Below are 72,089 nucleotides of genomic sequence, written 5' to 3' on the forward strand. Positions count from 1 at the left end.
CAAACAAAATGGAGTTGTACCTCTTTTATTGTTTTCAAGAAAAAATTCGTATTGATTTTGGTTTTGTCATGTGCAAGTTCTTACTTCGCTATGCCACTGATTCTCGCAGAAAATTATCTTATGGAAAGTTTCTTCAAAAGATTTTTGAGTTTAACAAAGTCCCTATTCTAGGTGTTTGTCCTAAAGAAGCATCTTCTTATGCCTTTACAAAAGGGTATTTTGAAAGGAAAAATCTTGTTTTCAAAGATAATCTGTGGGCTTATAAGGGTGCATCTTCTAGTGAACTTAGGTCTAAGGCTGCACATGATCCTTCATCTATTCCACTCACTCCCATTCATCCTAGGAAATCTGCCTCTAAGGCATCTTCCTCTTCCAGTGATGAAGTAATTGAGCTCCTTCGTGAACTCAAACAGCATGTTCTTCTTCTAGAACATGGTCTAATGCTCACTATGTCCTCTGAGCAACAAACTGCCTTCCTAGACAAAAAGAACCTCCTGTTTCCCCCCCTGTTGTTGAGGAAGTTTCCCATGACAAAGAGTCACACCCCACTGATCCAAGTTCATCAATTCCAGATCCTGGTTCTTCAACCCCTGTGACTCCTCATGGCACCTCTACATCAGATAAAGGCAAGGCACCAGTTGAAGAGGCTGCTGAAGATGATGAAGAAACTGAAGAGGAGGATCTTGATCAATATCAGCTCTCTCGGAGGACACCTGGATCCACTTAGTTCATCATTTAGGACATTTGCATTTTGTTTGTCTCTTTTATGTTTTCGTGGTATTCAACAATGAATATGTAATGTAATGGATATTTTAAGTTTCGTTTTGGATGTTTAAGTACTGTTTTGATGGATGTCTGAATATTTTGATGAATGATTGTCTATTCTGCTTATGTGAATGTAATGAATTTGTGGATTGTCTATTCTGATTGATGGTCTAAGTTTTGATGTGTGAACCTGTCTAAATTTGTGAATTTGTGGATATGTTGATGTGATTGGTTGCCCGTTTGTGATGACAAAAAGGGGGAGATATGGTATCAATTGATTGGATTGAGTGATGATTGATGATTGGTGATGTTAGGATATGTTGGATTGATTGTTCAAATTTGGAGTGGCTGATATGCTTAATTGTTTAACTCGGATGGGCAGCTTTGTGAGGGGGAGTTTTTCAAAATTTTCAAATTTTGTGATTCACTAAGACAGGGGGAGTTCTTGTCTATTTTGAAAGGGGGAGTTTTCATTGCAATCATAAAATTTCATTTCAAACTTTTGTTTTGTCATCATCAAAAAGGGGGAGAATGTTATTCGTGGTTTTGATGATCACAAAAGTTCGTTTATACTGACCAAGATTGATCAGGCCTGATGGAACAAGGAAAGCATATGTTTGATTGACTCCAGTCTACGATGCTTTGGATGTGGCAAACAAGATTGAAATAATATAAATGAATTTAGTCATTGTTTTGTTCCGATCAAAGATACTGTCTTTTAAGTATGTCTAGTTTGTCATTCTTGGTACTTTGAAATGTTTATCTAACCTCCTTCAAATACAAGTGTTTTTGTCTATCCAAGAATCAGGTTCAAATATGTCATGAAATGCAAGACAACCAAAATGAGAAGCAAAAACAGGACAATCAGGTCGGACGGCCGAAAGGAAACTGTCGGACGTCCGGAAGGATCGGACGCACACCTCGGACGCATATCAACCAGATCGGACGTCCGAAAAATTCCAAGATAACTTGCTAGCTCTCGGCCTACGATCGGACGCTGTGCTGTCGGACGACAAAAATCTCATCGGACGTCCGAACTTCAACTTGGCTATTTTCGGACGATTGGTTCGGACGATGATTTGATCGTCGGACGTCCGAAAGCCCCAACGGCTAGCTGACCCTTCATCTGCCTTCTATCCGTTGGAAGCTTTAATGAAGCTCATTTCTGTTCCCCTTTAAAAACAAACTGTTCTGAACGAAGGGAAGACTTTTGCACACTTTGTTTACAAGATCTCAAGAGATATTTTAGCTAGAAAATAGTCTCCAAAGCTAGATTTGTTTTAAAGTGGTGTGAATTTCTGGTGAGCATTTCTTTTGTGATTGAAAGGATCTTTAGTGTAGCTTTGTTGAGGGTTTTCTGAGTGATTGTAAAACTTCTTAGCTTGACTAAGTGAGGCTTAGGGCAAGGAGGAAGTGCTCCCTCCATTGTACATCTAGTTGATCGTCTTCCATCAAAGAGAAGTTGCTCTTCCTAGTGTGTGGTCTTCAAGTTTGAGGATAGCTTGGTAGACACTTGGTTTGATTCCCCAATTTACTTTTCTGTTTAATAAAATTCTCATTGCTTGTTTATACTTGTGTTTCTGATCAATATTGCTCTTGTCTTCTAATCTACTTGGTTGATCATTACTAGAAAAGAAGGAAATTTTCATTTAGCAAAAATTGTCTAAATCTGATTAAGATTTTGAATAACCCAATTCACCCCCCCCTCTTGGTTGTCTTTGGGACTTACAACTTCCATAGCTCAAAGATTAAAAACCCCAAAATTTAACTTTCAAAGAAGATGATTGACCTTCAAATAGGTTTGGTGGATGATCAAACTTCAACAATCAAGTTCCGAAGTTGTTCCCTCAAGCTTCAAAGGCAAGATGGAAGTTATAAATTGCAGAATTTTGAAGGCAAGTTCATTTCTTTTCTTTCCTCCTTGGTCGGCACTCTCTCTCTCTCTCTTTCTTTCCAAGTTTTGTTTTGTTTTGTCTTGTGATTAGCCTACAAGTCTTAAGGTAATAAATAGTCAAAGACCATAGGAGATATTTTTAGGCTAACCAATCACATAAAAATGCTTTATTTGCCTTTTAAACCCTTGCACCTCAACCTAGCTTTTATCCTACTCTTGCCCTCAAACTTTTGATAATCTTTCAATTAACTCCATAGGTCATAACTTAATCTAATCTAAAACATGTAATCATGCTTAATTACTTCACTAATCACTTTCCTATCTTAATCACCTATACTCAAACATACTTTTTCCATAATAAAACAATCACACAACAACTTTTATATCTTTGGCAAAATTGGGGTTTTTAAACCCCGCTTAAGCTTTCTAATAAATTGGAACACTAGAGGTTTGCTAATTTAGAATTTGCTAACCATTTCAAACTTGCTAAACCTTTGTAAACTAAACCGAATCCGAAACTTACGTATACCAAAACACACACGAGAACACCGAATATAAATGATAGCTCAAACCTACGAATAATAATACATAAACTAGGGTTTTCAATCTTAACCAAGATTAGGGTTTTCTCCTTAGCCCTAAAACCCTACTTTCACCACACCGAATAATAAATAACCCTAATATCAACTTACGAACTGACTGGGGCCTCACATTCACTACTTGAGGAAGTTATTTGTTGTGTATTGAATAAATCCCTCTTTTGAGTAAATAAATATGATCATGAAAGTTATATGTCTTGACTTTGCCATATGAGTTGCTTAAAAGTAAAATTGAGTTGAGGGGAGGAAATGAGTTGAACGAGTCTCAATTCTTGATATAATTCTTTTCTCCTTTACTTGGTATAATAAGCATTTATGGTGAAATGAATGGTTATATAATGGTGGTTTACTTTGTTATCAAGGAAATGAATTTGAAAGATACATGAGTGCAAAATGCTATATTTGAACTATTGTGATGGTTTGTAATTCTTAATTGCTTGAGAACAAGCAATATTTCAAGTGTGGGGAAGAGTTTGATTAGCATTTATTTTACCTATTTTAAGTCAAGTTTTAGGGTAAATTTTTGTGTGTTTTAAGTTAAAATGGAAGAATTGACTTCCTTTATAAGTTACTTTTTATACAAGCAATGTTTCTTAATCAAAACATGCAAAAGTGTGGGCTAATATGTAAATTTGTGTTGTTTTTGTAGGTTTTGATATCTTATAAAATGATTCAAATCAAGAAGAGTTTGACAGTTTTTGACACACATTGGTATTTTGGCTATATCTTAAGCTACAAGTATCAAATTGAGATAATTCCTGAGTCATTTTGTGAAGACATATCTCTACAATTCTTATGAGACATTGAAATTCAATTCATTGATTTTCCTGATCAAAAGTCAAAATACAGTCGGTCAAATTTTCTATCGAAAGCTGAAATAAAGTATTGATCAGTTAGAGATATTTTGGTCATTTCACAATCTACAGAGATCCAAATGAGATGATTCTTCATTCATTGGAAAGCTGACTCAAGCTACAACTTTCATGTTTTATGCAAGAGTAATTTGGCTTTTATCATCAAGAAAATTGCATTTGAATTTGGTCCAAAAATAAAGCAAAGTTGAATTTTGAGCAGAAAGTGCAAAACTGTAAAAGAGGAAGAACTGTGAGGCAGATCTGTGAGGTATATCTCACGGACCCACCTCACAAATCCCTGAGTAACTGCTGCAAGTTGTACAAACAACTTGCACTCATTTCACACTATTTTGTGGACCAATTTTTCTCATAAAATCCGGTTGGATCCAGCTACTTGAGTTGGAAAAGTGAAGAACAACTATATGACTGCATGATGACCACATTTTCTTCTTCAAAAATATCTATAAATACCTCTTGTATCTCATTGATTTGAGCAGCTTGTAACATCTTGTAGTATGAAGTATAATAGAGTAGAAGTAGAGGTAAAAGTAGTTTTAGTTCTAGTTTCATATTGAGAGTTTCTTTTTTAATTTAAAAGATTTGAGAAGAAAGTGAGAGCACTCTTTTATCAAACTTATTTAAAAGATCAACTTGTGAAAGAATTCAAGGATTCAACCTTCAAGAAATTAAAAAAGAATTCTTCTTCCTAAACTTGTTGCTTGTTCTTATTTGTCATGCTTTGTTGCAAGTTTATTTTATACTTAATTAGATGTTTTTAATATGATGTATAACTAATTTTTTTCATATCCTAGGGTGAAAATGAACTTCTTGTAGTTTTGATTGAAGTAGTTAGGAAATGATTATACTTTTTCATGATTTGTTAGTTTGAAAACTTGTGCTTATGCTTTATAGTTGTTTGGCCATCAACTATGAATGATTTGATAATTGTTGAGCAATGAAAGTTGCTTTCAAATAGATTTAAATTCTTACACATTAGCCTTATTCTCACAAAAATAGTGGATAATGGTTGTTGGATTCATGCAATAGTTTCATTAAGTTTATTTAATTTGTTTCTTACCTTTTCTCTATAAAAATAGGTGAAGGATGATTCAAGAAGTTACAAAGAGGAATTTATTTAATACACAATAAATAGGTTCCTCAAGTAGTGAAGATGTCTTTTGACGTGAAGATCGACATTAGTAGATGAAGACCTCCAGTTACTCAACTTCATTACTAATTAGAGTTGCTTTGCATACTCATAATTCAAGAGTCATTTTATGCAAAAGTCGACATATGTAGATGAAGATTCCCGATTACTAAGGTTCAAGAATCATTGGAGTAAATATTTATTCATTATTTTTTTCACATTTTCTTCTTTTCTTCTTTTCTTCTTCTTTTCTTTTTTTTCCTAGCAACTTCCCTCATATAGAATGATCATAGAAAAAGTAGTGCAAATATTGACCATATTCATCACTTAATTTGTGAAATTCAATCAAGATAGGAAACTTATCAATCATGCAAAATTCAAGGCATAATTACTTTCACTTTACAAGATATACTTTTTTCATTGCAAAAGTCTAGTCATATTAGAGTTATTTTCAAGTCAAATGGGAAATGAAATGCTTAAGATATATCAATTGTATTCTAAATGGAGAATTTGACTACTAATGGTCATGGAACTTCTTTGAAAATTGACAAAATTTTAAAAAAATTTGAACCATTTTCTCTCAAATCACCACAATTAAGAGAGTAAGAAACCATCCCCTCCCCCCACACACTAAGAGTGCACATTGTCCTCAATGTATGAAAAGAAAAAGTAAGAGTAAAAGAAATACTCTCTCTATGGTGCAATGATATCTTGATTACATCCTTCTATGGCTTCATTTTTGTTGAATTTCAACCATTTCCTGCGTAAATGAAAGTCAAAGAGTGCAAAAAGTTCCATATAACCATTTGTGATAAAAATCTTTAATGCAAAATGGCAAATAAACTAGTTAAGATGCAAAAACTACAAACTTGGAGTGTGGTTAAGAAAGGAAAGGATAAAGAAGGAACAATTTTTTTTAAGAACGATCCTTCAGGATTCGCGAGGTAGCCTCTCAGATCTATCTCGTGGATCTCTGGGTTTCTGCAATTAAAGTGCAAAAAACTACACTTTTTCACTGCTCCATTCATTTCCAACTTGTGACAACTGGAAAATTAGTTCATATTTTCTTAAAATTTCTCTTATTTTGATTAAATTACTTTATAATATCTTTACTACTTATTTACTCCCTCAATAGTTGTAATGAATAAGAGATTTAAAAGTTTTACCCTTAGTTTTATAGTTCGGGTAAATTAGGATTTTCGCGTATTTTGGCCATGTGATCACTTGGTAAGATATGTGTACTAAATTTGGTAGTTAAGAGTGAGTTTTAAATAAGAAAAAGTGTGTGATTAGAAGTGATAATAATAAGTTAGTGAATTATAAGTGAAAACCCTAATACGTGCGAGTTAAGGAAAACGGTGTAAACCGATATGTACTGTTTGTTACCGAGTGAGTACACCATTTGAACACTATTTTATTATCTTAATTTTCTCACTTTTATTTAGAAAAATTAGCCCAAAATATCCATCAAGTCAGCTGAAAATGTTGACCACAAAAGAAAGAGGAAAAGAAGAAAAATAGGAGATTTGATCCTACGGCGACACTTGGCGGTCATCTAACCAACTTTGACCAAACTAATTCCTATCTTCTTATCTTTCCTTGAGCTTCATTTCTTTCTCATTATCCTCCATGGTGGCTGAGAGTTAGGGAGAGAAAAGAGAGAAGAAACACCACACTTTCAATCTTGATTGTTGGCTTAGTTTAAGTTGAATCCAAAATCTAAACCGATTAAACTCTCACTTGGAAACTTAGGAAGCTTTGTGTGGTAAAGTTTTGGAAGGAAAGGTTGTGGTTTTCTCTTGCAAGCAACCTTGGTGAGGTATTATGGTTTCCTTTCCTTTTCTTGTACTTAATCTTGCTAAAGTTTGGATAGAAACTTTTAATCTTGGTTTATGATGGTTAATTAGTGAGTTTTTATGATATGGTGGAATGTTTAGCTAGGGTTTGATATTTTCAGTTGTGAATCTTGTTTTTTTTTATCTAGTATATGATGTTGATGAGATTGGATAGGGACTTGGGGTAGTGATTCAAGATATAAATGTGATTTTCAAGTATTGAATCATCAAATTCCAGAAATTGTAGGCCAATCTGTCCTGTTTTTTACCTGTATATTCAAGTATGATAGAGGCTGAATTAGGTCTAGATCAAAACATGAAAGTTGTAGGGAATGGAGTTATATAGCTTCCTGTAAAATTTCAGCTCAATCAGACTAGTGTAATATGTGAAATGACTAAAATACCCTTGACTGCCAAATGCCCTAATTTGCGGGCAGTTTTCTGTCTTCTCTGAGATTGCACATTTTGACCCTGAAAATGCATGAACTAGGTATCAATGCCTTCATAGGAAATGTAGTTCTCTGTCTTAGCTTCAAAACACTATAAAATTTACCCCAATTTGATAAGCGTAGCTTCAGTTGTGACTGAAATGCCAAGAGACGTCAAACCTACTGTTTAGCCATTTGTCTTTAAAACTTGTTTCCGGTCGCATTGTTAGACTTGTCTTGTAATTGGATGACATTGAGCCTAGTTGAAGGGTTATTGTATTAACATTGCTTATGTGTGACTTGGGGCTGATTTGAGGAAAATAATGAAGTCATAAATGGCTATAAAATAGCTAAATACAAAGGGCATGCCGCCCAAATTTTCACTCGAGAGTTAGGTGGATGTACTAGTGACTTGAGCAAAGATTTGAGGGTGAATTGAACTTGAATTGTCTAGGGTATTCGAATCTTCTTTCGTAGAGGTATATAAGCTGGAAATTGGCTGAAACTAGTACCCTTGGGAAAAGTGAAAGTAGCGACCAATAGAAATACGTTTTCCTTGTCTTTTCGACTCAAATAGGAATTCCAAAGTTTTAATCGCTTCATTGCCAAAACTAAAACAAGCGCGCATGCGTTTCTTTGCCGTTTTTGCTGTTTTGGCCATTTTAGTCCTTATTTCTATTGTGATGGTTGTTTGACTGATAGTTGAGTATAATCTTCTATCACAGGCAATGACGACCCGGACAGAGTCAGTGGACCCGTATAAATTGCCTTGATTTGCGTGCTAGTTGTTTTTGGGTGAGTGATTGGGTTTGTTTATGTAATAAATTGTCAAAGTACTTTGTATATGTTAAATGGGTACTTAGGCGAGAGTGTACTTTATCTCACTCGATCTAAACCCATTCTCTGTTCTTGATTTAATATGTGAGAATGCATGCCTTGTGTTGAGTATCACCCCTTGTGCTGTGTGCTGTTGGGGGTGATTACATGGCTTGAGTATTTTGATGAGTACTTTGTTGAGAGATATCCTTTGTTGAGAGATTGGATATCTCAGGGTTTGGTTCCAACCTGATTTCAAGGGTAGACGGTGTGACGACTGGAAAATTTCCTTATATTTTTCTTAACATTCCCTTTTATTTGGAATTTATTACCTTAAAATAGCTTTACTACTCATTTACCGCCTTAAGAATTGCAATTCACCTTAGAATCAAGGGTTTTTCATTTAGGTTCGTAGTTAGCGTAAATTCAAGTTTTTAAGTATTTTGGTAGTGTAATTAATCGGTATAGACTGTGTATTAAATTTAGTGATTAAAAGTGAGTTTTAGATGATATTAAGTGTGTGATTAGAAGTGATAATAATAAGTTAGTGAATTATAAGTTAAAACCCTAGTACGTGCGAGTTGAGGAAAAATGTGCGAACCGACGGGTATCGTTTGTTACTGAGTGAGTACACCACTTGACCACCATTTTATTAACTTAATCTCCTTGTAATTAGTGCATAAAATATCAGCTCTAAATCAGATCAAGCTGGCCGAAATTATTGACAAAAAAAACAAGGGAAAAGAAAACATTTTTTGAAATGTAATCTTGTGATGACACTTGGCAAGCATCCAACCATTTTTGACCAACTCAAGTCTAAGCTTCTTATCCCTTTCTTGGAGCTCAATTTCTGTCTTCTAAGCTTCATTGTGGCCGAGACTTAGAGAGGAAAAAGAGAAAAAGAAACCACTTCATTCAAGCTTGCTTTCTTGCTCAATCTTGCAAACTAATCGATAGATTCAACAAATAATCTATAAAAGTTGCTTAGGATGGTGGATTATCATCTTGGAGTGGAGAGTCTTGGTGGTTCAAGCTTCCTAGGGGCTGTTGTGCCTCTCCAATTCTAGGTAAGGATGGTATTAGTTCATGGTTGTGCTACTTATTGGTTTACAAGTGAAAGTTATGGCTTGTTAGGTAGATTTCATGGTTTTAGTAGTAGTTTTGGTAAATTCCAGCTCTATAGTGTAAAATTTCAGCTTTGGTTGTTGGAATGATGGTTGTTCTTGATGGTCATATATGGTACTGTCTATTCGTAGTTTATTGGAGTGAATTCATGGTTAAACCTTGTTAGTTTGGTAGCATATAACAATCGGCTAGCATGAAGGGTTGAGATTAGGGTTTTGGTTGATGAACTTCTATGTATTCTTGTGCCCTGTTCTGACCAGTTTTAATCGACCATGTTAGAGGCCTAATTAGGCTTAGGTTAAAACATGAAAGTTGTAGGAAATGATGTTATATAGCTGGCTGTAAAATTTCAACTCAGTTAGAGTACTGTAGCATGTGAAATGACCAAAATATCCTAGATTGCCAAAAGCTTCATTTTGCGGACAGTTTTGTGATTTCACACTTTTGGATTCATTTTTCACTTTGATCCGTATCAAAACAGTCTTTGGCCAAAACACAAAAGTTTTATCCCTATGTTTCAGCTTTCCAACGCAACTGAAAACACCTCAAACAGAGTTGTGTAGCCTAAGTTATTGTCATTTGAATTTAGTACTGACAATCATACTGACAAGGACATTTTGGTTCTGTCATCTGTAATTTCGACCTGGATCACTTGTGAATTGGGTTGAGTTGTCTTCATGAAAGTTGTAACCCTTTGACTTAGCTTCGAAATGGTATAAATTGTACCCCAATCCGATAAGTGTTCCGTCAGTTGTGACCAAAACGCTAAGGGATGTCAAATCTGCTGTTTAGTTTTGCCTTCAAAACTTGATTTCTAATTGGATTATTATACTTGTGTTGTACTTGGATGATTGTAGAGCCTAATTGAAGGGCTATGTTGGTGACGTTGTTTGTGTGTGTTTTGGGGGCTGAAATGAGAAAAAATAATGAAGCCAGAAATGGCTGGAAAATAGGTAAAAACAAAGAGCGCGCTTCCCAAATTTTCGCTCGAAAGTTAGGTAGATATACTCACGACTTGAGTTAGGGTTTGAGAACGAATCGAACTTGAATCGTCTAGGGTATTCAAGTCTTGTTTCATAGAGGTCTATAAGTTACCATTCGGCCAAAACTTGTACCCTTGGAAAAATGAAATTTACGACTAATAGAAATACGTTTTCTCCATTTCTTCGACTCAAATGGTATTTCAAAGTTTTAACAGTGAGTATAAGTTTTACGAATACTCTCTAAATGAGTTTCAATTATGTGATTCTTGTTAAACGAAACGTTTAAGTTTCGAACCTTAGTTACTTTCAAAAGCTCTTAAACAATGTTTTATCGCAGATTTGGACTCTACACACAGAGTAATACGCGAACGTAACCCGTAAATGTCGCGCCCCATTTTTTATAAGAAAAATAAATAAATGGTTGGAAAAGTGAATTTTTGATTAAAAATATGATTTTTGATTTAAAAGGAAAATGGGCCTAAATGGGGGTTTTAAAGTACGACGATTTGACCCAAAATAATAGTTTAAAAAGGGTTTTTGAAATAAAAATCGGAGTCGCCACTTGGTATTGAGTTAAGGTGTACCAAGTCACCTACAAATGAATTTTTCAAAGGAAAAAGTAGAAAAACCCCTTTTAAACGACTCCTAGTCTACGTAAATCAAAGAAAAAGGTTCGGGAGTCACATTTGAAGAAAGGGAAGGCAAGGATAAAAATTCGAGGCATCCTTTCGACCTAGCCAAGGCTAGTTGCACGATTTAGTCAAAGATTTAGATTTATCGGATGTACCAAACCTAGACCTAGGGTATCGGGGTGTCAAAATATCGGTGCTACTCACATTAATTGTGCCCAATAGGGACTAGAGGTCACGAATAATGCAAAAACATGAGACTCTAAGAAAATAAGAAAATAATCATAATTATACAATTGTATGTGCCCTAAAGGAATGCATCATGTCGGGTACTAATGTTCGTGACTCAATTTAATAGAGGGAATACGAGGTGCTAAGACTAGAAAAGCCAAACTCGTCCATATCCCACATTCGAGGGGTTATTCCCCAATCTAATCAAGCAAATGAACTAACCTAGTTCTAATGCTTATATGAAATGCAAGTCTAATGTCATGTTTCATACAAAAAGGGGCAAGTAATATACATATAAGGGAAAATATGGGGGGGAAGGGGTATACATATATAAGGAAAGTGTCATGCAATATGGTGAAAGAGGCCCTAAAAAAAGTGAAAAATATGCATGAGATGAAGGCATGCGAATGTACTAGCGAGGGACGGCCCTATTGGATCTAGCATTGTAGGCCAAAAAAAGTGAGCGCTGCACTGACAAGGCATGCGAATGTGTAAGCGAGGGACGGCCCTATTGGACCTAGCTAGTACTGGACTAGCACTAGCGCACTCTCACAAGCATTGGAAACACAACTATCACACGATCTTCCTCCACTAGCATGTCATAGCCACTAGATTTAACAAGCAACCAGTTTTCTAAACAAAACCAGTTTTCAAACATAACCAAATCCAAACACAACTATCACACAATCTTCCTCACTTTGCATCATGAAGCTTATAGATTTAAAACTCCAAGAATCGGACAAAAAGGCATGCAAATCTGGACAGTTCAAGCAATTTTATGTAAACAAAAGCTTCAGGCAACTGAAGCTTTTTTTCCTACCATTTCTGCAACACGCGGCCTTTGATAATCAAATATATCATTGGCGAGCATCAACTTCTAATCAAAACACAAGACCCAAATCATCTCAGAATAACAAAGAACGTGAGCTAACACTCAAAAGAAAGAAAAAGGAATCGTAGAAGAGCAAGAAACTCAACCACGGGCTCTCTGTGAAATCTAAGTTCAGTGCTTCCTAATGGTTTGAAAGTGCAGAAATGCTTTGTTATTCACCCCAAACATGTTCGTGTGAAGTAACCCAAGTAAGGCCCATCAATTCAACAAACTGAAAAGTGAATGCAAGACCTTTAACTATCCTTGCTGACGTCTCCTAGCACAAATATCTATCCCAGGGGATCAAATCAAAGCAGCCGAATAAAAAAAAATGCAGCAAAGCAAAAGTGAAGCTTGCGGTAAGCCTGGATAGCTCATTGCAGTCAAATATCAAGCAAAAATGAACAATTCGAGCAAGTCAAGAAACTTCAGCATAACACAGGAAGAGGAAACTATACCATGGTATTCTGAAAATGATTAGCAAATCAAAACCTTGATTGAACAAAATATCAGCGAGGAAAGGAAAAGAAAGGCTGCTCAAGTGTGCTATTGCCACAAGCCGAAAACTTCATACTTGTTGCAGCAGACTCTAAAACTGATTCCTAAGGGTTCTAACAGCCGAATAAAGGATATGCAAACTTATTGTTGACCGAAACAAAAGCAAAACATTAAGGACGCATGGGGAAGAGCAGTTGGTTTCTGTTTCTGATGAAATCTATGGAAGTATCATCATCAAACATTCAAGACGACAGCCGTGACAAGGATCCGCCGTCTCTCAAGATGCACAAAAGATAATAACATGAAGGAAGAAAGCTCACAGCAAGTTTAGCTACAAATCCATTTAACACCCAGATGAATGGCCTGATGCTTGGTGAACGAAAGAGCAGAGAATGAAAGGTTACCTGCGCTCCCTTGAATTGCAGAAAGACGGCGTCGGGATGGAGGAACAATGAACCTCAGCGCAAGCCGAACGAAGCTGGGAAAAGTTTCATCCTTTTGCTGCGACTGCCTTCCAGATTCTGCACCACCTCTCTTCTCGTTGAGTTGCCCGTTTCTTCCGTACTCGGCAGTTTCTCTCTCGGCTCTTTCGTTGTTGCCCGTCGCTTTTTTCCTTTTTCTGGTTTTTTCTCTGCTCAGCCGCAGCTCTCCCTTTCTATCTCACAGTGGTTCCTCCCCTTTCTAACCCTACCGAAGCTTTCTTCATTTTGTTCTTCTTCACCTCAGTTCCTTTCCCTAGCCGGCCTTCTCCCTGGAATCCCCCCGTGAGTTTTTTCCTCCAGCTCTCTTTTCTAAAACCTAGCCGTCACCCCCCAGGTTCCCCCGCCTCCTCTTCTTTTCTTTTTGCCGTCTCAGAACACTGCCTCCCATTCCTTTTTCTCTCGGCTGACTGCACCTTTCTTTTTATATGTAAACTCCCGTCCTTAAACTCTCACATCAATGGTGTTGAGGAAAGCTCGATTTCTTGGGGATCTTTTGAGCCTTTAGATGGATGAGGTTGGAATAAAATGTCGCTGCCCATTCCTGTCCTTGCTATGGCCTGCGGCTTGAAATATAATGCGAAGAAAAGGGCTTGGATCCGGTGTGGCTCACACCAGTGTGAGCTTGCCCTTTTTTTTTCGATTAATAACAATAAAAAGAAATAAAACATATTTTTATGAATAATTTTCTCTTTTGACAAATTTTATGCTAAAAAGTCTTACAATAAAAAATAAACAGCTAAAAGGGCGAAAACGAATACAAAATAAAACTAAACTAAAATAATAGATAATAATAACCTAAAAATACTAAAAGTCTAAAACTAAAATCATGAAATTAACAAAAAAGAGAAAAGACAAGAACTATTACTGAAACAAAAAATAAAATTAGTTTAAAAAATGATTTTAAAAAATTTGGTGTCTACAGTTTGCCCCTCTTTGTCCGAGTTTTGGAAAAACTTGAGACAAAGAAATAGACACCAAATACTTACCTGCAAATCAGCCGAACGACTGTTGTTTTTTTGAAATGAGGACTGATCCCTTTTGATGAGACTGACTCGGACGAGCAATTTAAAATGGACTGACCTGAAACAGGAATTTAAAATCGGGACTGACCCGAGACAGCAATTTGAAATCGGGACGGACCCGAGACAACAATTTGAAATTGGGACTGACCCGAGACAGAAAATTTAACATGGGACTGGCCCGAACAGGAAATTTAAAAGGGGATTGACCCCAACAGGAATTTAAATCGGGACTGACCCGAACAGAAAATTAAAAAGGGGACTGACCCCAACAAAAATTTAAAATCGGGACTGACCCGAAGGGGACTGACCCGAAGGGGACTGACCCCAACATGAAATTTAAATCGGGACTGACCCGAAGCAGGAGATTAAGAGGATGAAGTGAAGTGAAATGAAGTGTTAGTGGGACTGACCCATGTCTAACGATAAGATGTAATGCACATTAGTGGGACTAACCCATGTTCAATGACAATGTAAATGAAGTGCACACTAGTGGGACTGACCCATGTTTAATGGCAGTGTAAATGAAGTGCACACTGGTGGGACTAACCCATGTGCAGTGGCGGTGAAAATGAAATGCACACTGGTGGGACTAACCCATGTTCAGTGGCAGTGTAAATGAAATGCATGCTAGTGGGACTGACCCATGTTTAGCGGCAATGCAAATGGAATGCTCACTGGTGGGACTGACCCATGTTCAGTGACAGTGAAATGAAAGGCCCACTAGTGGGACTGACCCAACGGCTAGTGGCAATAATGATGAAATGCACGCTAGTGGGACTGACCCATGTTTAGCGGCAATGCAAATGGAGTGCTCACTGGTGGGATTGACCCATGTTCAGTGGCAGTGAAAACGAAATGCACACTAGTGGGACTGACCCATGTTTAGTGGCTGCGAAAACGAAATGCACGCTAGTGGGACTGACCCTTGTTTTAGCGGCAATGAAAATAAAATGCACACTAGTGGGACTGACCCATATTTAGTGGCTGCGAAATTGAAATGCACGCTAGTGGGACTGACCCATGTTTAGTGGCAATGAAAATAAAATGCACACTAGTGGGACTGACCCATGTTTAGTGGCTGTGAAAACGAAATGCACACTGGTGGGACTGACCCATGTTCAGTGGCAATGAAAATGAAATGCTGGTTTGTATGAAGAAACTGTATAAGACTTACTTGAAAATTTAGCCAACAATTTGCCCCAGTGTGTTGTGTTGTTATTTTCATTTGAAATTTTCCTGTAAAAGAGAAATATAAAGAAATTGCCACCATCATTGTGTCCGCTCGCCTTCGGAAATTGTGTAAACATGAGTTTTTGTGCGAGTTTCATCAACTTTTTGCTGTGGCTTTTTTTTTTTTAGGCTGACCCGGTATGCACTTTGCCATGTTGTAAAACTTGTGAAGCCGGCTTTGCTGAATCTCAACCATTTCCGAAAGATGACTGAACCCAAGTATGCTTTGCATAAACCATGGAGGTTGTTATCCACCAAAATTCGATGATTAAGAAAAAGTAATTTCACATGTCATGCAGAAATGAATAGGTAAAAGAATGCAAACACAAACAAACTGTGCTTAAATCTACAAAATGCCATGAATACAAGCAATCGAGGAAAATTGAGTTCCATGAAAAAGGTATTTGCAAAAGAATATTTTTACCAAGTAACACAGTTTTTGGCCAACGGATGTCATATTCGAATCTCCGGATATCTTTGTTCTGGAATTCAATATGAACGGAAGTATTACAAAACGAAGAGAAATCCAAATGAACTAAGTCACCAGCTATTCCTCCTCGTGCGTGCTTACTACAAAACCTACCTTGATGCCCTTCCGGGTTTTCACCAAGGTTGCCCCCACTCTTTTTTTTTTTTTTTTTTTTTGAGGTGCCCTTTCGGGTTTTCACTTAAAGAACGATGGAAAAACTCGGCCATGATCGACTCAAGAATGTGAGTTGAAGATTGCTAGCATCAGTAAAATGCGCTTCCCTTATAAACTTAGGCGAAGGCATTATGGACATCACTTGCCAATTGATTAGCAAACTTCCCAATAGAAATACGGCAAGTGACGAAAGCCAGGACTTTGAGCTTTTGTAATGAGGTCAAGTGGGGTGTTTTTCAAGAAAAGTTGAGGCTTGAAAGCGAAGATTTGAAGAAGTGTGAAATAACTTGATATTGCAATTGTTTTGAAATGATTTCCAATTTTGAACTGAGAGAAAATTTGCCCCAGTTTGATGGGATTTTCTCTTTTTGCATTTTCATTGCATTTCCTCGCTTTTACATTTTCCTTTAGAAAACTAAATTTGTCCCAGTGTGGGGTTTTCTTCTTTTTCTTTTTCTCTTTTTCCTTTTGATCATCTCTTCTCAAAATAAATTTGCCCCAATGTGGGGTTTGCAATTCTCAGGGGCTGCCAAACGAAATTTATTGTTCTGATAGCTCAAAGGGGATGACTAGGGATGAAATGTTTTGATCGGAAAGGAAGATGGCCTGTCTTTTGTCTCGCCCCTTGCATAATTTCCAAAGAAATTTGCATAATCAAAAAATAAAAACTTCTTACACATGTCTGAGTTGATAGGTTGAGGGAATGTTTGTCCATCCATCTATGCTAGAACAAATGCTCTGCCCGGCAACACCTTTTGCACGACCAATGAGTCTTGCCAATTTGAAGCAAATTTGCCTTTGGCTTCACCTTTCATTGGCAAAACCAGGCCAATGAACACAGGTCTTTTTGTTATGAATCAGGCCATCACCGCTTTAGCTCTTTGTCCCCTTCTCCAAGGATCAGTGGCAGACATAGGCCATGCATTTTGGTAACATTGGCCATTGCACATGGCATTCAGCTGCTTTTCATCAATCAGAATCAATCGTCGGTGATGCTGCTTTAACCAATCAGCTTCGAACTTGGCAGGGAAGGGATTTTCTCAATGAAGGGATTTCTCAATGAAGGGTTTTCTTAATGAAGGCTTTCTCAATGAAAGGATTCTTAATGAAGAGATTTCTTAATGAAGGGGTTTTCAATGAATGGATTTTTCAATGTGCGGCTTCATCGGATTCCAGAACAGTGATATTCAAAGGGTCAAATAATTTCATCTTTGGCCATCTTAAAAGAATTTAAAAAAATCAGGACAATAATCAAATAAATAAAACAAATTGTGCCTTTCATGAAACTCCAAATTAACGCGGAAATAAGTCAAAACTCAATTGCAAAAGATGCTTTCATTAAGCTATTCACATATGCAAAAAATAGTTTTCATGAACTTTAGTAAATGACAACCCCTAGATTTACCGAAACTCCCTTCAAGAGGGAAAATACTCGGGCATCCAAATTGTGCAAGATTCCTTCAGGACTTTCAAATTTCGTCATTAGAGGTAGATGCCTCAAAGGTGTCTTTGTGCTTGGGAAAGGGGTTTGTACTTATACTTGGACCTTGTTCACCCTTTCCTCTTAGCACTATTTCCCCTGCCTCGATCATGTCTTGGACTTTGTGCTTAAGTACTTTGCAATCGGCGGTTGAGTGGCCAGGTGCTTCCGAATGATAAGCGCAAGTGTACCGTGGGTTGTATCCACCAGGGACGCCATGAGGGTAAGCTGGAGGGGGAATTATGCCGATTTTACCAGCGGCTTTTAATTGTTCATACAATTGGTCCAGAGGCCTGCCAAGATTAGTAAAAGTGCGATAACGATTTTGCCTTTGGGGTTCAATGGGTTGAGGGTAATTTTAGGTAGGTCTATTTGGTGTAGGAAATTGTTGATTGTAGGGAGGTCGGGGTCGAACTTGTTGGAGGTTTGGTTGAGATATTTGGAAAGGGGCTATAGGCGAGTTGGTGTAATTTGGGCGAGGTCGGGGATGGTTGGTATTGGTGTGATAAACAGGATGAAGATTTGAATAGTAAGGGTAAGGGTTTGAGTAGGTAGGGTATTGTCGAGGTCTGGGCCTTGGGATAGGGTTTCGATCTCAGAAAAAAGCGATTTCTCCCTCTTTCTTTTGGGGTTGTTGTTTCTTCCCACTATTACTTTGGCCTTGCAAAGCTTCCACTTGAGTTTTCAGGGCAGACACATTAACAATCTTTCCAACCTTCACAAAATCATCATATTCTTCAAGCTTATTGACAATAGCAGCAAATGAGCATCCAGTCATGCGAAAGATTTCCTCAAAATACGGGGGATCGTGTGCTTTAATAAAGGTGCGAATGATTTCATCTTCAGTCATTGGCGGCTCAACCTTTGCAGCTATTTTCCTCCATCTTTTAGCATAGGTTTTATGATCTTCAGATGGCTTCCTCTTTGTCCCTCTAGTGTGGTCCGTGTCGGTGCTAGTTCACAGTTGTATTCATATTGCCTTATAAACGCATTGGACAGGTCCAACCAAGTCTTTATCTCATCAGACTTCAAATTTGAATACCAATCAAGTGCGTCGCCTTCCAGACTTTCTGGGAATAGCCTTAAAGGTAGATTTTCATCATCTGTTGGCCTACCCAACTTGTTGGCGAACAATCGGAGGTGTGTCTTGGGATTGCTGGTGCCATCATACTTGTTAAATTTCGGGGTTTTGAACCCCTCAGGCAATTGCACATTTGGAAAAAGACAAAGCTCATCATAGTCCAGCACTCCTTGCTTGTTTAACCCTTGATTTTCCTCATAAATTCATCAAAACGGTCAAGGCGCTTGAGCTACTTCATATCCATAGGAGCAGAAGATTCTCCTACTTCTGGTTTAGCTTGGACAGTGTGGTCTTGCAGGAAAGGCTCTGCAGTGGTGTGATAAAAGGTATGCGGCTCGGGGGGTATATTCGAAGTGATTTGGGGTTGTGGGCCTTGCATGTGACTAGGAAAGAATGAAGGATTAGGCGGGTAAGTGTATGTCAAATTTGCGGTGGTATAGGTGAAGGTTTCTTCGGGTGGAATAATGAAGGGTGGAGTAAAAGTGGTTTGGGTCGTGGGTATGACAAACGATTCTGGCTCCGGTTGACTGACGGGTACAGGTTCGGGTTGAACTCTGCTGCTGATAAGCTCATCAATTAATTTCCTTTGGGCCACCATCTCAGTGGCCATCTCACCAAACTTAGCAAGCATCTCGGTTAGTTGGACCCCCAAACTTGCAGTCTCAGGTTGAGCTGTAGCAGTAGACCTATCCGACGGTTTCGGCTGTGAACTCATGTTTACACGATTCTTCTGGGCTTGACTACGGGATCGCGTTATGATGGGGTTTCGACGAGAAGCTATGTTTAAATATTACCTGAGAATTTGGAAAGGAATTGCCTTTAGATTTAGCCCTCACTTAGCTATTGCAATAAAAATAAAGAAAAGAAAAAGAAAAAGACAAGAGTTAGTAAATATCCAAAAAATTCGGATGCATGTTCTATGGGGGAACCCTTTTTGTGCCAAGGGTAGGCCTAGAATGATGTAATCCTCTGAGGTAGGCACTATACCATACCTGATGGACCCGATCAACTTACCGACATTTGATTGGAAAGTACTTTGAAAATTTTGGACCAATTGAACAGCGGGAGATCTCCAACAAAATGAGGATAAATCCGAATGAATGATTGGTTTAGTTTGCACAAGAATTTATACAAATTAATTTAACTTTGACGAGCTTGTGATTGAAGAAATTTGAAATTTCCTAACACAGATCAAAACCCTAATTCATCCAAATCAAATAAATGCAATGGGTGATTTTCTCAAAAACGAATAGCCATCCCAACTCTTGACATCAAAACCCTAAGTTGTCAAATGGATCAGATGAAATTGACGAACACTGTTGGATCGCCCTAAAAAAATGGATACATTGGGCAAATAGATTGAATAAAATTAACGATTTATTCAACAATGATTAGATTACCTTAAATGAATTGAATGAAACTTGATTATTTATTCAAAATTGAATGGATAACCCTAAAAATGAATTAAACTAATCAAATGAATTGAATGAAATCAAACAGATAGAGTGAAATGGTGATTTATTCAAAATCGACCGAATTGCCCTAAAAATAGGTAAACTGGTCAAATGGATCGGACGAAATTGATGATTTATTCAAAATTGACTAGATTGCCTTAAAATGGACAAATTGATAAAATGGACTGGATGAAATTGATGAATAAAATGGTCCAATGGATTGAATGGAATTGACAGTTTATTTTAAAAAAATCAATCTATCCACTGGTAATTTCAAAAAATTTATTGCGATGCGTTAGTCTATAAGCCTTCTAAAATCAAATTTTAGCCTCAATTTATCGTCTCAACAACGAGGAATCATTTGTGAATTTCTTCAAATTAATGTCCTTTATGCAAAGGAAATTTTTACCAATTTTGCTTAAAATGGCCAAAAGATGGTTGTTAGATGCCCATATTCTAATGTGCAAAAATCGATTTGCCATCTTTGAAAAGATCGGATCCTACCTTATCTCGTGCACTACCCCTTTGGATGGTACATGAAATATAAACATGCAAGTCTCATTGGATTATATATCCGAGACACAAGGTGGTTTATTCCTAGCACGGGATCCCCTAAATGACATTCCCTTTCTAGGGTTTATGCATGATGCCATTTTATCAAAGCGCGTAAATTTGCAGTACCCAAATGAAACGTGACCTAAAGGGAACCCCTTTTCGTATGCCGGGGTGAGCCTAAAATGAAATGTGTTCATGTTACAAATGCGAAGCATTGAATTTAAACGTGTCACATCAAACGGGGTAGGCTCCTAGAGAGTACCATGCCAGGACTCTTATTTCCTAGGGTTTATGAATGCAAGTGAAGACAAAACCAAAGAGAGTTAGTTTAATCAGGTATAACACATAACACATTGTAGCAAAGAACTATAAAGAGATAAAACAATAAAAAGGAAAAGAGGGGTTGGATCCCTCCCCTCGTGGATAGTGTCTCTAATAAGGTGAGGCAGACTCTACACTAGCTAAACTATCATGGATGCATGAGGTATTGGCTCACTAATGCATCTAGACTCGATAGGCTTTAGGTCCCCGAGCCTTCAGACTTGGAAACCAAGGGTCATCAATCCCAAGGTTCCTTGTCGGTGGCTCGAGTGATTCCCCAGACATTGCTTCGCACACGTCGTGTCACGGCTACATGTCTGAGTGAATCTATCAAAAATCCCCAATCTTCGACTAAAAGCTAAAGGCTATTAACCCAAAGCTTAAAGCGGAAGATTGAGTGATCCCTCGGATCATGCTACGCACACGTCGTGTCGCGATCACATGTCCAAGTGGGTCGCCTAATCCCAATAGGGTGGAGTGGCGTGACAAGCCACTAAAAGAAAAATAAATGAGGGGATAAATAATAAAGCGTATGCACGTATGCTAATGCTCGTTTGGATGGGAGGGATCAAGAACTCTCGCAAGGCTCTAGGGTAAAGTCCCCCCATCCCAAATGCAATGCAAAGCGCGGGATTATATAAATAAACCATCTATCAATCAAAACAATCGTACGCCAAATGGGTGAGTGAATGGGTTGATACGCGCGAAATGTAAAATCCTAAAAAAGAAAAATGCAACCCTAACCATCCAAATGCGATATATAAGAAGGTTAAAAGAAGAAAAAGATTGACTAAATCAAATTTGCTCGAACTCTCAAAGTCCCCAGTGGAGTCGCCAGCTATCGCGCCCCATTTTTTATAAGAAAAATAAATAAATGGTTTGAAAAGTGAATTTTTGATTAAAAATATAATTTTTGATTTAAAAGGAAAATGGGCCTAAATGGGGGTTTTAAAGTGCGACGATTTGACCCAAAATAATAGTTTAAAAAGGGTTTTTGAAATAAAAATCGGAGTCGCCACTTGGTATTGAGTTAAGGTGTACCAAGTCACCTAAAAATGAATTTTTCAAAGAAAAAAGTAGAAAAACCCCTTTTAAACGACTCCTAGTCTACGTAAATCAAAGAAAAAGGTTCGGGAGTCACATTTGAAGAAAGGGAAGGCAAGGATAAAAATTCGAGGCATCCTTTCGACCTAGCCAAGGCTAGTTGCACGATTTAGTCAAAGATTTTCTTATTTTTTAACCTTAAGATTTATCACATTCGGATGTACTATATGGATGCAAACCCTAGACCTAAAAGGGTATCGGGGTGTCAAAATATCTCTTCAAAACTCAATTGGTGCTACTCACATTAATTGTGATGCCCAATAGGGACTCTTTGCAGAGGTCACGAATAATGCAAAAACATGAGACTCTAAGAAAATAAGAAAAAATAATGAAAATAATCATAATTATACAATTGTATGTGCCCTAAAGGAATGCATCATGTCGGGTACAGGGGACTAATGTTCGTGACTCAATTTTCCCTTTAATAGAGGGAATACGAGCGTGCTAAGACTAGAAAAGCCAAACTCGTCCATATCCCATATTCGAGGGGTTATTCCCTAATCTAATCAAACAAATGAACTAACCTAGTTCTAATGCTTATATGAAATGCAAGTCTAATGTCATGTTTCATACAAAAAGGGGCAAGTAATATACATATAAGGGAAAATATGGGGGGGAAGGGGTATACATATATAAGGAAAGTGTCATGCAATATGGTGAAAGAGGCCCTAAAAAAAGTGAAAAATATGCATGAGATGAAGGCATGCGAATGTACTAGCGAGGGACGGCCCTATTGGATCTAGCATTGGACTAGCCATTCACTAGCGCTCTCTCACAAGCATTGGACTTGTAAGAGCTCGAGGGGAAGACCATGACTAGCGTTGGACTAGCCACGGTTTCGTGCATTTTGCATCCATCATACATACATAAATGTGCATAATTAAAGCGAGTAGGCATGTGAGCACGTAATTTCACATAACACATAACACATAAACATGCATATCTAGATGCCGAACCCTAAGAAAGCAATTAAACACATAGCACATACGCATGCAAATCACACAAAGAAAACAAAGAAACCCTAACTATTACATCAGGAGGGGGGATGCCTACTACAATCTAAAAGGGGAAATAAGAAGGAATAAAAATAATTAAATTCCTAACTATTACAATTTTGGCATTCGAGTGCCTCCCAAATGATCGAAATTGAAAATAACTAAAACGAGTAAAGTAGATAAATAAATAAGATGAAAACATTCAAAAGGCATGCAATTGAGCACATAAAACACATAAACACATAGGGTCAAATAAAACAAAAACAAAACAAATGATAGAGTGTACCTCCCTTGAATTGATACCCTAATGAGGTGAAATCGCTTATTTTTCCTCCAAAATAACAAAAAGGGGTCAAGGCATCACTTTAATCAACGATTAGTAAAAAAAAATGGAAAAATTAAAGAAAATTATGCAAACATAAACTCACTTGGTCATAAAACCCTTAAAATTGTGAATTAAGTGCAATTAAACAAAATATGGTACTTAATTGAAGCAAACAAGCAATGAAGTTGCAAAATTAAAGCTGCGAAGGATCAAATTGATGAAATTATTCAATTGGTTGGGTCATGGTGAAACAAAGAGAGACTTGGGGGCTAAAGTGCAATTTTTGAAAGCTATTTTTGCATGCAAATGCATGTGAAGCTACGAAACATTGCCTGCAACAGAAAAATTCTGATAAAAGCTTCCTGTAATTCGGTACTTCACAAAACCAGTTTTCGAACATAACCAAATCCAAACACAACTATCACACAATCTTCCTCACTTTGCATCATGAAGCTTGTAGATTTAAAACTCCAAGAACCGGACAAAAAGGCATGCAAATCTGGACAGTTCAAGCAATTTTATGTAAACAAAAGCTTCAGGCAACTGAAGCTTTTTTTCCTACCATTTCTGCAACACGCGGCCTTTGATAATCAAATATATCATTGGCAAGCATCAACTTCTAATCAAAACACAAGACCCAAATCATCTCAGAATAACAAAGAACGTGAGCTAACACTCAAAAGAAAGAAAAAGGAATCGTAGAAGAGCAAGAAACTCAACCACGGGCTCTCTGCGAAATCTAAGTTCAGTGCTTCCTAATGGTTTGAAAGTGCAGAAATGCTTTGTTATTCACCCCAAACATGTTCGTGTGAAGTAACCCAAGTAAGGCCCATCAATTCAACAAACTGAAATGCAAGACCTTTAACTATCCTTGCTGACGTCTCCTAGCACAAATATCTATCCCAGGGGATCAAATCAAAGCAGCCGAATAAAAAAAAAATGCAGCAAAGCAAAAGTGAAGCTTGCGGTAAGCCTGGATAGCTCATTGCAGTCAAATATCAAGCAAAAATGAACAATTCGAGCAAGTCAAGAAACTTCAGCATAACACAGGAAAAGGAAACTATACCATGGTATTCTGAAAATGATTAGCAAATCAAAACCTCGATTGAACAAAATATCAGCGAGGAAAGGAAAAGAAAGGCTGCTCAAGTGTGCTGTTGCCACAAGCCGAAAACTTCATACTTGTTGCAGCAGACTCTAAAACTGATTCCTAAGGGTTCTAACAGCCGAATAAAGGATATGCAAACTTATTGTTGACCGAAACAAAAGCAAAACATTAAGGACGCATGGGGAAGAGCAGTTGGTTTCTGTTTCTGATGAAATCTATGGAAGTATCATCATCAAACATTCAAGACGACAGCCGTGACAAGGATCCGCCGTCTCTCAAGATGCACAAAAGATAATAACATGAAGGAAGAAAGCTCACAGCAAGTTTAGCTACAAATCCATTTAACACCCAGATGAATGGCCTGATGCTTGGTGAACGAAAGAGCAGAGAATGAAAGGTTACCTGCGCTCCCTTGAATTGCAGAAAGACGGCGTCGGGATGGAGGAACAATGAACCTCAGCGCAAGCCGAACGAAGCTGGGAAAAGTTTCATCCTTTTGCTGCGACTGCCTTCCAGATTCTGCACCACCTCTCTTCTCGTTGAGTTGCCCGTTTCTTCCGTACTCGGCAGTTTCTCTCTCGGCTCTTTCGTTGTTGCCCGTCGCTTTTTTCCTTTTTCTGGTTTTTTCTCTGCTCAGCCGCAGCTCTCCCTTTCTATCTCACAGTGGTTCCTCCCCTTTCTAACCCTACCGAAGCTTTCTTCATTTTGTTCTTCTTCACCTCAGTTCCTTTCCCTAGCCGGCCTTCTCCCTGGAATCCCCCCGTGAGTTTTTTCCTCCAGCTCTCTTTTCTAAAACCTAGCCGTCACCCCCCAGGTTCCCCCGCCTCCTCTTCTTTTCTTTTTGCCGTCTCAGAACACTGCCTCCCATTCCTTTTTCTCTCGGCTGACTGCACCTTTCTTTTTATATGTAAACTCCCGTCCTTAAACTCTCACATCAATGGTGTTGAGGAAAGCTCGATTTCTTGGGGATCTTTTGAGCCTTTAGATGGATGAGGTTGGAATAAAATGTCGCTGCCCATTCCTGTCCTTGCTATGGCCTGCGGCTTGAAATATAATGCGAAGAAAAGGGCTTGGATCCGGTGTGGCTCACACCAGTGTGAGCTTGCCCTTTTTTTTTCGATTAATAACAATAAAAAGAAATAAAACATATTTTTATGAATAATTTTCTCTTTTGACAAATTTTATGCTAAAAAGTCTTACAATAAAAATAAACAGCTAAAAGGGCGAAAACGAATACAAAATAAAACTAAAATAAAATAATAGATAATAATAACCTAAAAATACTAAAAGTCTAAAACTAAAATCATGAAATTAACAAAAAAGAGAAAAGACAAGAACTATCACTGAAACAAAAAATAAAATTAGGTTAAAAAATGATTTTAAAAAATTTGGTGTCTACAGTAAAGACACCGCATCTTTTGGTGAGTATTTCCAAATACCTGATTGAATTGGATACTTGTTTTCAATACTTAACCAATGTGATTAATGATATGTAATTTGTTTGATCGGGTAAGAGTGTACTTTATCGCACTTGCGCTAATATGATATATACTTGTTTATTATTGCAATTGACTTGATATACTTGTACTTGACTTGTAAGTATTCAGCGGCAGCATGTACCACACTCAATGTGAGTGGGAGGTGCCTCTCATTCCCATCTCCATACTTTTATTTTAATTCAGTCGATTGGAGATGATATCTCATCGACTTCTTGGGGACCCAAACCCCACTGGCTAGTTAATCTAGTCGAGCCGGCAAGGGTTTGGTCGATTAGATAACGAACCATGTGTATCTAGTGTTGTCGAGTGGAGTGTTATCTCCTCGACTAATTGGTATACTCGAGTATTACCACCAGTGTTTATCTTGGAGTTCGGGCCCGGTAAGGGGTTTGGATGGTGGACGGAGAGTAGTTTAAGTAGTGCTTTATTTGAAAGTTGATGGAGTGTCAACTATTACTTGATCAAGATCTGGTGATACAATGGAAATTTGGCTCCTGAGAGCCATCCGTATCCTTATACTTTGGAATGATTAGTACTTAATTGGTTATTGTTTCGTTTTAAAAGAAAACCTTTACACTCGCTCATTTTGAGATTTGCTACTTGAAGTGTTATTGCATACTTTTATGAACTTTTCATGCTCATTACTTTGCTACGTGATACTTGCACTTTTAAATAATGGTCAACTTGCTATTCGGAACCTCACTGGACTTTTAACTCGTTCCACGCCATTTGTTTTCCTTACAGGGGGTACGAGTGAGGCGTGAAACTGGTACAGAGTAGTGTAGTTTGGAAATTTTGAAATGGTACTAACACTAGCACTCGACTAGGGTTGATTGTACTCATATTGTAAATACTTTGAAGTATTTTGGTGTGTAGAAGCTTTATATCTGGATTTGAGTATCAATATATATATTAAATTGAAGTGGATGTGTTATTTATTTCTATGGATGTACGTTATTTTTCTTGAACTATGAGTGAGTGAGTCCTGGCGAGAGTTGGGCAGGCGACCCGCCGAACCCTGGGGTACGCCTTAGAGGGAGGTGGGGCCGTCACAGATGGTATCAGAGCTCTTATCGAGTTCGTGCCGGGAGAGGGTTCTCGGATTGTGGGGATTGGCTTATTAAGTGTGAAACAAAGGTCTATTGTTGGGGACCTTAGATATGTATGTTGGGTGTTGAGTAGGAATCTCTAATACGGGTGATTTACTCTTGGGACCAGCCGGTTCAAGTTGTGGATTACCTTATTGTGGATTCTTGTACTTGAATACCCAATAGTGAAAACGATAGAATAAAGACCTGTATCTTGATTGCACTTGAGGTGAGTTTTGATGGCGAAGTAAAGGCACAGAAGATCCTAACATTTGACCTAGGAAATAGACTGATAGAGGGGATTGGGTCTAGGAGTATTATCATGGACGAATCGAGTAATGGTCTGGCTAGGGTTCCTATAGAGAATGATTAAGTTGTATTACGTGTCAAGAAATTCGCACCGAAGACCTATTTCTTTCTTCTATGAACGTGAGGACTAGATAAGTGTTTATTTGATTCGAGACGGTCTGATTGCAACGATATAGGTATCTATACCTCGTTTTGGATATTTGATACCCGTAGTTTGGTTCTCGACGAACTACCCATGTTTATGCTTCCTTGATACCTATTCACTACTGTCAACATATGAACTTAGTTGGGTTATTATTGTACCGATAGTGAAAGTTTTGGAATTAGGTAGAGACACGAATGTGGCATAAGGTTTGAAACTTTTGATGTGCGAGGTATGAATTAAGGTTTCGTTATGTACATACGTGATACGTGGCGTAGTATTTTATGATATTGCCCTAAATATATTTTACTTTTCCGTCCGTTTCATTTGAGAATCTCTGAGTTTGATCTTCCGTGGTTGGATTGGGAGTTAAGGAACTTAACAATTATATGGTTAGATTGCCCCTTGTACTTAGTTACTTACTCTGATCTATTGATTTGCCTGGCAAGCTATTACTTGAGTCCCAGCGAATCAGTGCGATGGCACATTTGGTTGATATATACAAGGACATCGAGATTCTTCGAAATGAAATAGAGGTCCAAAAGATACTAGATGAGTATAGGGAAAGGCGATGGAAACACAAATATTCGGATAAAATTGAACTATTGCACGAGAACATAGAACTGAAAAGGCATTACGAAGGGATTCCCGAAGAGGTTTCAGCAATGGCACAAAGTAATACTTTTACGAAGAATCCAGAGAAAGTCCAAAGGATATAAACTGCAAGGGCACAAGTGAAGGGCTTCCATGCAAAGAAAAGGAGTGCACCTAGTGAAAGTCAAAGTCAAGAACAAGGTGATCGAGATAGACAACTCTTTAAGGTAGGTCGAGGAGCAAGCGGTGTGAAATTTTTGGGGATATTTAAAGAAGATACTCTGAGAGGAGCCCCAGGTGGAGGAGGACAACTGAAAGCTGTCTCACAAGGAGATCGAACCTCAATCCTTCACTTATATTGTGGTTATTTCGGAAAAATCAACCATACTGAGGAGAGTTGTTAGAAAAGAGGGGGACAATGCCTGCGATGTGGGAGCGCCAAGTATTGGATTGTTAATTGTCCGGTTCTATTACGGGAAGGGAAAGGGACCCAGCAATCGACCAAGACCAACCCTGGACCGTCGAAAGGGGAAGGGACTGGAATGAAGGTGTCGGCTCGGGTGTATTCCCTAGAGCAACATCAGATCCCTGACTCGTCTGAGAACGTAGAAGGTACGATCTGCCATTTAACTTAGGTTTTTATAGATCCTGGTGGTAAGAAAATTTCGAGGACGAAATTTCTTTAAGGGGGAGAGAGTGTGACGACTGGAAAATTTCCTTATATTTTTCTTAACATTCCCTTTTATTTGGAATTTATTACCTTAAAATAGCTTTACTACTCATTTACCCCCTTAAGAATTGCAATTCACCCTAGAATCAAGGGTTTTTCATTTAGGTTCGTAGTTAGCGTAAATTCAAGTTTTTACATATTTTGGTAGTGTAATTAATCGGTATAGACTGTGTATTAAATTTAGTGATTAAGAGTGAGTTTTAGATGATATTAAGTGTGCGATTAGAAGTGATAATAACAAGTTAGTAAATTATAAGTTAAAAACTTAGTACGTGCGAGTTGAGGAAAAACGGTGCGAACCGACGGGTACCGTTTGTTAGCGAGTGAGTACACCACTTGACCACCACTTTATTAACTTAATCTACTTGTAATTAGTGCATAAAATATCAGCTCTAAATCAGATCAAGCTGGCCGAAATTATTGACAAAAAAAACAAGGGAAAAGAAAACATTTTTTTAGATGTAATCTTGTGATGACACTTGGCAAGCATCCAACCATTTTTGACCAACTCAAGCCTGAGCTTCTTATCCCTTTCTTGGAGCTCAATTTCTGTCTTCTAAGCTTCATTGTGGCCGAGACTTAGAGAGGAAAAAGAGAGAAAGAAATCACTTCATTCAAGCTTGCTTTATTGCTCAATCTTGCAAACTAACCGATAGATTCACCAAATAATCCATAAAAGTTGCTTAGGAGGGTGGATTACCATCTTGGAGTGGAGAGTTTTGGTGGTTCAAGCTTCCTAGGGGCTGTTGTGCCACTCCAATTCTAGGTAAGGATGGTATTAGTTCATGGTTGTGCTACTTATTGGTTTACAAGTGAAAGTAATGGCTTGTTAGGTAGATTTCATGGTTTTAGTAGTAGTTTTGGTAAATTCCAGCTTTATAGTGTAAAATTTCAGCTTTGGTTGTTGCAATGATGGTTGTTCTTGATGGTCATATATAGTACTTTCTATGCTTAGTTTATGGGAGTGAATTCAAGGTTAAACCTTGTTAGTTTGGTAGCATATAACAATCGGCTAGCATGAAGGGTTGGGATTAGGGTTTTGGTTGATGAACTTCTATGTATTCTTGTGCCCTGTTCTGACCAGTTTTAATCGACCATGTTAGATGACTAATTAGACTTAGTTTAAAACATGAAAGTTGTAGAAAATGATGTTATTTAGCTGCCTGTTAAATTTCAGCTCAGTTGGAGTACTGCAGCATGTGAAATGATCGAAATATCCCTGACTGCCAAAAGCTTCATTTTGCGGACAGTTTTGTGATTTCACACTTTTGGCTTCATTTTTCACTTTGATCCGTGTCAAACCAGTCTTTAGCCAAAACACAAAAGTTTTAGCCCTATATTTCAGCTTTCCAATGCAATTGAAAACATCTCAAATGGAGTTGTGTAGCCTGAGTTATTGTCATTTGAATTTAGTACTGACAAGGACATTTTGGTTCTGTCATCTGTAATTTCGACCTGGATCACTTGTGAACTGGGTTGAGTTGTATTCATGAAAGTTGTAACACTTTATCTTAACTTCTAAATGGTATAAATTGTACCCCAATCCGATAAGTGTAGCGTCGGTTGTGACCAAAACGCTTAGGGACGTCAAATTTGCTGTTTAGTTTTGCCTTCAAAACTTGATTTCCGATTGGATTATTATACTTGCGTTGTACTTGGATTATTGTGGAGCCTAATTGAAGGGCTATGTTGGTGACATTGTTTGTGTGTGTTTTGGGGGCTGAAATGAGAAAAAATAATGAAGCCATAAATGGCTGGAAAATAGGTAAAAATAAAGGGGGTGCTGCCCAAATTTTCACTCGAAAGTGAGGTAGATATACTCACGACTTGAGTAAGGGTTTGAGGACGAATCGAACTTGAATCGTCTAGGGTATTCAAGTCTTGTTTCATAGAGGTCTATAAGTTACCATTCGGCCAAAACTTGTACCCTTGGAAAAATGAAATTTACGACTAATAGAAATACGTTTTCTCCATTTCTTCGATTCAAATGGTATTTCAAAGTTTTAAGAGTGAGTATAAGTTTTACGAATACTCTCTAAATGAGTTTCAATTATACGATTCTCGTTAAACGAAACGTTTAAGCTTCGAACTTTGGTTACTTTCAAAAATTTTTAAACAATGTTTTATCGCAGATTTGGACTCCACACACGGAGTAATACTCGAACGTAACCCGTAAAGGCACCGCATCTTTTGGTGAGTGCTTCCAAATACCTGATTGAACTAAATACTTGTTTTCAATACTTGACCAATGTAATTAATGATATGTAATTTGTTTGATCGGGCAAGACTGTACTTTATCGCACTTGCCCTAATATTATATATACTTGTTTATTGTTGCAATTGACTTGATATACCTGTACTTGACTTGTAAGTGCTGAGCGGCTGCATGTACCACACTCAATGTGAGTGGGAGGTGCCTCTCATTCCCGTCTCCGTACTTTTATTTTAATTCAGTCGATTGGAGATGATATCTCATCGACTTCTTGGGGACCCAAACCCCACTGGCTTGTTAATCGAGTCGAGCCGGCAAGGGCTTGGTCGATTAGATGACGAACCATGGGTATCTAGTGTTGTCGAGTGGAGTGTTATCTTCTCGACTAATCGGTATACTCGAGTATTACCACCAGTGTTTATCTTGGAGTTCGGGCCCGATAAGGGGTTTGGATGGTGGATGGAGAGTAGTTTAAGTGGTGCTCTACTGGATTGGTTACTTACTTGAAAGTTGACAGAGTGTCAACTATTACTTGACCAAACTCTGGTGATGCAATGGGAATTTGGCTCCTGAGAGCCATCCGTATCCTTATACTTTGGAATGATTAGTACTTAATTGGTTATTGTTTCGTTTTAAAAGAAAACCTTTACACTCGCTCACTTTGAGATTTGCTAGTTGAAGTGTTATTGCTCACATTTATGAACTTTTCATGCTCATTACTTTGCTACGTGATACTTTCACTTTTAAATAATGGTCAACTTACTATTTGGAACCTCACTGGACTTTTACCTCATTCCCGCCATTTATTTTCCTTACAGGGGGTATGAGCGAGGCGTGAGATTAGTACAGAGTAGTCTAGTTTGGAAATTTTGAAATGGTACTCACGCTAGCACTCGACTAGGGTTGATTGTACTCGAATTGTAAACACTTTGAAATATTTTGGTGTGTAGAAGTTTTGTATCTGGATTTGAGCATCAATGTATATATTAAGTTGAAGTGGATGTGTTATTTATTTTCTATGGATGTACGTTATTTTTCTTGAACTATGAATAAGTAAGTCCAGGCGAGAGTTAGGCAAGCGACCCGCCGAACCCTGGGGTATGCCCTAAGGAGAGGTTTGAAACTTTTGATGTGCGATGTATGCTTTAAGGTTTCGTTGTGTACATACATGATACATGGCATAGTATTTTAAGATATTTCCCTAACTATATTTTACTTTTCCGTCCGTTTCATTTGAGAATCTCTAAGTTTGATCTTTCGTGGTTGGATTGGGAGTTAAGGAACTTAACAATTATATGGTTAGATTGCCCCTTGTACTTAGCTACTTATTCTGATCTATTGATTTGTCTGGCATGCTATCACTTGAGTCCTAGCGAATCTGTGAGATGGCACATTTGGTTGATATATATAAGGAAATCAAGATTCTTCGAAATGAAATAGAGGTCCAAAAGAGACTAGCCGAGTATTGGGAAGGGCGATGGAAACACGAATATTCGGAGAAAATTAAGCTATTGCACGAGAACATAGAACTGAAAAGGCAACACTAAGGGATTCCCGAGGAGGTTTTAGCAATGACACAAAGTAATACTTTTACGAAGAATCCGGAGAAAGTCCAAAGGATAGAAACTGTTAGGGCACAAGTGAAGGGCTTCCATGCAAAGAAAAGGAGTGCACCTAGTGAAAGTCAAAATCAAGAACAAGGTGATCGAGGTAGGCAACTCTTTAATGTAGGTCGAGGAGCAAGTAGTGTGAAATTTTTGCGGATATCTAAAGAAGATACTCCGAGAGGAGCCCCAGGTGGAGGAGGACAACTGAAAGCTGTCTCACAAGGAGATCGAACCTCAATCCTTCACTTATATTGTGGCTATTTTGGAAAAATCAACCATACTGAGGAGAGTTGTTGGAAAAGAGGGGGAGAATGCCTGCGATGTGGGAGTGCCAAGCATTGGATTGTTAATTGTCCGGTTCTATTACGGGAAGGGAAAGGGACCCAGCAATCGACCAAAACCAACCCTGGACCGTCAAAAGGGGAAGGGACTGGAATGAAGGTATCGGCTCGGGTGTATTCCCTAGAGCAACATCAGATCCCTGACTCGTCTGAGAACGTAGAAGGTACGATCTGCCATTTAACTTAGGTTTTTATAGGTCCTGGTGGTAAGCAAATTTCGAGAACGAAATTTCTTTAAGAGGGAGAGAGTGTGACGACTGGAAAATTTCCTTATATTTTTCTTAACATTCTCTTTTATTTGGAATTTATTACCTGAAAATAGCTTTACTACTCATTTACCCTCTTAAGAATTGCAATTCACCCTAGAATCAAGGGTTTTTCATTTAGATTCGTAGTCAGCGTAAATTCAAGTTTTTACGTATTTTGGTAGTGTAATTAATCGGTATAGACTGTGTATTAAATTTAGTGATTAAGAGTGAGTTTTAGATGATATTAAGTGTGCGATTAGAAGTGATAATAATAAGTTAGTAAATTATAAGTTAAAATCTTAGTACGTGCGAGTTGAGGAAAAACGGTGCGAATCGACGGGTACCGTTTGTTAGCGAGTGAGTACACCACTTGACCACCACTTTATTAACTTAATCTCCTTGTAATTAGTGCATAAAATATCAGCTCTAAATTAGATCAAGCTGGCCGAAATTATTGACAAAAAAAACAAGGGAAAAGAAAACATTTTTTTAGATGTAATCTGATGACACTTGGCAAGCATCCAACCATTTTTGACCAACTCAAGCCTAAGCTTCTTATCCCTTACTTGGAGCTCAATTTCTGTCTTCTAAGCTTCATTGTGGCCGAGACTTAGAGAGGAAAAAGAGAGAAAGAAACCACTTCATTCAAGCTTGCTTTATTGCTCAATCTTGCAAACTAACCGATAGATTCACCAAATAATCCATAAAAGTTGCTTAGGAGGGTGGATTATCATCTTAGAGTGGAGGGTTTTGGTGGTTCGAACATCCTAAGGTCTGTTGTGCCTCTCCAATTCTAGGTAAGGATGGTATTAGTTCATGGTTGTGCTACTTATTCATTTACAAGTGAAAGTTATGGCTTGTTAGGTAGATTTCATGGTTTTAGTAGTAGTTTTGGTAAATTTCAGCTCTATAGTGTAAAATTTCAGCTTTGGTTGTTGCAATAATGGTTGTTCTTAATGGTCATATATAGTACTGTCTATGCTTAGTTTATGGGAGTGAATTCATGGTTAAACCTTGTTAGTTTGGTAGCAGATAACAATCGGCTAGCATGAAGGGTTGGGATTAGGGTTTTGGTTGATGAACTTCTATGTATTCTTGTGCCCTGTTCTGACCAGTTTTAATCGACCATGTTAGTGGGCTAATTAGGCTTAGGTTAAAACATGAAAGTTGTAGGAAATGATGTTATATAGCTGCCTGTAAAATTTCAGCTCAGTTGGAGTACTGCAGCATGTGAAATGATCGAAATATCCCTGATGCCAAAATCTTCATTTTACGGACAGTTTTGTTATTTCACACTTTTGGCTTCGTTTTTCACTTTGATCTGTATCAAACCAGTCATTTGCCAAAACACAAAAGTTTTAGCCCTATGTTTCAGCTTTCCAAAGAACTGAAAACATCTCAAATGGAGTTGTGGAGCCTGAGTAATTGTCATTTGAATTCAGTATTGACAATCATACTGACAAGGACGTTTTGGTTCTGTCATCTGTAATTTCGACCTGGATCGCTTGTGAAATGGGTTGAGTTGTCTTCATGAAAGTTGTAACCCTTTGTCTTAGCTTCTAAATGGTATAAATTGTACCCCAATCCGATAAGTGTAGCGTCGGTTGTGACCAAAACGCTAAGGGACCTCAAATCTGCTGTTTAGTTTTGCCTTGAAAACTTGATTTCCGATTGGATTATTATACTTGTGTTGTACTTGGATGATTGTGGAGCCTAATTGAAGGGCTATGTTGGTGACATTGTTTGTGTGTGTTTTGGGGGCTGAAATGAGAAAAAATAATGAAGCCATAAATGGCTGGAAAATAGGTAAAAACAAAGGGGGTGCTGCCCAAATTTTCACTCGAAAGTTAGGTAGATATACTCACGACTTGAGTAAGGGTTTGAGGACGAATCGAACTTGAATCGTCTAGGGTATTCAAGTCTTGTTTCATAGAGGTCTATAAGTTACCATTCGGCCAAAACTTGTACCCTTGGAAAAATGAAATTTACGACTAATAGAAATACGTTTTCTCCATTTCTTCGACTCAAATGGTATTTCAAAGTTTTAAGAGTGAGTATAAGTTTTATGAATACTCTTTAAATGAGTTTCAATTATGCGATTCTCGTTAAACGAAACGTTTAAGTTTCAAACCTTAGTTATTTTCAAAAGCTCTTAAACAATATTTTATCGCAGATTTGGACTTCACACATGGAGTAATACCCGAACGTAACCCGTAAAGGCACCGCATCTTTTGGTGAGTGCTTCCAAATACCTGATTGAACTGGATACTTATTTTCAATACTTGACCAATGTGATTTAATGATATGTACTTTGTTTGATCGGGTAAGAATGTACTTTATCGCACTTGCCCTAATACGATATATACTTGTTTATTGTTGCAATTGACTTGATATACTTGTACTTGACTTGTAAGTGCTGAGCAGCAGCATGTACCACACTCAATGTGAGTGGGAGGTGCCTCTCATTCCCGTCTCCGTACTTTTATTTTAATTCAGTCGATTGGAGATGATATCTCATCGACTTCTTGGGGACCCAAACCTCACTGGCTTGTTAATCGAGTTGAGCCGGCAAGGGCTTGGTCGATTAGATGACGAACCATGTGTATCTAGTGTTGTCGAGTGGAGTGTTATCTTCTCGACTAATCGGTATACTCGAGTATTACCACCAGTGTTTATCTTGGAGTTCGGGCCTGGTAAGGGGTTTGGATGGTGGACGGAGAGTTGTTTAAGTGGTGCTTTACTAGATTAGTTACTGGGGTACGCCCTAGGGGTACGCCCTAGGGGGAGGTGGGGCCGTCACAGACGGACTATTCGAGTCGGCCGGGGTTTGGTCGAAATTTGTCCTATGCTAACCTTGGGATTTTGTTCTTTGTTAAAAGCAAAATGATTTTGCTTTTGCTCGAACTGCTGTGTACTGATGACTGGCCAGTGGGGGTTGATAAGGTGAACGGGGAAAGTAAGTGGAGTCTACGGACTATGAGTATTTTGGTTGACGGAGTGTTAACAGGTGGTTAAACTCGGGGAATTGAACTGGCTTTGAAACCACTTGTATTCTACCATTGTGATGTTACATTTCTGTTTATTGATGCGAAATATCTTGGTTTACATGTTTATTTGGATGTGATTTTACGTTTTTATCCCCGATTATTCACTAAGCATATAGCTTATCTCATTCTATTTGTTTTCCTTAGCAGGAGCCGACGCGGGGATTGCTCGGGAAGGTGTATAGTATAGGTGACTTTTGGTTTGTAGTATAGTTGATTTTGCCCTGATACTCGATGTAAGTTGACTAGTAAGATGTATATATTTGTTGTGGCGGTTATAGTTCCTAACTTCGATAGGGTTTACTTTCTGGTACTAGTGGTGTGTGTGACTTAATATAGTAGTTTTATGCAACTTTTAAAGACGTAATAGTGGAAATAGAACTCTCTTTTGCGTGAAGTCTATTTTCTTGTTTTTAAGTGTCGAGTTTTGGCGCGAGTTAGGCAGACGATCCGCTAAACCCTTTGGTACGCCTCTGGGTACGGTGGGGTCGTCACACAACTTCTGCAGAAACATGACTCTAATCATTTTTTCGTGAAGTGTAATGTCTCAAACAAGTTTCAAATGATCTAAACATGCAATCTAACCCTTCATAACAAATCAAAAACATCTAAAATGCAAAATGAGGGGTTGAGTTCTTCATGTTTCTTATTCCTTGCCAACCTTCAAAAAATAACTTTTGCCTTAACTTTTGAAACCTCCGAAAGAAATATAACAAACATAACTTAATACATCTAATACATATGAAAACATACTAAAATAAAAGAAATGACTTAAAATATTGGGTTGCCTCCTAATTAACACTTTTGTTTATAGTCGTTGGCTCGACTCAACAGCGTTTCTTCTTGAACTTCACTTTGAAGGGGAAAAGGAACTAGTTTCTTCCCAAGGGCTAAAACCTCTCTTTCCATTCACCATATTTTGCACTTGCGCTATCTCTAAATCATTCTCATCATCAAACAAAAAAGAGTGAGCATGATCACAATGTGTATGAGGATTTCTTGAGAAACAATTTAAACAATTCCAAAGTTTATTTGATTTCTTACCTTTATCTACTTGAAGTTTAAGATTAAGGATCTCTTTCCCTTTATTCTTTATAGTAGGCATGTTATAAGCATGGGAATCAAGAGTTTCAATATGATAAGCTTCTTTACACAACTCTTGTATAACATTAACCTTTTTTGGCTTAAAAGTTTTTCCATGCCATAAATCAAAATCCCTACTTTCATTAAGATTAAATGTTAACTCTTCACCATTAATTCTAAAGGTCAAATTACCTTTTTGAACATCAATTAAAGCTTCGATAGTGGCTAAGAAATGTATACCTGAAAAATAGGTAAATGCATGTCTTCTTTCATATCAAGTACAACAAAGTCAACCGGTATAAAAAACAATTTCACATTAATGATGACGTTTTCAATTATACCAACTGAACACTTTATGGACCTATTCGCCAATTGAAGAGTGACATTTGCATTCTTCATCTCTCTCAAATCAAGTTTCCTTGCAATGAAAAGTGGCATCAACGATACACTTGCACCCGAGCATTCTTCCATTAATGCTATTATCTTATGATCTTCAATTTCCTCTTTTTTTGATATAATATCCTTAAAAAATTTGGCATTAGAGGAAATTTATAAGATAACATCAACAAAAGGAATATTAATTCTAATTTGCTTAAACATTTGAGCAAATTTCCCAAATTTTTTCTCTTTATTGCTTTGCTTCAACCTATCGGGAAAAGAAATAGAGTTATTAGCATTCTAATGAGAAATATGAGAAGAAGACATATCAAATTCATTTGAAACATGATCCTTTTTGCTTTCTTGTTCATTTTTACCCCCACTTTCATCATTTTTTTCACTTTTACCAAGGTAATTATTCTCTAATTGTTTACCACTCCTAAGAGTGATTGCATTCACATATTCTCTAGGATTCACCTCAATTTTATTTAAAATTTTGTCAAGTTGCCTCAAATTAATGGAATTACCAATAGTACCAATTGTCCTTGCATATCCCTAATCATGGTCATCATGTTGTTCATGTTTGTTTTTGTTTCATGAATATGATTTTCAAATTTAGCCTCCAAAGTTGAAATACGTGACTCAAGTGGCCTTGTTTGAAAATCGGGTGGACTGATAGATTTTTGTGCATTTGATTGGTCTCTTCACCCTAAATTAGGATGATACTTCCAACCGGGATTGTTAGTGTTTGAAAAAGGGGTTATTTTGAGGTGGTCAATTGTAATTGTTAATAGGGTAAAATACAGAAAACCTCCTTGTGGTTTGGCTAATTGACACGCTACCTCCTCATTATTTAAAAACACCCACACTACCTCCTCGTGCTTTGGACTAGAGTAGAATTACGCTTTTTGACCTGCTGTGAACCGGTAGTCTGTCTATTACTAATTTTTTTCTTTTTTATTTTATTTTCCTTTCCTTTCCTTTTCTTTTCTATTCTTCCTCTCCTCCTTCCTCCATTTCACATTCTCCACAACTCACACTATCGAAGCATGCTTGGGAGGTCTCCGACGAATCTTTTCATGTGGTGGTTTCCCAAAAGCACTGCAAGTGCAAAACCCAAATGCCGAAACCTTCGGAGACGGCAGCTCTATCGCCGGAGACACCCTACCAGTGCGATAACGGGATCCGCCGCTGTTGGATAGGCTCCTCTCAATCGATCCAACAACGGTTCTTGGTGAAAATCGGGAGGCGGCGACCTCTTCTTTGGCTTCTTGCTGGCCTTGGGGTTGGGCTCTTGCTGGCCCTATATAACTACAGGCAAAATTGCTGCATCAGTTGCATTGGAGAGTCATTGGCAGGTAGTCCTCGCCTTTATTTGTAGGTTTTTAGGGGATCGGAGATTTTAGTTTAGAATCTTCTTCCAATTCTTTGCTAAGATGAAGCTCTCTTTCTCCCTCTTCTTAAAGCCTCAAAATTCGACCCTCAAGAAACCCTCTGCTGTCGCCACCGACACCGAAGAGTCAAAAGAATTCGTTACCAAATTCGACTCCTCCAAGGCCCCAACCGCAAAAAATTGGGATAATCGGGTAATTCCTCCTAAGCCCAACAAATGGAGGCCGACTAAGAAGATGAAGAACCTCGAGCTCCAACTCTGTGAGGACCCAAAAATTTTCCTATTTTATTTTATTTTACTGGTTTAATTAATTATTTAGTTCGACTATTTAAAATCCATTTATATGGAAAAACGCCTCTTTTATGTTTTTAAAATGTTTTGTTAGAAAAAGTTACTTTTCGAAAACTCGTTTAGTTCGGGACAACAAGTACACGTTTTTCGAGACTATATTTGAATTGAGAGTGTATTAATTTTGGAAAAATAAGAATGACCAATAGTAGATTAAGAAATGTCGTGAGGACTCGTAAAAATGTATTTATTTTAAACTCCTGTTACGAGCTTATTTAAATATTTAATTACCTGTTTGCCCCGAATATTATTTTCTAACCTTTTTAGACCCAATTGCGTGGAACTATGACTTACATGTATTTTTAAAATGACTTGTTACGAAAATTAACTTTTGAAAACTCGTTAAGTGAGAATAGCGAATACGCGTTCAGAGACTATAGCCGATTTGAGAGTACAATAAGCTTGAAAAATTGGAGACATGTACATTAATCTTAAAATAGGTATATTTATGTTTAAGTGTTCAATTATTAGTTAGTTGTACTATTGTTATAAGAATTTCTCGGAAGGTTCACTTTATCGCGCTTAAATCGGAAGTACGCGTTTTTACGCGTGCGATTTAATTGAGGGACTTTAGACCCTTATTTTGGGACAATTAAGAGTGAATAATATTTATATGAATATAAGTGTATTGGAGGTTTAGTGCACTAGTGAAACAAACTTAAGAGAAATCGAGCACAAAACGCGCGCGTGCGCGCACTATTCCTAGTTGACTTTGAAGCAACTTTTGGCCACAACTTATAAAGCTTCTCACGGAAGCTTACCTTCAGCTTTAGCTCTTCTTTTTCTGCTCCAAATAGCTGACCAAGAGGAAGAGTAAAACAGCCCCAATTTCTTCTCAATTTCTTCACTAAACCTTCATCATTTCACCTCAAATTTCAACCATAGTTAGCTCAACACTTGGAGATTACATCTAACTAAGAAAAGGAGCTGCTGTCCATGGTTTTCTTGAGCACATTTGGACCGAAATTTCTGCTTGGTTCATCTAAACAAGTAAGCAACGATCAACCCTTGGAAACTCGATTTATGAAAGTAGTAGAGCGCATTTAAACTCATGCCTGCATATGGGTAGTCTTGTTTATGGTGGATTTTTGTTGTGTGGACTCTATGAACTCCCACTTTTGATGGAAGGACTGATTTGATGATTGATGATGAAATTAATGGTGGTTTAGTGCTTAAATTAGTGGATTAATATTGTATTGTTGGTAGAAAATCAAAAGAGGTGCTTGGAGCAAAAGTGACCGTTTTACCCCTGCCTTGTCCGACCACTTTTGTGCAACATTTTGAGGTTCTAATGGCTTTTTTATGTTCTTTACATGTTATATTGGTTGTGTAAAAAGTTTCATTGAAAAATAACTTGATTTGGTCACTCAAATGTTGAAATTTCGAAAGGTTAGAAAACTGGAATTTTGTTCCCGGATTGCCCAGGCAGTCTTCTTGTTTCGGCCATAACTTGTTGCTCCGATGTCAAAATCGAGTGCTGTTTGTGGCATTGGAAACTAGACATTTCCATATTTCTGTTGGTATAAAATGCATGTCCTGGTTCCACTTGAGCAAGCCAAACCATTCGTTTGAAATCCACTGTCCTGTTTCGTTGCTTCCTGGAAGGCAGCACATGAGTTGCAACTTGATGCTCACGAATGAGCTGGTTATGGATAGATTTTGAAACTGGTTTCTTCTATGAAACTATAGCCTTATGAGTCTATTTTCTAACGCCACCAATCACGCTCAATTCTGAGTTGAATTGAGTGATTTATGATCGAAATTCAAAACTGACTTTGTGAAGGAAAACAGTGTTTTGGACAGATTTGAAACTAACAATGACTTGGGACTTGTTATCCAGAATTTTGGTGATTAATTACCTAAAAAATGTGTATTGGATACCTCTTAGACATTTTCTATGCACATGGACCATGCTTGAGGTACTTTGTTGGCCAAACGTTTTGAAAACGGAAAATGGAACATACAAGGCAGATTTGCCTTGAAGTTCTTGGAGTTTAGTGATTTCGTTAACCAACTTCTTGAATGAATTTTCCTATGAAATTTGGTAGAGGAATAGCCCTTATATGGTAGGATAAACCTACCAAATTTGGTGCCATTTCAAGTTCGTTTTGATGTTCAACCAATGTCCCAAAAACAGTGATTTAAATCTGGAAAATGGTAAACAGGTTCCAAATTTCAGCAACTTTGAGCTACCGTATCTCGGTGCTCAAAACTCCGATTCTCATTCCGCTTGCTTTGTTTTAAACTTGGATTGTAACTCTAATAGAGTTCCAAATTTCAGAGGTTAGTTCGGATCAAGTGAATTTTTCTGAATTTTCAAAGTTGGCCAAAAACCAACCTAACCCTGTCTTCAATGCCCCAGAACAGAAACTTTGAGCCAAATTTTGGATACCTTCCATTTGGAATCATGAAAAAGTGTATTCTAGGAACTTTTAGTATTTTGGAAGTAGTTTCCAACGGTACCAAATTTTCCAATTTCGGACGTGTAAAGAATGAGATACGATTTTTCAAAATAAGTGTAACAAATCTGAAAATTTCTAACTTAAAGGAAATGGAGTATTTCAAACTCCCTTTTCCCTTTTAATGTCACTTGATCGTTTTACACTCGATTTTAAGGATGTAAGTCAGATTTTGCTTATGTGTTAAAACCCCACTTTTGAGCCTCGATTTACGAATAATTAAGGCTTCTTTTCGTGAAAATTTCTTAGATTGTACAAGAGTGCAATCTTCCTTATTAATTGGGGTTTATAAGTGATAGTTTATTATTAAATGCTCAGGCGCTCAAGAGGACCTTCCAGAGGATCTCATGGGAGACGCCTAAACTATCATTTGAACTTGCCACTTGAATCACTCGGTGAGTGTCAAGTGCATGAATTTGTTGCTAAGTGTTTACTGCTTCTTATCCGTTATTTGAATTTGGAAATTTAGAGACGAGTGTGTACTTTACCGCACTCTTTCTCTTTCAAATGAAATTATATTCGAATTTTGCTATGTGAATTCATATTCGAATTGTATGTAGTAATGTGGATATGATTCGTATTTGTGATTCCTAGTCGGAATCGTCGATTTGAGCGTTGCTCATCGACTTATATTCGTATTCGTATTCGGGGGACGCCCAAACTCGTTGGCTAACTTTGCGAATCGAGCCAACATGGGCTTGGTCGATAAGCTTAGCAAACCATGAGATATTCGTAGAACCTGATCTTTTGGAGAGATCTTGCTCGGTATTACTCGCGCAGTATTGCCATGATATACTCGAGTATTATCAAAATTTTGATGAGCGGGCCCGGTAAGAGGGTGTAACGGTGACGGAATTCGAAGAAAGTGGTGTATCTACAGGATTTGATACTTATGTGGTTGACGGAGTGTCAACATGGAATTTGATCAAGACCATGGCTCGACTATGTGGAATTTAGCTCCTGAGAGCTACAGTATCCTTGAATTGTTTCTATCTACTTTTCTTACTGGAAATGTGAATTATTCAAACTTTATAGCTTTACTTACTGTGTATTTGTTGTTGCTATTTGGAATACGTGCTTGCATGTGTGTTTCTTGGCTTCACGAGCATTCGCTCACCCTGTTAGATTTGTTTTCCTTAATAGGACCGGATGGAAAGATTTTGGAGAAAAGCCGACTAGATTACTCTTTTAATTAGTACCTTGGTTATAATTGTTTAGTCGACTTATAATTGTTGTATTTTGAAACTTGATGCACTTTTGATTTGGCATATTGGACGTATTTGTCTAGACAACTTTTGGATGTTGTATATATTTGGGAATTGATGTATCTTTTGGATCCTGATGTAAGAATTGGGTAACTGATGTATTCTGAACTCGTGGTGTAAGATTTGGATATTTGATTATGGAAGTGACTTTTCCTTATTAGACTAGCATAAATTGTTATATATTGTTAAGCTTGAATGGATTTGTCTCGAATTTTGGTGAGAGCTGGGCAGGCGTTCCGCGGATACCCTTGGGTTCGCCCTTGGGAGAAGTGGGGGCGTCACAAAGTCCAATCTGATGCTCAAGAGCAACCAATGCTCCAATTTGAAGTTGTTGAATCTGGCCCGTCTGACCCGACTTCTGAGAGTATGTCCTATGACCTTAATCTGCATAATTCGAGTAATGGGGCCGGAGCGAAACCACAGGAATTTCCTGGTTCAGCATCTAACGAGGACCCTGTGTTGTATAAATTGAGGGAGGATTTTGAGGCCATTGTTTTGAAAGAATCTTTGGAGACAAAGCCGCGGGCGGTGGTGGCGACTAGCGTTAGTAAAGAGAGATGGCAGAGCAAAATAGTGAGAGGGCATGAATAATTTTTAGAAAATTTTAAAAGTGCATAACTAATTATAAAATTTATAAAAATACCTATGATAGTTAAGTCAAAGCACCAAAATTGAAAGAAAAAATGACAATAAAATAAAAAATATTAAAAAAATAATAATACATCACTTGCAGGTAGCATACAGGTTACCAGTCAAATTTCACTTTAGTCTAAAGTACGAGGGGGTAGTGTGGGTGTTTTTAAATAATAAGAAGGTAGCGTGTCAATTAATCAAACCACAAGGGAGTTTTGTGTATTTTACCCTTGTTAATATCATGAAATTGTTTCATATGAAAACAATTAGTACTATCATAATTACCACCACATGTTGAATAATAAACAATATTTACATGAGAATTTGAACCACTTTCCCCTTGTTTACTTGGCAATCTCTCAAAATTATCCATTCGATAATTAAACATATTTTCTAATTTAGCACTTAAAAAGTTGAGAGTGTCAATTTCATACATATCGGCTACTCTTCTTGAGTTACCTCTTTCATTTGCCTATTAATAGTTGTTAGAGACCATTTCCTCTATCAAAGTTTGAGCATCTTCGGTTGATTTTCCCCTTAAAGCTCCACCGACGACGGTATCTATGTTAATTTTGGTTGGATAGTTGAGGTCATTATAGAAGGTTTGAATGACTAACCAATCAGGGAGACCATTGGGAGGGGGACATCTTCTTTGAAGATTTGTAAATCTCTCCCAAATTTCATATAACGACTCATATTCATGTTGAGTGAAACCTGTAATATCCATGCCAAATTTAGCCATTTTTTTGGGAGGAAAATATTTATTTAAAAATACTTTTGTCAACTCACCCCAAGAAGTGAAAGTATTAGATGGATAAGAATTAAACCATATTTTCGCTTTATCACAAAGTGAAAAGGGAAACAATCATAACTTAATTGCATATTCACTTCATTTATTTTGATTGTACCGCACAAATCCATGAAATTAGTTAGATGATTGTTAGGATCCTCTGTTGCATTTTCTCTAAATTGACTTTGTTGAACCATTTGGATGAGTGAGATTTTGATTTCAAAATTATTTGCATTAATTACCGACCTTACAAAGCTAGTTTGTGCTTCCGATTCATTTGGCAAAGTATAATCCCTCAAAGGCCTTGGCCGTTGCTCCTCCATTTCAATGGATGTTTCACCTATACTCTCCATTTCAATTTGCTCTTGTTGGATGCATCTTCTTTTTCTTCTCGCCGTGTTTAATTCTTGAAACAAATTGTGCCTTTGATGAAGAATTTAATACATAGAAATAACCAAAATGAACAACTAGAAAATGGAGAATATAAGATTAGCAAGAATGAAGATAAAATAACAAAGTCTAGATTAATAAAACTTTAATTCTAGTGTTGCACCTAAGTTTAACTCTCCAGCAACGGTGCCAAAAACTTGATTAGATAATTTACCATGCTACCAATTTTAAAAATTTGTTACCATGCAAATATACGGTTCGTTTCTTGAGTATAGGGATAATAGGTGTTGATTCCACCGAAACTTTTAGTTTGGGAATCACTTAAATTTAATCACTTGCTTTATAACCTAGATAATCAAAGTTTAAGGAAGTAAAAACAAAGAAAGCTAACTAGACAGTAAAATCGGCCATAAAAGTTAGCTTATACAGTACAACCGATCATAAGAGTTAGAAGTTAATTTAGGCGGTATAACTAGTCATAGAAGTTGATAAGATTTATACCTGCATTCTAATTTTAATCATAATCTCCTCGTTGACCGCAAGTGCATGGCTCATGAATTGTAGTACAAGGAAATAGGGTCGAATCCCTAGAGAACTATTTTTGAATTATTAAGGCTTTTAGCTCATTCTATTATCTAAACTTATCAAGAATTTTAGCTAGTTTAATCAACCAAAATACTAAAGTAAAATAAAGCAAGTTAAAAAACTTGAAGCAACTCAACTAAACACAACTGTTTTAGGGTATAGAATCCACTAAATGTGCTTAAATAGGAATTAAATAGACAATTACTACTAATATTCTTGTCTTGCTAAGGATGCATTTCACTCGAGCCATCGGAACTTGCTCTCGCCAATGAACTGAACTTAGCCTACACTAGAGTTTCCCTACTTTCATGGTAAAATCTCAAGTATAAATAGATCAAGCACAAGAAATGTCATAAACATCTACCTAAGTGTACTACTATTTTCATGTGTCTACTCCTTAAGCTCCACTTATTCTATTAACTTTTTAAATAGATTAATAACAACTAAAATGACTGGTAAATGGTGATCAAACATTCACAAGTGTTAAAACAGGAATAAGAGAACTAGTAGGTACAAGATATAGCAATAATCAACTAGATCTAACCATAATCAAGGCATAAATAGGTTCATCTACCCCTAAAACAAGAAGATTTAGCTAGACATAATAGATTCAACAACAAAACTCATGTCTTCAAGGTAACTAAGCATTATTGACACAACAAAGAGAGTAAAGAAATGCTTATTCAAATGAAGAAACAAGATCTTCAAGCTTTATTCATCTTCATTGCCATTAAAAATACAAAGTATATCAAGAGTTTTCCAAATTCTCCAAGAAAGATGAAAACTAGATGAAACACTAGGTCTAAGCTAAGCTTGAGAGAAAAGAAAATAAAAAGTTCTCTTCATTTTTTTGTCCAATCTTCTCGCTCCTCAATTATATCTTTCTTCCTTGTTAAAAGTCAAGAATAAGAATCTCCTAGATTTCCCAAAAGGTGATGTACAATTGTCCTTTTTTTGTGTCTTGTCAAGATGAAGAAAAAGAAAGAATCCATGCAAGTGGACAAGTTGCATCCACCATGAATCGTTGGATCGAATCCTTGCAAGGATTCTCCAAGGGATTGAGCAGAGCAACATGAATTGAAGTTTTGGCCATAAACCATGGACGGATTCTCCCGTCCGCGGTTTGTCTCCCTTCCTTTCTTCTTCTTTGTTTCTTTCTTTGACTCTCAATCCTTCCTTGCGCTACTTCCGTTAGCCAATGTTGTAACCTTTCTAGTTTTGAATCCTTGCTCATTTCAGTTCCAATTAAGGTTGATCATTTTATTATAAAACAAAAGATATTTTGCATGTAAATGACAAAAATCACAACTATTCCATTTATTAGCTTAAAGTGCAAGTTAGTGGCACAAAATGGACAATTTATACCAATTGATCTTACAAATGGACTCAAAACTGATATGAACCATATTCAAAAAGAAGACAAATTTAGCTCTTATCAACTCCTCCACACTTGAATCATTGCTTGTCCTCAAGCAAATTCAACAACTACATACCAATGATCCAAGTGCCTAAGTAACATGCTTTTTCAAATTTAAATCCCGTAATTCAGTAATTAGCCATTATGTAATTAATCAAGGTACATTAAATACTCATAATATCTAGTAAAGGAAAGACAATTATACTTGAATTTAACCAAATTCAATTCAAGCTCTCATCTTAACCGAACTCCACAAGTAAGTAACCCATACAGTCAAAGATAGTGAACACTCTCCTACACTTATCTTTTTCTCAAAACTTAAATTCAAAGAGAGGGAATTACTCGTTCATCCTATCGATAAGTACTTAAGTTATGGAAATGTCTTTTTACGCGAAGATCGATACTTTTAGGTGAAAACCCCCGGTTACTCAATACATCCGCACTCAAATCACTTGATTACTCTTAATTTAAGTACCTTTTTATGTGAAAATCGACATTTTAAGATGAAGACTCCCGGTTACTCAGTACAATAATCATTGGAGTAGAACTATTATTTCATTCTTTTCTTCACTTTTTTGAAGAAATACAATCCCTCTTAAAAGCAATATCTATAGAATAGGAAGAGTATTACCTACTTGACTGTAACGATCACTTAGTTGTAGATTTAAATAAAAGGGAAAAATCTCATTAAATACATAAATACCAACATAATTCTTCCTACTTTACCAACTATATTTTCTAAAATGTAAAAATGCTAATCACATAATAACTAGTTCTAAGTCACATCAGAAATGAATTATACAAAAGTACATTCCCAACTTCAACAAGTAGGGGAGTTAACTTTTTGAGAGTGAAATTTTTGTTGACTTTTCTCAGACATTTTGAGCCATAATGAAATTTTGGAAAAGATTTTGAAAAAATTTTGACAGAATTTCTCGTTATAATTGGGCGAAACTTCCCGCCAGCAAACTCAAATTGGAAAAAAAAAATTTAGCCAAGGCAAGTTTTCAAAACATAATCCAACATTTCCACATAATAACAAAAATGCAGAATGTACTCCCCTAAATCTTTCCCTCCCCCACACTTAATTTTCACATTGTCCTCAATGTGAAGGATTAAAAGATAAAAGAGAAAGCAATACTCCCCTTAGTTCAAATAACTGTCGAGCAAAACCAAGTGGCGATGTCCTCCTTAGCCTTAAAGACAAAAGAAAAGACTAGACACTAGTCAACAAAAGTTAAGGTATTAGTTTAGACTAGATAAACTAAGAAGAAAACACAAACAAATAAACACTCTACAACTACATCAATGGTCACAAAGTCAAAAGAAGATTGTCTCTCAAGTGTCTTCATTTCCTTGGCGAGGTTGTATGGCAAGATGTCATTCAATGTTTTGAAGACGCTCAGCATTTTGGTGATTCTTCTGAATACTTTGATCTACTTTAACTTCGATGCATAGGAGTTTATTACAAAATCGCTACAAAATAGAACGAGAGTCACTTAATGGCTCTTGAGCAGTTTCCTCTTAAGACTACTGTTGTGTGCCACTTGTCCCCGCTTCCTGAACGAAAGCTCTACCAAAATCAGTAGTGATCTTTAAATTCCGGCAAGTAATTTTTTCAAAAATGCCGGTGAGATCCATCAATGATCGAGAAAGATTATTTAGAGCTATTCGCTTCTTCTCAAAGGCTGGAGTGAGATAACAGGCATATGGTAAGGCATGCTGAGGATCATTGCTTTGGGCAACCGTCCATATGTGATTAATAATAATACTCTCCAAGGACAAACCCGAAACATTGCCCAAATCGTTGACCATCTTATTTAAAAAATAAATATCACTTGCTCAAGGTTCATTGAACCTACTTGACTTTGGAATGATGTTGGAAACATAGAGGTAGAGAAACGGGCGATGCTCTTCCTTGAATGAAGAAGTAAGAACTACAGATCGTTGAGAAGTTTGAATAGTAGAATACTCGCTCTACAATCAGGCAAGTGCCTCAGAGATCTCCCAATCATCACCTTGCAAGGGCTGAAATGCCTTCTTGAATTTAAAATCCAAACCCTTCATTACTAACATTTAACCAATCAAAGGGATCAGTTCGCGTGAGAACTCTATTCTTGCCTCTAACCCAACTAAATCGTATCAGGTGGCCGAACATGATACTTGGTCTTGTCTACTATATTTGTATAAAATCCTTGAACTAATTCTATGTAGTAGTAGTTAGGTAGATTGAAGAAACCATCCCATCCAAGTCTAGCAAATTGTGCTTTAATGTGATAATGATCCTCAACACCTGGTGCAATATTCTTCTCCACTAGCACTTTAGCCTTAAGCCATTGATTATACTAAGTTTCGTTCGTAGCGGAGGTGAATCTAATTCTATCATATGGTGGCCCCATCTCTTGTTCTTCTCCCTCAAATTGTTGCTCTTTCTTCTCCCTAGGTGGAAGTTGGTTCATCTACAAGCAATTGTCGCCTTGTTTTCTTTTTAGTTCGAACATCCCGAGAAGTAGATGCGGAAGCGACATTTGTTTGCTTAGAAGGATTTGATGGGCCAGCAGCATTTTTATAGCATACCATGATCCTAAGAAATTTGAATATTTGCCAAGAAAATTTCAAAAATTAAGAGAATCATCACCAAATAACATAAATAATCCTAATGATATGAATTATACCCTCAAAGTCTCGTAATCCAGACAACCAATAAGTTCAAAAACTATTTCAAAGTGTACATTTATCATTATCCCTCAAATTCACAAGTAACAAGTAGTTTCATATAATGAAAAAGAAACAATTATACATGATGAAAATTGCTCTACAAGACTAACAATAAAACATAATGAAGCTAAACAAAGTCCTCATGACAATTGCCTATTAATCAAAGAAATCAAGAAATAGCATTTTTCTTACTTCCTCTTATTACATCAATGTCAGCCAAAATAGGTAATTTAACATGCTTAGAGCAGTTAAATGAGTTCAACAAATTATCAAAATACAACAAAATTCACCAAGAAATCCGTCCAAAAATTCAAGAAAATTAAACAATGGTGAAATTTAAATGAATCAAACAAAGTCGGGAAACTTACTTGGAACTTGAAGAGTGATGAAATGCAAAGCAAATGATGTGAGATGCTCCAAAATTTTTGCCCCAAATAACTCTCAATTGAAAAGAATGAAATTCTAGAACCCTAACTTCTTTGGACTCAATACTTCAAATTTTGTTGTTTTTTATGATGATTTTAGCTTGAATATTGGTCACAAGATGTTTGTGGGTGATTAGGTGATGATTTTAAGGGATTTAAAGAGTGAAAATTAAGGATTTGAAGGAGTGGGTTTAAAATAAAGAGATTTGGTTGTAAGAGGAGAAAAAGAAAATGAAAGGAAACCCTACATTTTCCTTCTTAAACAGGTATCTGACACGAAACTGCAGGTCGCGATTTCAGATTAGTAGCTCAAGCCTTTTTTTTGGTATACCCTGTCGTAACTGCGGGCGGATTCTCCTGTCGTTACTGTCGTGGTTTCAGACCAATCATTCAAATACAGTTCCTTTTTTCACACTTTGCACTAATACTCTCCAAATCAACATCCCCTCTTTTAAACAAGATCATTGTACCCTTTTTTTAGTGAAAACTCACCTCGTTTACCATACCATAAGCTCAAACACACATATTCAATAGGCGTTTGGTTCGCAACTTGGAATCGGATTAGGATTTAGAATCGGATATCCTGGGTTTGGAATGAGAGCATTCATTCCAATACATCTGTTTGGTTCAAGAATCTGGAATGGGTATCATTACTATACTTGATGTTTGGTTCGTTGGTTCTTTCGGAATGGAATATAATAAAATTTCAATCTTAACCCTGCCTGTAAAATTGAAAATAGACTTTGTCTTAAGGTTTCAAAAGAAAAAATACATAAACCTTATTAATAATCTTGTCATATAATTACAAGGTATCATGAGCATAATAATGTAACATATCAATAATTACTTAGAAATAATCATATGACATAAATAATATTTTGTCATTTCATTTTATCAAAAGTAGAAGATATTACATAGAATCCAAACAAAAAATCAACATGTTTATGGCATAACCCAAAAGATCGTGAACAGAGTCACTTCCAAGATAGACAAAAAGTTTCCATCGAGTTTATCACCATGTTCACTAGCCATACTTTTCCAAACATTCATAATAAGGAGCCATACTTCAGAAATTAGATGAAGGATAGAAGAGATTAATGACATATTGCCTTCTCATGTCAGCAGGAAGATTAAAGAACATATTTAGCTTTGCTACATCTGCTCCTATAATGTTGCCTGCTTTATAAACATCTCCACTTGGTAATCCAAGATTGACCAACTCAGTAGGCAAATTATTGCTTCTATCTACAGCCAACTGTTCACGTTTATGTTCATTTGCCATGACAGCTGTCATAGTGGTGAAGTTAGTGGCAATACCCTCCATGAAGGATCCAAACTGTCCTGTTAGTTGTTGAAATTGAACATCAATCGTTGGCTGTGTTGTAATTGATTTCATCTTTTTTGATGGATTTCCTATTTTAGGTGATGCTTTCTTTTGCTTCTTTGATGAGTTTCTTGTACTTGTTGAAGCTATTTGTGTTACTGAATTTGCTTCATCATCACAGTTATCATCATTCGTTAAGTCTACTTGAGCAGCAACCTCTTCCACTTCTTTTTCCATATTTTGGACAACATCTGCAAAACCTTCAGCAACAACTCCAGTAGCTCTATCTCGCCCATATACTATGTCAAGATCATCAAACTATGGAAACTTAACATCCCAAAGGCCTTTTGCTTCTCTATGCATCTAAAAAGTAGTAATCAAATAAATAAGCAGAAATTTAAATCTTCATACCGTTGAAAATATAAATAATTACTAATACTAAAAATTTATAGTTAGAAGTTTTTTTACCTTACACCAATCTTCATACCATTGCCTATCACATTGAATCTATTTTTCAACATCATTCCATTGACAGCCACTTTCTTTACATATGTCAGTGATTGCATGATATCTAGTTTTCAACCATTTTACCTTTGACTCCAAGTGTGGAGAAACTTGTTTTTCAAAAGTAGGAAGCTTGTGTAGCATTATCTTGTGTAACTCATTCATGTAATTGTTTCTGAATCCACCATCCGTCTTTCATAAGGGATCACAAGCTAACTCTTGTAGTGCTTCAATCAATACCTTTACTTCATTATCATTCCAGAAGCACTTGTTTCTTCCTCGTCCCTGAATGCTTTCATCTTTCTCCATCCTATCATAAAATATCATTCTAAATAATTATAAGGATAAACCTTAATGTCAACAAATGAACTTTAGTTTAAAAGTAAATATCAATTCACAAATTTACATATTTATTACAACAAACTTTCAAGAAAGAAATTGTCAAATTATGAAACAAAAGTTCATTCAAAGTACAAGTAAATAAAAAATTTGAAATTGTACCAAATAATACACCAAAGATTGCATAATTGGCTAAATTGGTTAAAGGGTGATACACTTTAAAAATCAACCATCAAATGTAGCTCGCCAGGTGGTGAACATTTCTTCAGCTAAATTGTTTCTAAAATTGGTCCAGTCATCACTTGGTGTAATAGTTGTTATATACTCCATTTCTCCATCGTCGACATCACTTTCATCCTTTTCATTGTCTGACACTTCACATGGCATTTGTTCTTGTGGATCATAGGACATGAACTTTCGAATCAAGTTATGCAATAAACAACAAGCCATTATAATTCGTACCTGTGTTCGAATTGTTAAAAATAAAGGTGATGCCAGAATTTTTCATCTTCCTTTTAGTAGTCCAAAACATCTCTCTATCACATTTCTTGCTTTGGAATGCTTCATATTAAAAAATTCTTCTGGTGTCTCTGGTTAACGACCATGAAATTCATTAAGGTGATATCTTTCCCCTCGAAATGGGGCAAGAAATCCCTTTGCATTGCAATATCCAAGATCCACCAAGTAATAACAACCTTCAAGATTAAATCATATAGAAATTAATAAAATTTTTCTTGAAGATAATCATATCAGGATACTGGATATTCCAATGACACGTTTACCTTGTGGTACTCTAAGACCATTAGGTCTAGAGATAACATTTCAAAGCACACGATCACCATGTGCAGAACCTTCCCAACTAGGCAAAACATATATAAATCTCATGTTTGGAGAACAAACTCCTAATACATTTGTTGCAATACTTGCTTTTCTTGTTCGATATCTTGGCTTCTGATCACTAAGTAGTGTCACTTTAATTAAAGTCCCATCTAAAGCACCAAGACAGTTCTATTATAGAACCAAACATATCAAATTAGTAACAAAATATGTCGTAAATCAAAGAAAAATTTCATTAAAGTTCAAAATATTTATGTCAATTTACAATATACAGTACCTTAAAATATTTCCATCTGTCGTCTGTGCACTCATCAGCAATAGGCTCAGGATTCTCGAGTAGCAACTCATGTAATTTCAATACTGCTAGAAGACAAAGATTAAATTGGCGACTCACTGTTTCTCCACTTCGCAAAAATGTAAGGCCAATCGTTCTATTTTTTTCATGGTGAGCCAAAGTGTACACAAACATGGCAACAATTTCTTCTAAACTCATGTTTCTTGTGGGTCTCAAAGCCCCAAAATCTCTAACCATGTCACATCACAATTGAAGCAACATAAATATAAAGTCTTCAAGTAATTCTAGCAATTAATTTCATCACACTTTGACACTTGTATAAAATCTTTCAAATGGCCAAGGGCTTCATCAATCATTAGCCCTGAGCATCCAGCAACCCAAGTGTTTCACATCCGTGTATCTTATAAAACTTTAAAACAACATATTCCAGGTATTTCCAACCATTATGTTTCAAAGAAAAATTTCAAAACCAAGCTGAGATTCCAACTCAACCTTCGGCTTTCCACGAAGAAAATTTCCAGCAATTATATTCCAACAATATATCGAGTATTTCATCGCTCAGCAACTTACACAGCTTAAAATACACATCTCACATGTATTTCTAAAACCTTACATTCCAAGGAAAAATAAAATGAAAATCCAGAACCAATTAAAATTTCCAAACACAAACCTCTCGGTTATCAAAACTTTTCCAGTACTTAGAGGTTTATAAGTCCAGCTTTTCCTTGGCTAAAACATGGTTTTAGGTTCTCAAATTCAACATGCAATCACTTAGCTAGTTAATTAACATATCTAGCACAGAAATTAAATTCGATTAACGACAAAAGTCCTCCAAAATTTCCAGAAATTTCTGGCTAGTCTCGGTTGCAGCTGCATGAAAACTGGTTGTATTTTGTCTTTATTTTCTGTACTAACTCAACTAATTAATGTCATACAAAGCTCCATTATCTTGTTATTAACTAGTTAGTTATGGTTATAAGCTCAAAGCAACAAAATTAAACCAAATGAAGCTGCATAATTCAAGACAAGCTCTCGGCAGGAACATTTCATCAAAACAGAGTTTCTTGTGCTACTTAATTCATCATCCGAATGCACAAAGTTATCATGCAAAGCTTTAAATAAGTTAATAAGTTAGTGATTAGTTACTTAATCGACATTGCAAGCTCAGGTTATCAAGGATTATACGGATTAGTTTAGCATTAATCCAAAACAGTCTCGGCAAGTTCAAGATTTCAGCACATGTCAGCAATTTTTTTTTTTCTTCATCCGATGGTTTAAAATCAACATGCAAAGCTGGAACTAACTTATTCATCTTGTCTTAAGTTAGGGAAACACATTTTTAAGTTCAGATTGCCACAGGGAAAAAAAATGAAGCAGCATTTTCTCCTCCGCTCCTCGGCTGAAACATTTCATCGAAACAGAATTTTTCTAGTGTCTTGATTTCATCAACCGACTGCACAAGCAACACATGCAAGCTCTGATATGACTTCATCTACTAGTACTTAACTTAATTTAGCCCAGAAAATTACCTCAGATACAAGCTAAGCCTACGCACAAGAAATCTGAAATTTCTTTCTTCCTCTCGGCTCTCACGCACAACTTGAAGTGTTGGTTCCAGTTGCAGTGGTTGCGGCTGGGAAACTGGATGCAGCTGGTGGAAATGAAAGTGCAGAATGGTGAAGCTCACTCACGCTTTCTCCCTAGTTTCCCTCCAGCTCACGGACAGAACCAGAAAAATTTCTGCAGCTCGCGGTTTTCTCCTCCCTTGCTCTCGGATGCGGCTCACTCTCTCTTCTCAATCGATACTCACGATGAAGGTGGAGTGCAGTGGTGGTTTGTGATATAGGAATGAAAAGGAAGAGAGATGGTGCCGCTGTTTTGAGGAGGAGGTTGAGTGTTGGAGTGGAACAAAGAATGGTGTTCGGCAGAAATGGAAGTGTTGGCTCTTTGGTGATTGGCCGAATGGGGTGGTGATTAATCATGCGGTCCGAAAATGTGTTTGTATTGCATGGAAATTTTGAGATTGTATGGAGGGCATTTTAGTCTTTTCACACCTCTTCCTAATATCCACTTGAGTTCCTTAATTCTATCTTAACTCCAAAATTTATCCCGAATATAAATTAAGCTCCTAATAATACACTAATCTTGCAAGGCTTCAATTATCGTAATATCTACGTCCCACGCGTATTTAGTATACTTGTATTATTTTTATCTAAAATTTATCGACTTTGTCTTAACGTGAAAGTTTCTATTAACCTTTAATCATTATTAACGATTTAAGTTTAGCTATCGGGATTTAAAGAAATTAATTGTCAAGTCAATGAAATAATTTTACCTTCGAAGTATTAATTTTAGCATAACAAAACTAAGAAATTGAATAGTTTAGCACAATTATTTTATTTTGCACACAAAATTTATTTCTACGCACTTATTTAAAAACAATTAGATTTAATGCTAAAATTTATTAAGGAATTACAAATGCAAAATGAAATATGCACTGATATTTATACATACATTTTCAGGAATTTTCAACAACGGAAGAAAAATGTTGAGTTTCATCCTTAAAATCATTGGATGGAAGCTAGTAGGTACGAAATCACGTAAATAAATTTTCAGAAGAATGATTGAAATCGGATGTGGAAGTGCCACGTCACAATCCGCCCAAGAACTGGCCGAATATCCGGCTGGATTCAAGGCAGTGAAGAAACCCAATTTGTTTTTTCAAAACTCACCAACAATCCGGCCGACTATCCAGCCAAGAACTGGCCAGATACACGGCTGGATTCTGTGGAATGGTTTTCCGCAACGGATTCTTTTAAAAAGGCCAAAATTTTTCAAGTTTAGGGTATTTTTTGAAAAATCATAACTCACTCCTTGAATGTCCAAAATTGGAGAACTTGGTACCGTTAGAAACTACATTCCGAGTACTACAAGTTCCTAGAAGACACCTTTCCATGAATCCAAGTGGATGATATTCAAAAATTGACTTAAAGTTGATAACCTGAGTTATCAAAACAGATTTAGGTTGGTTTCTGGCCAATTTTGAAAATTCGGATACATTCACTCAATTTGAACTAGCCTTTGAAATTTGGTACTCCTCTAGAGTTACAATCCAAGTTTAAAACGAAACAAGCGGAATGAGGATTGAAGTTTTGAGCACCAAGATATGGTGGTTCACAGTTACCAAAATTTCCTTGTTAAACAAGGGTTTTCCAAACTCAAATCATGAACCTTGGAAATTTAGTTGCATAGCGAAACGGACTCGGAAAAGCACCAAATTCGGTATGATTATACTATCATATAAGGGCTATTATTCTATCAAATTTCATAGAGAAATAAGTACGGGAAGCCACTTAAAAAAATCACTCAAGTTTCCAAAATCTCTAGGCAAAGCTGCCTTATGTGTGAAAGTTTCCTTTTCGAAACTTTTGACCAAGGAAAATGCCTAAAACATGTCCCATTTATGATGAGCAATCCAGGAAGGATTCAATACATATTTGGTAGGTGATTTACACCAAGAATTTCGAATACAAGTCCCAAATCAAGATTAGTTAAGAATCAGTCCAAAATGAAGAATTCCACCACTGAGTCAGTTTCAAACTTTGGCCACAACTCACTCAATTCAACTTGGAATTGATCGTGGTTGGTGGCGTTGGAAAACAGATTCATAAAGCTACAATTTTTCATAAGAAACGATTTTCAAAATCGGTCCACAACTAGCCAACATTTGAGCATCAACTTGCTGCTCAAAACAGAGCTTTAGTGAACTAATGAAACAGAGCGGCCAAGTTCAAACGGATGGTGTGGTTCACTCAGGTGGAATCAATTCATGCATTTTATACCGTTGGAAAGCTGGGAATGTCTAGTTTCCAGTGCCACAAGCAGCACTTGATTTTGTTATCGGGGCAACACGTTATGGCCGAAACAAAAAGACTGTCTGGGTAATCCGGGAAAATTTTCCAGTTTTGGTAAACCTTAGAAATCACTACATTTGACCAACCAAATCATATTATTTTTCAATGAAACTTTCTACATCATCCATATAACATGTATACATCATAATTAAGTCATTAGAACCTCAAAATGTTGTACAAAAGTGCACGAATATGGTAGGGGTAAAACGGTCACTTTTTCCCATTGCACCTCCTTTGAGCTTCTACCAACAACATAGCATTATTCCTCTAATATAAGCACTAAACCAACATTAATAGCATCATAATTCATCAAATCAGTCCATCCAACCAAAGTGGGAGTTCATAGAGCCCACACAACAATTTTCAACATAACCAAGGCTACCCACATGAAATTATGAACTTATAAGTGCTAGATAACCTTCATAAACAAATGTTTAAGTGGTTGATCGTTGTTTACCTCTTTGGATGATTTGAGCAGAAAATTTCGACCACTCTAAGTCCAGGAAAAACCGTGAAATGAAGCTCTCCTCCAAGCTCAAGTGAATCTCCAAGTGATTTGCAAGTTGGATACAAAATTCGAGATAATTTGGAGTAAGATTTGTGGTAGAAATTGAAGAAGCTTTGGTTGTTCTTCCTCTTGGTGTGTTCGGCCAGCATAGGAAAGAAAAGAAGGAACCGTTGCTGATCAAAAGAGGCCTACTTGAGAAGCTTAATGGTTGGGGCCCTCTTTGGCACAAAAGTCAAACCTCGTGTGCGCGTTTCGTACTCGATCCCTCTCGAGTTTGTTTCACTTGTGCACTAAACCTCCAATGCACTTGTATTCATACTATTATTATTCACTCTTAATAGTCTAGAACAAATTTCTTAATTCTCCAATTAACCGCTCCTACTCGATTTACGCGAATTTTTGATTTATACGCGCTACGGTGAAACCTCTAAGAAATTCTTGTAACGATAGTACTACTAACTAATACTTGAGTATTTAAACATAAAAATACCTATTTTTAAGACTAATGTATAAGTCTCCAATTTTTCGAGTTTATTGTATTCTCAAATCGATCACTGTCTCCAAATGCGTATTCACTTTTCTCACTAAACGAGTTTTCAAAAATTAATTTCCATAACAAGTCATTTTAAAAATACATGTAAGTCATAGTTCCATGTAATTGGGTCTAAAAAAGTTAGAAAATAATATTCGAAACAAACAGGCAATTAAATATTTAAATAAGCTCGTAACAGGAGTTTAAAATAAATGAATTTTGCGAGTTCTCACGACTTTTCTTAATCTACTATTGATCATTCTTATTTTTCCAAAATTAATACACTCTCAATTTAAATATAGTCTTGAAAAACGTGTACTCGTTGTTCCGTACTAAACGAATTTTCGAAGAGTAACTTTTTCTAACAAAACGTTTTAAAAACATAAAAGAGGCGTTTTTCCATATAAATGGATTTTAAATAGTCAAACTAAATAATTAATTAAACCAGTAAAATAAAATAAAATATGGAACTTTTTTTTGGATCCTCACAACCTCCCCTCCTTAAAAGAATTTCGTTCTCGAAATTCATACCTTCTATGATCTCAAATAATCCTGAACCCTGTTGTGTGATCATGTCATATGTTCTTGCAGATGCCACTCCTTGGTTTTCTTTTCCATTGACTTGTCGAGGGTTAGTTCTATTTCCTTGTTGAGTGGTAGTCTCTCGGGGATACCTCATTGGACAGTCGTGAACTTTATGGTTGGTACTCCCACATCTCATACATTTTCGTCCCTTTAGCCAACAGTTTTCTTCGGTATGGTTTGTCCTTCCACAATATCCACAGGTTGAACGAGACATTGTGACTTGACTTGCTCGTGAGGTTTCCTTTGATCGTATCTGTCCGACTGGAGTTCCTCGTGACATAGTTCCTTTTGGTTCTTTTATCATGAGTGGTGCAGGGAGTGATAGTCTTACCCCATCCTCTCCTTTTCTAACTTTGGGTAGTAGTCCAATTTCTCTGGGTCTATTATCGGATGCATCTCTTTTCTTCGCTTGAAAGGCTCTTAGTTGGGATTTTGCGCTCTCTACCCTTTGCGCTTTCTCGAGAGCGTCACTAAATGTTTCAATCTGTGCTGCGGCAAGGGCATTTTGGATATCTAAATCTAATCCCTGGATAAACCGTCTTATTCTCTTCCGTTTAGTAGCCACCAATTCTGGAGCAAATGTAGATAATTTTGTGAAGCGTGTTTCATACTCAGCCACACTTAAAGTTCCTTGACGAAGCCTTATAAAATCATCTTCTCTCTTTTCTTGGACAAGCGGAGGGAGAAATTTCTCATTAAACTCACGCACAAGTTTATCCAAGTTCTTGGAGTTTGATCTCTTTCCCACTTGTTTCTTATAACATTCCACCAGGCTCCGGCCGCTCCTTCAAGTTGAAATACAGCAAAAGTGACTTGTCTTTCTTCTGTCAAATCCAAGGCATCGAATATATTCCTTATATTTTCTAACCAATTCTCAGCCACTTCTGAGTCAGGCCCTCCAGAAAATTTGGGCGGAAGGAATTTCTGAAACCGCTCTAAGGCTCGATCCTCCCCTATTTCTTGGTATTCACGTTGGTTTCCTTGTCCAACCCCTTGACCCTGTTGAGCTACTAAGAGCTCTAGTATATCCATCATGCGAGTCAAAACTACTCCCATTTGGTCATTTCCTCTCCCAGCACTTGGCTCAGTATTTTGATCAATATCAGACCCATTATCTACTCTTTGATTTCGGGGTTGTCTAGGTTGACGTCCCTTTCGTTGTCCTCTAGTTTCCATGTTCACAGCTAATCTATATGCATATGTATAAATCTCACACCAAGCTATAATTGAACTATGCACACATACCAGTAACAATTTTTAAAGAAAAAGGAAATCATTTACACAAATAACATTATCACTATGCAAGTAAACACAAACTAAAACTCATTAAATCATAATACAAGTTTTAGTCAAGTAAAATTCATACCAAATCAAAGTCAATAAACAAAAATAAACAAGTGATTATCAAAAATACATTCATTTCCAAGGCACAAAACTCTTAAATTCTATTCTCATAGTCCCACTATAAAAGATCACAAGTGGTGCTTCACTAGATCAATTGGAACTAGATGATTCCCGTTCCGTAACATGTTCAACTTCAATCCCAACATAAGGATCTTCTGGGCTACGATCATTTCCACCTCCTGCTCTTAATTATCGTGCCATCATAACCAAACAATTATTGATTTTCTGTAACTATTCAAGTAAAATATCGATTCATTCTTATTCCCCACAAATGGAGATCTCAAGCCTTTAGGATTGCCCTCAACTCTCAAGTACTCGGATACAAGAATCCGAAATAAGATAATTCACAACTCGAGCCGGCCGGTCCCAAGAGTAAATCACCACATTCGAGATTCCTACCCAACATACATATCAAATTTCCTCCAAGGATCAAGATAAAGATTTTACAACCTATCACATTCATGATTCACAGGTTATATTTCTAAAAGAGCACTTAAGCCTTTACTCAATCATATAGTAAGGACCATAACACCACTTGGCTCAATCTTGCCCCGTGTAGAGACCACTTGAAGCGGTTCTGATTTTCATCCCTACAAGCGGTCACTTAATTTTCAAACCAATCCCACAGTCCGGCATCCTAAACTTTTAATCCTAGAATACACTATAAAGATCTGAAACCTAAGCTCTGATACCAACTGTGACGCCTCCCATTTCTCCCAAAGGCGAACGAAAGGGTATCCGCGGGACGCCTGCCCAACTCTCGCCAGGATTCGGTACAATTCATAATTCGAGACTAGGAATACATCAAATAACTTCAATACATAATTAAAGTACTCCAAAATATCTCACACTTACAATTAATCAGCTCTCAAGCTTAATACAACCCAAAAGAATATTTACTACAGCCATCTGCTGTAATACAACTTAAAGTCTTCAAACGAAAGCAATCTAGTACTATTCACGAGCACTCTTGGTCTCGAACCCTGTTAAGGAAAACAAAATCGTGGAATGAGCTACACAGCCCAATGAGATTCCAAGACACTCTAGCAGTTCTAATAAATCAAATAATTGAGCATACCGCATGTATGGTTCAAGATTGCACGTTGACGTATGAACATGAGACAATTATCATTCTACGGTAATTTGAGCATATCACAGGTATAGCACATTTGCATGAAACGGTTATCATTATGTAAAATAAACACGCATTGAAGGATACGGTGTTCCATTGGAACTATGTCGGTTAACTGCACCTAATAACTTCCGGATCCCCTCGGTTTGTCTGGCAATCACCTTATCCCTCCAGTGATAATACTCGAGTATACCGAAACGGTGGTCCAGAGTTCCAACCTACCCGACCGAGCCCAGTCCTGGTTTGAGTAGGTCAGTAACCAAGGGCAGGACCCAAGTTCAGTTTAGAGCTTACAACATGCACAAGTAATCAAATAACTTAGCGAATGGTAAAAATTTATTCTTTTGATAGGTCAAGTGAGATAAAGTACACACTCGCCTTAAAATGGTGGACAATTTCATATGAGCAATTACTAGCAACAATTAACACATAAACACGTAAGTAATATTTGATAATTTCATGTGAACATGTAATTTACGGTAATCAAGTAATCAGGTACCAGGAAATCAAGTAGATAAGAAAACGGTAAGTAATTACGGTAAACGGTTAACGGTTGACGGTTAACGGTAGTAATCACGGTTAATTGGTTGATATTAGTCATTTTAATAGGCCGCCATTGACCGTTTCTCACTTAACCACTTAAGAGTCGATGAGGTTCACTCCAGCCGACTTATGCAGCCATAACATAATTAATCATTTAAACACTTCATGTAAATATACAGTTCAAGTATTTCATGTCGCATAATTGAAGTATATGCACCACAAACATTTCATGTCGAGTAATTCAAGTAGTCATGTAAATATGCACATCAAGCATTTCATGTCGCGTAATTCAAGTATACTGTATTTAAATATGCATGAGTGTGGTAAATACTTAACATGTAGCACTTAACACTTGACGATCATGGAACAAGCATGTCATAGACTTATTCAAATTACGTACTACTATATGGAACACTCACCTATTGCAACAAGAGAGTAAGTGCGTATACAAGCCTTTAGGTGTTCCCCTCGAGATCCTCCTGAAGATCTCCTTGAGCACCTGAGCAAACAATAGTTGTCTATTACACACCATCGCTTAAAATCCCTTACTTATCGAGAAGGTTGTACTAGTGTTCACTCTAAGGAGAATTCATAAATTGAGCCTTAATTATTCATAATCGAGGCTCAGAAGTGGTGTTCAACAACGGAAGAAAAATGTTGAGTTTCATCCTTAAAATCATTGGATGGAAGCTAGTAGGTACGAAATCACGTAAATAAATTTTCAGACGAATGATTGAAATCGGATGTGGAAGTGCCACGTCACAATCCGCCCAAGAACTGGCCGAATATCCGGCTGGATTCAAGGCAGTGAAGAAACCCAATTTGTTTCTTCAAAACTCACCAAAAATCCGGCCGACTATCCAGCCAAGAACTGGCCAGATACACGGCTGGATTCTGTGGAATGGTTTTCCCGCACGGATTCTTTTAAAAAGGCCAAAATTTTTCAAGTTTAGGGTATTTTTTGAAAAATCATAACTCACTCCCTGAATGTCCAAAATTGGAGAACTTGGTACCGTTAGAAACTACATTCCGAGTACTACAAGTTCCTAGAAGACACCTTTCCATGAATCCAAGTGGATGATATTCAAAAATTGACTTAAAGTTGATAACCTGAGTTATCAAAACAGATTTAGGTTGGTTTCTGGCCAATTTTGAAAATTCGGATACATTCACTCAATTTGAACTAGCCTTTGAAATTTGGTACTCCTCTAGAGTTACAATCCAATTTTAAAACGAAACAAGCGGAATGAGGATTGAAGTTTTGAGCACCAAGATATGGTGGTTCACAGTTACCAAAATTCCCTTGTTAAACAAGGGTTTTCCAAACTCAAATCATGAACCTTGGAAATTTAGTTGCATAGCGAAACGGACTCGGAAAAGCACCAAATTTGGTATGATTATACTATCATATAAGGGATATTATTCTATCAAATTTCATAGAGAAATAAGTACGGGAAGCCACTTAACAAAATCACTCAAGTTTCCAAAATCTCTAGGCAAAGCTGCCTTATGTGTGAAAGTTTCCTTTTCGAAACTTTTGACCAAGGAAAATGCCTAAAACATGTCCCATTTATGATGAGCAATCCAGGAAGGATTCAAGACATATTTGGTAGGTGATTTACACCAAGAATTTCGAATACAAGTCCCAAATCAAGATTAGTTAAGAATCAGTCCAAAATGAAGAATTCCACCACTGAGTCAGTTTCAAACTTTGGCCACAACTCACTTAATTCAACTTGGAATTGAGCGTGGTTGGTGGCGTTAGAAAACGCATTCATAAAGGTACAATTTTTCATAAGAAATCATTTTCAAAATCGGTCCACAACTAGCCAACATTTGAGCATCAACTTGCTGCTCAAAACAGAGCTTTAGTGAACTAATGAAACAGAGCGGCCAAGTTCAAACGGATGGTGTGGTTCACTCAGGTGGAATCAATTCATGCATTTTATACCGTTGGAAAGCTGGGAATGTCTAGTTTCCAGTGCCACAAGCAGCACTTGATTTTGTTATCGGGGCAACACGTTATGGCCGAAACAAAAAGACTGTCTGGGTAATCCGGGAAAATTTTCCAGTTTTGGTAAACCTTAGAAATCACTACATTTGACCAACCAAATCATATTATTTTTCAATGAAACTTTCTACATCATCCATATAACATGTATACATCATAATTAAGTCATTAGAACCTCAAAATGTTGTACAAAAGTGCACGAATATGGTAGGGGTAAAACGGTCACTTTTTCCCATTGCACCTCCTTTGAGCTTCTACCAACAACATAGCATTATTCCTCTAATATAAGCACTAAACCAACATTAATAGCATCATAATTCATCAAATCAGTCCATCCAACCAAAGTGGGAGTTCATAGAGCCCACACAACAATTTTCAACATAACCAAGGCTACCCACATGAAATTATGAACTTATAAGTGCTAGATAACCTTCATAAACAAATGTTTAAGTGGTTGATCGTTGTTTACCTCTTTGGATGATTTGAGCAGAAAATTTCGACCACTCTAAGTCCAGGAAAAACCGTGAAATGAAGCTCTCCTCCAAGCTCAAGTGAATCTCCAAGTGATTTGCAAGTTGGATACAAAATTCGAGATAATTTGGAGTAAGATTTGTGGTAGAAATTGAAGAAGCTTTGGTTGTTCTTCCTCTTGGTGTGTTCGGCCAGCATAGGAAAGAAAAGAAGGAACCGTTGCTGATCAAAAGAGGCCTACTTGAGAAGCTTAATGGTTGGGGCCCTCTTTGGCACAAAAGTCAAACCTCGTGTGCGCGTTTCGTACTCGATCCCTCTCGAGTTTGTTTCACTTGTGCACTAAACCTCCAATGCACTTGTATTCATACTATTATTATTCACTCTTAATAGTCTAGAACAAATTTCTTAATTCTCCAATTAACCGCTCCTACTCGATTTACGCGAATTTTTGATTTATACGCGCTACGGTGAAACCTCTAAGAAATTCTTGTAACGATAGTACTACAAACTAATACTTGAGTACTTAAACATAAAAATACCTATTTTTAAGACTAATGTATAAGTCTCCAATTTTTCGAGTTTATTGTATTCTCAAATCGATCACTGTCTCCAAATGCGTATTCACTTTTCTCACTAAACGAGTTTTCAAAAATTAATTTCCATAACAAGTCATTTTAAAAATACATGTAAGTCATAGTTCCATGTAATTGGGTCTAAAAAAGTTAGAAAATAATATTCGAAACAAACAGGCAATTAAATATTTAAATAAGCTCGTAACAGGAGTTTAAAATAAATGAATTTTGCGAGTTCTCACGACTTTTCTTAATCTACTATTGATCATTCTTATTTTTTCCAAAATTAATACACTCTCAATTTAAATATAGTCTTGAAAAACGTGTACTCGTTGTTCCGTACTAAACGAATTTTTGAAGAGTAACTTTTTCTAACAAAACGTTTTAAAAACATAAAAGAGGCGTTTTTCCATATAAATGGATTTTAAATAGTCAAACTAAATAATTAATTAAACCAGTAAAATAAAATAAAATATGGAACTTTTTTTGGATCCTCACAACCTCCCCTTCTTAAAAGAATTTCGTTCTCGAAATTCATACCTTCTATGATCTCAAATAATCCTGAACCCTGTTGTGTGATCATGTCATATGTTCTTGCAGATGCCACTGCTTGGTTTTCTTTTCCATTGACTTGTCGAGGGTTAGTTCTATTTCCTTGTTGAGTGGTAGTCTCTCGGGGATACCTCATTGGACAGTCGTGAACTTTATGGTTGGTACTCCCACATCTCATACATTTTCGTCCCTTTAGCCAACAGTTTTCTTCGGTATGGTTTGTCCTTCCACAATATCCACAGGTTGAACGAGACATTGTGACTTGACTTGCTCGTGAGGTTTCCTTTGATCGTATCTGTCCGACTGGAGTTCCTCGTGACATAGTTCCTTTTGGTTCTTTTATCATGAGTGGTGCAGGGAGTGATAGTCTTACCCCATCCTCTCCTTTTCTAACTTTGGGTGGTAGTCCAATTTCTCTGGGTCTATTATCGGATGCATCTCTTTTCTTCGCTTGAAAGGCTCTTAGTTGGGATTTTGCGCTCTCTACCCTTTGCGCTTTCTCGAGAGCGTCACTAAATGTTTCAATCTGTGCTGCGGCAAGGGCATTTTGGATATCTAAATCTAATCCCTGGATAAACCGTCTTATTCTCTTCCGTTTAGTAGCCACCAATTCTGGAGCAAATGTAGATAATTTTGTGAAGCGTGTTTCATACTCAGCCACACTTAAAGTTCCTTGACGAAGCCTTATAAAATCATCTTCTCTCTTTTCTTGGACAAGCGGAGGGAGAAATTTCTCATTAAACTCACGCACAAGTTTATCCAAGTTCTTGGAGTTTGATCTCTTTCCCACTTGTTTCTTATAACATTCCACCAGGCTCCGGCCGCTCCTTCAAGTTGAAATACAGCAAAAGTGACTTGTCTTTCTTCTGTCAAATCCAAGGCATCGAATATATTCCTTATATTTTCTAACCAATTCTCAGCCACTTCTGAGTCAGGCCCTCCAGAAAATTTGGGCGGAAGGAATTTCTGAAACCGCTCTAAGGCTCGATCCTCCCCTATTTCTTGGTATTCACGTTGGTTTCCTTGTCCAACCCCTTGACCCTGTTGAGCTACTAAGAGCTCTAGTATATCCATCATGCGAGTCAAAACTACTCCCATTTGGTCATTTCCTCTCCCAGCACTTGGCTCAGTATTTTGATCAATATCAGACCCATTATCTACTCTTTGATTTCGGGGTTGTCTAGGTTGACGTCCCTTTCGTTGTCCTCTAGTTTCCATGTTCACAGCTAATCTATATGCATATGTATAAATCTCACACCAAGCTATAATTGAACTATGCACACATACCAGTAACAATTTTTAAAGAAAAAGGAAATCATTTACACAAATAACATTATCACTATGCAAGTAAACACAAACTAAAACTCATTAAATCATAATACAAGTTTTAGTCAAGTAAAATTCATACCAAATCAAAGTCAATAAACAAAAATAAACAAGTGATTATCAAAAATACATTCATTTCCAAGGCACAAAACTCTTAAATTCTATTCTCATAGTCCCACTATAAAAGATCACAAGTGGTGCTTCACTAGATCAATTGGAACTAGATGATTCCCGTTCCGTAACATGTTCAACTTCAATCCCAACATAAGGATCTTCTGGGCTACGATCATTTCCACCTCCTGCTCTTAATTATCGTGCCATCATAACCAAACAATTATTGATTTTCTGTAACTATTCAAGTAAAATATCGATCCATTCTTATTCCCCACAAATGGAGATCTCAAGCCTTTAGGATTGCCCTCAACTCTCAAGTACTCGGATACAAGAATCCGAAATAAGATAATTCACAACTCGAGCCGGCCGGTCCCAAGAGTAAATCACCACATTCGAGATTCCTACCCAACATACATATCAAATTTCCTCCAAGGATCAAGATAAAGATTTTACAACCTATCATATTCATGATTCACAGGTTATATTTCTAAAAGAGCACTTAAGCCTTTACTCAATCATATAGTAAGGACCATAACACCACTTGGCTCAATCTTGCCCCGTGTAGAGACCACTTGAAGCGGTTCTGATTTTCATCCCTACAAGCGGTCACTTAATTTTCAAACCAATCCCACAGTCCGGCATCCTAAACTTTTAATCCTAGAATACACTATAAAGATCTGAAACCTAAGCTCTGATACCAACTGTGACGCCTCCCATTTCTCCCAAAGGCGAACTAAAGGGTATCCGCGGGACGCCTGCCCAACTCTCGCCAGGATTCGGTACAATTCATAATTCGAGACTAGGAATACATCAAATAACTTCAATACATAATTAAAGTACTCCAAAATATCTCACACTTACAATTAATCATCTCTCAAGTTTAATACAACCCAAAAGAATATTTACTACAGCCATCTGCTGTAATACAACTTAAAGTCTTCAAATGAAAGCAATCTAGTACTATTCACGAGCACTCTTGGTCTCGAACCCTGTTAAGGAAAACAAAATCGTGGAATGAGCTACACAGCCCAATGAGATTCCAAGACACTCTAGCAGTTCTAATAAATCAAATAATTGAGCATACCGCATGTATGGTTCAAGATTGCACGTTGACGTATGAACATGAGACAATTATCATTCTACGGTAATTTGAGCATATCACAGGTATAGCACATTTGCATGAAACGGTTATCATTATGTAAAATAAACACGCATTGAAGGATACGGTGTTCCATTGGAACTATGTCGGTTAACTGCACCTAATAACTTCCGGATCCCCTCGGTTTGTCTGGCAATCACCTTATCCCTCCAGTGATAATACTCGAGTATACCGAAACGGTGATCCAGGGTTCCAACCTACCCGACCGAGCCCAGTCCTGGTTTGAGTAGGTCAGTAACCAAGGGTAGGGACCAAGTTCAGCTTAGAGCTTACAACATGCACAAGTAATCAAATAACTTGGCGAATGGTAAAAATTTATTCTTTTGGTAGGTCGAGTGAGATAAAGTACACACTCGCCTTAAAATGGTGGACAATTTCATATGAGCAATTACTAGCAACAATTAACACATAAACACGTAAGCAATATTTGATAATTTCATGTGAACATGTAATTTACGGTAATCAAGTAATCAAGTACCAGGAAATCAAGTAGATAGGAAAACGGTAAATAATTATGGTAAACGGTTAACGGTTGACGGTTAACGGTAGTAATTACGGTTAATTGGTAGACATTAGTCATTTTAATAGGCCGCCATTGGCCGTTTCTCACTTTACCACTTAAGAGACGAGGAGGTTCACTCCAGCCGACTTATGCAGCCATAGCATAATTAATCATTTAAACACTTCATGTAAATATACAGTTCAAATATTTCATGTCGCGTAATTGAAGTATATGCACCTCAAACATTTCATGTCGAGTAATTCAAGTAGTCATATAAATATGCACTTGAAGGATTTCATGTCGCGTAATTCAAGTATACCCTACTTAAATATGCATGAGTGTGATAAATACTTAACGTGTAGCACTTATGTGACAGCCCCACCTCACTCTAAGGTGAATCAAAGGGTTCGGCGGATCGCCTGCCCAACTCTTGCGGGGACTCAGTTGAACCTCAATCAAATCCGAAATAAAACCACAAGATCAAACGAAATAACAATCCAAAACTTAAAGCGAAACTTATATACATTTCTATCACAAAAGGGAGTACAAATATCGAATATACAAAGGTTTTCAATTCGTCATACATCCATCTCATGCCAAGCACTAGGGCGAGAACCATTACAAACCAAAAAAATTAGACTAGGCTAACCTACACTGGGCTCTCGTCCTTGCTCGCATCCCCCTGTTAAGGAAAACAAAACTAAAGGGGTGAGTTAAAAGCTTAGTGAGGTTCCGAACACATAGGCAAACAATAAATCCAATGCATTCACTACATATCACCAATAATTCAAGATACATGTACAATATAAAGCGATAAACACATTCATTAAAAGGATACGGGCTCACAGGGAGCCATTCATTCGTTCGTTCATTCGTTCTCCTGTCATTTCCCCTTATTCCTCCAATCATTTGAAAATGTATTTTTGTAAGTAATTCCCTCTTTCGTTCATTCATTTCGTTCAACCCCTTCCTGGACGTTGACCAGGCTCCACCAGAATTCAAGGTAATACTCGAGTATACCAAATTCACCCAGGGTCACCATATAGCCCGACCGAATCCGCTTCTGGCTCGAGTCCATCGGTAACGAAGGGCAGGGCCCAATTCATCCAAAAGGCTTACATACATGCGCATATAATCGTTCAATCATTGAAAATTTCACAATCATGTAGGTCGAGGGCGATAAAGTGCACACTCGCCTAGAAAACTCGTTTTGGCAATCATTAAGAGCAATTAACACATTACCAAACAATAACAACAAGCCATGAAGTCAAGGAAGATATAGCAACAAGGAACACTCACCTATTTAAGCAAAATAACGTCCACAATTTTCTTCGGGATACACCCTCAATCACCAAGGTATCCTAATATAATCAAACGAACACATTATGTTTCAACCATCAAAGATGTAAGTGAGACAAAGAAAAGTCGAATACGTACTAGTACAAAGTATAAATATGGTTTTGGTAGGGAAAAGAGTACATTGAAACCAAAGAACATAAGTAAAATATTTGTAAACTTAGACTCACTTGTAAAACTTTAAAATCACTATTTGAGTCGAAGTGGCAAAGAAAACGTAAATACCCTAGATGGTTCGCGTGGTATTCGCTCTCAAACCTTACTCAAGTCGTAAGTATATCAACCTAGTTCTCGAGCGTAAATTTGGGCAGCACGCCCTTTGTATTTACCTATTTTCCAGCCATTTATGGCTTCATTCTTTTCTCAATCAAACCAAAGTCATATACAAAATCATCTCATTTCAATAGCCATTCCATAGGCTCCAAGTCATACAAGTACAAAATCAAGCTAGGAGCATGTGCGGAAATGAAGTTTAAGTTGGAAAACAAAAGACAGATTTGACGTTGTTTTGCGTAATGGACACAACCGAAGCTATGCTTATCGGATTGGGGTGAAATTTATACCGTTTCGAAGCTACGACAAAGACCTACAACTTTAATGAAGACCACTCAGTCCAGTTTGTAGTGTATCAAAATCAAAATCTCAAATAACAGAACCAGCATCTCACATTCGGGCTTGTTGACCGCCTTATGCGTAAATGACAATAACTCAGGCTACCGAAGTCCAAACGAGGTGATTCTAGGGGAGTTGGAAAGCTAAGACATATCACTACAACTTTTTGTTTTGGTTAAATGCTAGTTCAGTATGTATCAAGGTGAAAAGACATGATCAGATTGGTGCACTGTCAAAACTGTTCACTGACTTTAATCCTATGGCAGTCAGGGTATTTCCATTTTTTCACAGAATATGTTGCTCCGATTGAGCTGAAATTTTGCAGGCAACTATAAAACATCATTCCCTACAACTTTTATGTTTTTACCCAAGGCTGATTCGGCCTTTATCCTATCCAAATAGTACCGGGCAGAACAGGGCAGGTTATCATCCAAGCTGGAATTTATGCTTACAAACTAGAAATTTCTTTAGGCCAAGTAAACTAACATCTAAACACTAGCTATTTCACATATCAAAGCTATCAAACCATAACCAATCATTAATCTTCATATTAGGGCAGAAAATTCACCAAAAAACTGAAATTTTCATTAACCTACTTCAACCTATATAATTCGCTCACAAAATTACTAATTCAACAACTATAACCACAAATTGCCCATTAATTGAAGTAAAGAAAGAGTTTCTTGACAATTTACCTTATCTCCCTAAGAAAGATGGTAGCTTAGGCTTTGTCCTCCAAAAATAACTCCATAAACACCTTGGAAACTACTTGGGAAGTAAGTTTTATGGGGTAGTTTGCAAGTTAATCGGTTGAAACTCAAGATTTGGGTAAGAAATTGAAGTGAAAGATGAAGATTTTCTCTCTCTTTTGCTCTCCAAATTTTGGCCAGCTCTAGGAGGAAATGAATATGATCTTAGTCAAATTTTGGGTTTAGTAAAGGTGGAGAAAAAATAGTCAAAGTCCAACACCAACCAAAACGCGACACTTGGCACCTTTTGTTTTCAAACTTATCCTTTTGTCTCTCCAACACTAATCCATTTGGTAACCTCTAATTATCTCTAAACACCTAGTAAATAATAACACTTAGCACCAACCTCACTTAGTCACCAAAATTATATCACACGAGCGGGTCCCACGTCTATAACGCACTTCAAACTAACGTACACTAACTCATACTAGGAAAATAATTTTAAACTATACTTACCTATAAAGTACATAGAAATTTGAATATTTTGAAGGGCAGTATAAAATATAGGCAAGGAAATAAAATATTGCTTAGAAAATGTGAGAATTTTCGGGTTCTCACACTCTCTCCCCCTTAAG

The sequence above is a fragment of the Coffea eugenioides genome, chromosome 5 (assembly GCF_003713205.1).
Source record: "Coffea eugenioides isolate CCC68of chromosome 5, Ceug_1.0, whole genome shotgun sequence".
Lineage (NCBI taxonomy): Eukaryota > Viridiplantae > Streptophyta > Magnoliopsida > Gentianales > Rubiaceae > Coffea > Coffea eugenioides.